This window comes from Meles meles, chromosome 10 (assembly GCF_922984935.1).
Source record: "Meles meles chromosome 10, mMelMel3.1 paternal haplotype, whole genome shotgun sequence".
Classification (NCBI taxonomy): Eukaryota; Metazoa; Chordata; class Mammalia; order Carnivora; family Mustelidae; genus Meles; species Meles meles.
In genome coordinates this window covers 18,706,333-18,777,878 of record NC_060075.1, presented here as the reverse complement: position 1 = coordinate 18,777,878, position 71,546 = coordinate 18,706,333, and the positions used below count along the sequence as shown (strand labels likewise).

Genomic DNA, 71,546 nt, shown 5'->3' with positions numbered 1-71,546 from the left:
CCAAAGGCAGAGGCTTTAAACCACTGAGCCACCCAGGTGCCCCTGCAGAAACCTCTTTAAACCACACTTTATATTGTGTAGGCTTATACTAAGCAATAAATCCATGAGTTCATGTAACAGACACATTATGAGCTGCATGTTAGGTCATGGCCATTCTGCTTCCAGAACATACCATGTACCTCCCATGGCACGTGACCGTCTGACACTAAGGGAACTGCTGGCTTCAGCCCATTTATTAGATAATAATAGAGCTTAATTTCTCACTCTGCTAAAAATTCATCGTTTAAGTAGGTGACCATTCTTTCTTCCTGCTTCGTCATGGATTATTTACGTACTCCTTCAGGCATAAGCACCCTACTTGGACAACCTGTGCTCACAAACATCAGGCCATCTAGCTACAGTCTTCCCATAGCTGTGTTTGCTGCCTGGAACACTTTCACTGCCCAATGACTCAGGGCCTAATTTCTATACTCCCTTCGAGGTCTCCAATTTTTTTTAAATATATTTATTTATTTAACAGAGAGAGACAGAGAGAGCACAAATAGGCAGAGAGGCAGGTAGAGAGAGAGGAAGGGAAAGCAGGCTCCCGCTGAGCAGAGAGCCCAATGTGGGGCTCGATCCCAGGACCCTGAGATCATGCCCTGAGCCGAAGGCAGAGGTTTAACCCACTGAGCCACCCAGGTGCCCCCGAGGTCTCCAATTTATCACATCTTCTGGGCAGCTTTGTCTAGCCCCCACTTAAATCAGGTTTGGTACCTCTATTATTTCCCTAGCACTTCTTTTTTTTTTTTTTAAGATTTTATTTATTTATTTGACAGAGAGAGATCACAAGTAGGCAGAGAGGCAAGCAGAGAGAGTGAGAGGGAAGCAGGCTCCCTGCCGAGCAGAGAGCCCGATGCGGGACTCGATCCCAGGACCCTGAGATCATGACCTGAGCCGAAGGCAGTGGCCTAAACCACTGAGCCACCCAGGCGCCCCCCTAGCACTTCTTCATACAACAAATACCTATTGAGTTTCTGTTATTCCAGTTTTATCCAGGTGAACAAAATGGACATGGCCTTGCATTTATGAAGCTTACAGTCTCAAGGAGTTAGTAGTCATTAATTGGCTAATGATACAAATAAATATGAAATTATATTGTGTTAAATGCTTTGATAGAGAAGCCCAAAATGTGGGGGGAAAAACATAAAGGAGGGGGATTTGATTTAGCCTGGGGAACTAACTGAGTTTAAATCTGAGGGAGTACTAGACAAAGGGGAGACAGAGTTCTGGGGAGGGCAGTGGGTGAGTGGCATATGCAAATGCCCTGTGGCAGAAGGGAGCATTTATTTTAACAGCTTACTATATATTTTACACTTCCTTGTAAAATTGTCTGTCCCCTCCTTAGATGCTGAGCTCTGTGAGACCAGAGACTGTGTCTGTCCTGCTCATTATCTGTCCCCTCCTTAGATGCTGAGCTCTGTGAGACCAGAGACTGTGTCTGTCCTGCTCATTATGGTATCACCCTGGCCTACCACAACACCTGCCACATAGTAGCTGCTCAAGAAATATTTGTGGAATGCATACATGAGCGCATAGGAAAAGCAATACATCCAGACTGAAGATTCAGAAAAGTCTTCTCAGAGGAGAAAGCCCTTGAGTTGAGCTATAAAGGAAAAGCAGGATTTCACTACAGGAAGAAGCTGGAAGAAGTGATGGGAAGGCGGGGGTGACGATGGGATTGTTAGCAATAGCTATCAAGCACCTGCAGAGGCTCCACATGGTGGCGCTAGCTTGGGGCAGGCCAGATAAAGCGTGGCACAAAGGATGAGGCTGGAGCAAGAGGGGACGTCCCAGCAAGAGGGGACGTGAGGAGCCCTCCACCTGGCTTGGGGCCTCTGGAGGTTTGACCCATTGGGAGGTTTTATAATCCAGGTGGAGCATGAGGGCCTAAGCTAAGCCAGGTGCAGTGGCATGAAGAGAAGTCGCACTTCCAAGTGGATGGGGAGTGGGGGATGACAGGGGCAGAGGAGGCCAGGCCGAATTGGAGATATTTGTGCAATATTCCCAGGAGTAAACTGTAGTGGTTAAGATTCCTAGATCTGAAGTCACCTGTGTTCTCTGACTTAGGGTCAAGGAATCCCGGTCCGAATGGGGCATAGGATGCAACAATGGCTAAGACCTGTCCCTGTCCTCAGTGGGTTCCAGTCTATTAGGGAATGCACGATACATGTAAAATTCCACACAAGATAGGAAGTGTTAGGTAAGAGAGGAACAAGCTGGGAATTCGGAGGGGAGAGAATGGGAGGTCACTTCTCGAGGGGCAAGAGGTGGTGGGAATCTGCTCAGAAACCACTACACCAGGTACAAGTCACACATCATCTATATTTTGTGGTGGTGGCAGCAGGAAAATGTGGGTGTCCTCATTGGCATTAACCTCAAAAAGCTAGTCCTTTAAAACCCCGATTGCACGGTGACTTTTAAAAATAGCTGTTAGTAAGGAGCCTTTCGGAAAGTCTAAATAAATTACATTCATTGGTTTCCCCTTGTCCACACATTAATCTTCTCAAAGGCTACAGCACATTAATCAGGGCTGCCTTCTCCTCCTGGAATTGCTTTTCCCGGGGAAGTTCTGCATCTCTGAGAGCGCCCCATCGATTCCGCACGCCTGCCTGGGTGCTGCTGGAAGGAGCCAGCTCTGCGCCTGGTTCTCAGAGGCCTTCGCAGAGTCTTCTCCTTGCTCAGGGTCCCACCGGTATTTTCGACCCCAGACATCAGGGGTCTCTGTACTAACACATGACATATGACACACGGGCTCAGAGTTGCACAATGTCATCGCCCCTCGCAGCCCCTCAAAAAGTCCTGGGTGAGCCCCATCTTGTTGAACAACTAAGTACTTCGTGGCTATTTGTTTAGCTCCCTCCAAACGACCTGCTTCCATAAATAATCTAGAAGTGGCCCAGCCAAAGCATCTGAGTCCATGGGTTTCCAAGTCCTTCTCCCTCTGCCCAGCCATTGGCTGTCACCTTGGGAAATGTGCCCTTGACTTTCAGGAGCTTGGGTAAAGTCAAGGAGACTTCTATTAGAAGCTCTGGGGAAAAAGAAGAAGGAAGAGGAGGAAGAGGGGAAAAGGGGAGAAAAGGAGAAGGAGGAGAAGGAGGTGGAGGAGGAGGAGGAGGAGGAAGAAGAAGAAAAGGAGGAGAAGGAGAAACAGCAGCATCAACTTTAGTGCCCCTAGCACGACACCTTTTAAATTATTTGTGTCCCTGTTGATTCCATCTTTGCCCAGAACCTGCCACACTTCGGGGGCTTCCCAGGTTTCGTTGGTTGGCCTTCTCCATGTCTACAACGGCACTGTGTGCACACCTCAGCTGCCCCGAATGTGTCTGGCCATCTGGCCTGTCAGGGTGTCTTGGGCACTTGCTGGTCTGTAAGAGTGCAAATTCAGACACATATGGACCAGGACTGGGTCAAGGACCAGGGTGCAGCTAGACGACTAGACAGGGCCAAACCTGCTAGGAGTAGTGTGGGAGAGGGGTTGCTTTGCAAAGAAGCTTCAGAGCTCTGGGCGGAGATGGGAGTATGCTTCCATGGCCTGCCATAGCCCCTTAGCTGCCCATGATCCAGGAAAGATCCTCTTAATTTTAAAGGGCCATCTGGGGGAGACAGGAGAAGTGAATTGGGGGGAATTGGAGGGGCACTGTGGACTCTGAGAAACAAACTGAGGGTTTTGGAGGGGACGGGGATGGGGGGATGGGTGAGCCTGGTGGTGGGTAGTAAGGAGGGCACGGATTGCATGGAGCACTGGCTGTGGTGCATAAACAATGAATTTTGGGACACACATAAAAAATTAAATTAAATTTTAAAAAAATAATAAAGGGCCATCTGGACGAGTTCAGATCCACAGGCTCTTAGATCATCAACAGTCTGAAAAACTGAAAACCGTAAGGTTGGTCCTCCTTGTTCAGGCAAAAGCCTCATCTACAGTATTTGAAATGGCCTCATTTTGGGACTGAATTAGGAGCCAACCAGGGTGTCCACATCCAGCCTCAGAGAGGACCAGCTGGCCATGGCCCTAAGTCAGAATTACTTGGGGATGCCTCCTTCCCATTCTCCGTCCCCTCTTTACCATATGAGACTTGGCTCTGTGTGTCTGACCGTCATGGCCAGGCTTCCTCTACCCTTTACTCAGTTTTTTATACAATCTGAAAAATAGTATCCCTAGGCCTTCAAGGCAACCCTGACCCTTAGCACCAGAGAGAAACTTTTTGGAATGTTTGACTTTAGGCCATTCTTATTTAGCATGATAAGGGGAGAGCTCTGAATCTGAGGCATATATGAATGATTCCCTGAGTTTACCGTCAGGCAAGGTGTGTTGGTATTATTGGACTAAATGATGTTTGAAGTCCCTTCCAGCCATGAATGCCATGTTCTCATAGGTGGTCTGACAAATGAAGGGGATAGTAGAAAGGCCACCAACCTTGACCTGAAAACAGCTAGAGTTCTAGCAAACCCAAGTTAAGGAGCTTCTCAAGTTAAGGAAGAAGGATCTGTTTGGAACAAGAAGGGACTAGGGGAGACTCTCATCAGAAAGGCAACATCCATCTCTAGGAATTTGGGTTCAAAGTAGGACTTCAATCTTTAGAGGATACAAAAGAAGGTGCTACCCTGTTCTCATATGTACTGAAGTTCTTGGAACCAAGGCTAGGATTTAGTTGGAGCTGGGGCTCAGGACAAAGGCTTGGTCAAATGGAAAAAGGCAGGGATATTATTGGAACTAAGAGACCAAGATCAGATAGGGACTAATAGCCAAGGTTCTTTTTGCTCTTAAATTTCTCCTACTTGGGTGAAGGATGAAAAGGGTTAAACTTCAAATTCTGGTTTGGTGGCCTCAGTTGGAAAAAAGAAGTGAGTTTCAGTTGGTTATTAATGTTAATTCTGTAGAACGAACTTTAAATGCAGAGAGTGATTGAATCTCTAGAAACATCTGCATAGACGGCAAAGCCAGTAGAGTGATGTTCTGGGTTGGCTTTTCTATCTGTATCTGGAATCATCCTCCCAGAACCCTCGAGAGTGACTCTTCACACAGATGGCCCAATGGAGAAAGTGCTTAGCGGGCCACACCTGGGATGGTTATCAGACAAGAATGCAAAGGCCAAAGACGTGCCATCAGCTAGATAGGAATGAGGAACCTCAGCTCATAGTTACGCAAGTCAGCAACTGAAGATATTCTCAACAGGGGATGGGGGGGGGGGCTCTGTGCCCCTTGTTTTGCAGAACTGTTTCACTCAGCGATGTGAATCGGCAGAGCCACGCCTCCTTGGAATGGCGAGGTGAGACGGCACACTGCCCTACACGTTTCTCTGTTATTCCCTTCCTTCTCCCAGCTCTACTGGCCTCGTTCTCACTTGGCCGCACATCTCCTGCCCCGGCCCACTCTTACTCCATCACCGCTTCCACAGCGAGCTACAGGGATGGTAGGAGACGACTTTAGACCTGACTTAGGTGATGTGGTTCTGAGTCATACGTTGATGCTGGAATGGGATGAGACTGGGGGCAGAGAGTAACTGTTGCACATGGGATGGACGTGTAGCACTGGGGCCCAAGGTTGGATGGTGGCAGGCAATCTCTGATAATGTCACCAATGATCCCCACCTCTCGCTATTTATTTAGATCCTTGGGTAGTGCCCTCCATATTACAACACATTTGGGCTGCATTAGCGAGAGAATACATCACAGTGACCCCTTCCCCATGATTTCTCACCCATAGGAACTGTCAGACAATAACTGTCCAAAGTTTCCAAGTTTGGGGGCAATTTTTTTATGACTGTTTTATGAATTCACTCAACACATGGGCTTCTTCTTGGTCACGTCTCCCATTCCTGTTCCAGGCAGGATGACCACGAAGGGGGAGGGGGAGATGCCTTTATTAGGAAAGTAACAAATTTCTGCTTCTCTCCACTGAGCAAGAACTAAGTACATGGCTCTCCCTGGCTGCAGAGCAGCCTGGGAAATGTGCTTTTGTTTTGTTTTGTTTTTTTCAGCCGAGAAAATTATTGCCTGGAATTAAAGCCAGGGTTCCACTCATAAGGAAGAGAGGGAATGCATATTGGAAAGGCAACCATACTGTGTTAGAATAGATTTATTTCTGAGTTTTCCACACATTACGTTAGCGCTTCCCAACCTTTTATCATGGGACCTGGAAAATACTGCTTGTATGGCAACCCAGAGTAAGTGGAGGATGCTGCTGATGGCCAAGGCAGCTCACCTGTGGGCACAGGTTGACATGGGACCGACCTCCCTTCTCCAAGGGGTGAGAGGATCGATATTCCTACAGGACAGTAACCCATTCGCCATTCAAGCGGTGTCATGGGTAAAATTTCTTGGAGATTGGCACACAGGGGCTTTATCAAGTAGTGTTTTTGAGAACAACACTTTGAGGGATGAAGGGCACAGAACTGGGCAATGGGAAAAGTTGAGTGGCCCCAAATCCGAGACCTTAGAAGATCCCATGGGGCGCTCTGGAGCTGGAATGGCCCTTCAGTGTTGTCCATTTTGAGACAAAGACGCCAGGCCAAGGAAACCATCCCTCCCCACCACTGGCCAGTCACTGGATATGAGAGGGGAATGGCTTTGGACAAGGGGCTCTCTTGGGCTTAAGGCAATGCCCCAGTTGGGTCTCAACTGAGAGCCATCAGCTGCCATGACCCCCATCAGCTGGGGGAATGGGTCCCTCTATCCCAAAGGATGGAAGGGTCTGGGCAGAGCTCCCAGAATGCACTTCCAGAGGCTCCGCATTCTGTGATCGCAAGGCACAGCCACGCTTTCCTGCAGAATGACCCTTGGTGGCATGGTAAGAGCAGGAAACTGAACACATGAAATAAAGGTCTTACCCAGAATGCCATCTGCAGCCTTATGCAAATTGGCATCTCAGCCCGCAGGGGAGTCCCAGAGGCCTGAAGGAGAGTTCTGCCAGTCTGCAACAGCGCTCGAGGCTTGACCTACGCGTTTCACACTGCTGTTTATTTGAATTCAGCCAGACTCTCCTGCAGCATTTAATTGTCATGGACCTCATGTAGCAGGAGGCAGCTGAGAGCCTGAAATGAGCTCCCAATTTGTCTTTGGAAATTTTTCTCCATTATGAGACTAGAAAGATTAAAGGGATAATAATACCTTATACCCATATCATGCTTTCCCACTAGCAAAGAGCTTTCAGATGCACATTATCTTATTTGAGCCTCCATAGTCTTGTGAGGTGGCTACAAGAGGAATTATTATCTTAGAGGAGAAAAAAATCACTACTTAGGGAAGTTATGCCTCCGCCTTATATTCCAAGAATGGGTTGCATTTCTTGATTTTTACAAAAATTGCCCAAAATCCAAGAAGGCTAAAGCAGGAAGGCAAGCGAGCAAGAGAATTTCCCTTCGTTTCTCCCTGCCTCTTCCGCCCATGTCTGAAGCTACTGTACAGCAGCCAGGAAGCAGAAACTGAACCGCCAGCACACACAAAAATATGGCACCTGTCAACTTCCGTGATCATGTCGCTTATGCATTATGCCCCTACTGTATGCCGCGGGAGGGCTTCGAACAAAAGGTAGTTCTGGAAGAGCGAGCCATCCAATAAGGGACATAAAACAGGCAGAGGGGGTACCCCATTGGGGAAAAGAAGAGGATCCCAGTTTGTTAGGCGTTTAGGGCAGGCACAGATGCTGGAAGGCTTTGCCAAAGGCGCAGCGGGAGAGCTGATCCCTCGCGCGGATCCTGGACAGATGAGACAGCGGTGACAACCCCAGGAGCTAAGCTAAGCAACTCACGGTCCTGGGCTTACTGCGTGCCGAGCCCTGGGCTACAATGAGGGCGATCACGTTCACCACGCTGCTGATGCGATCAGGTCCGTAGGCAGCCATCGCACACGTGACCACCCGCCAGCCAACCCAACCACCGCACTCGCTTGCTCTTCCACTGGGCTTTTTTTAAAACCACATTTTGTTTTCAACATTTTTTCAACACTTCTTGTAGCATTCGATAAGGCTGTCCCCAGAATTTTAAAGAAATGCTTGGATACAGTGTTCCTTGGAAAATGGACTCTTTAGGCTGGGATCTCCTGGCATCTTTGGGGGGGGGGGGGGGACGTGGTTTCAGGAGATACTTAGAGCAGCAGATGGTCTTATGTCTGCACCAAGTCAGATGTCCTTTTTGCACACAGGTAAGATATACACCTGTGCCTCAGAGAAAACAGCAAGACTTTGAATGGGATGGTTTTTTTTTTCACAGTTGCTTGTTGTATTTTGTTCTACCTTTATTCTTCTCCTGGAGGGAACATTCCTAATAGGATTAATAAATGAAAAATGTAAATAATACAACTACTGAAATATAGATGTTCCAGGGATGCAATTTATTACTGGCTTTGTAGAAGCTAAGTCATGTGATACCATCTGTTAAATGGATACTTCACAGGCTGCCAGGAGGAGGGGGTTTCGCAAATAAAAGCCAGAGCAGTCAGTGGGTTGGTCTGGGCTGGGCTGGTCTACCATGCACGGCATCTAGGGGCCGCCTACCCTAGGAAGGGCAGGAGAGGAAGGTGCTGATTCAGAAAACAGAAATAATCTCCAGCCATAAACTGGTGTCACGTGGACACCGTCTTGGAACCATAGGCTGAGGACTTTTATGCCTAAACTTGAAATAGTCATTTGAAAGCGGAGGGAGGAGGAAGGGGGTTGGATTTGAGAAGAACGGGAGCGAGGAATGGAGAAGAGAAAAAGTGGATGATGACCAGGGGCCAAAGTGGCGGATCCTTATGCAACAGCCAAGGTTAATGGGGTATGTTTGCAGCCTTGACCATTTGGGGGAATTACCTGCAAGACAGGGCAAATCCATGTGCATTCTGGAAGCTAGCTTCCCAGTGAGGAGAAACTGCCTTTGCAGCATCGTGATGGTCCTAACTGCTTAGGTTATCTGGTCTTTAGAATTGCTGGCTCTCCAGCTCAGAATCAAAAGCTGTATCAAATACTTCTTTGCTCAATTTATTCAGTGTCCTACCAGATCATATCTGCTATTAACTGTCCCCTCATGACATTATGTCATTCCTCAATTTAGCTCTTTAAAAGTTCTATTTGTATTTTTACTAACCTGGAACCCCACCCCGCCTGTGACCACATTGTCCGTACAGACAGGACGTCATCTGTTTAGGTGACTTTAGCTGGATGCCCCTCCAGTGGCTTCTGGAGCCGTAGCCGAGTCTGCAGATGTGAGAGGGACAGGAGATGTCCCTGGGAAACTGAAGGAGATGTGGGCTTCTGGGCCCCGAATGCCTCCATCCCAGCTTACTCAAATGCCATCTATTAGTGCTTCATTGATTTTCAGCTGCTGGTGGGACTGTTTGCCTGTGCATTAGAAAAGACTTCATTTCCCTCCCTCCCATTTATTTCTTTTTAAAGATTTTACCTGTTTATTTGAGAGAGAGAGAACATGAGCAGAGGGAGAAACAGACTCCCTGATGAGCAGGGAGCACGAGGCAGGGCTGGATGCCTGGACTCCAGGATCACGACCCGAGCTGAAGGCATAGATGCTCCCTTAACTCACTGAGTCACCCAGGCACCCCCTCCCATTAAGTTTTTAATCTGCTCCACCCTTGGCGAAAGGAGTGAATCAGTCTGTGCCCACTGCTCCACAGCTATGCGGGCTCAGTATTTTCCTACCCCAGGGGAGGCAGAGGCCTGAGGGTTCACTGGTTTGTCTAAAATAGAATTGCTTGCAAATCTGCTTTGTTATCAGTGTTTGAGCAGAGAAGGAGCAAAGACCATGTTGTGTACAGAAAATATATGGGATTTAGAGAGATCTCTGTCTCATTGTCCTCGGGCCTGCCATTTTCCCTCCCAAGAGAGACACAACATACCGGATCAGCGGAGGATTAAATGAGGTGACCCGTGAAGAGCCTGGCACACAGGAGGCGACCAACAAACACTAGGTCCCTTCCTTATACCCGATAAGCAATCTCTGCATTAGAGCCAAGCGGGGAGGCAGAAAAATGACTCCCATGACCCCAGGCAATGGATCAGCCTCTCCCAACTTGATTGTCACCAGTCCCCATCTCTGTCCACGCTTTGGGGCCAATCTTCCCTCCATCAATCCAGAACATATCCCCCAATCCCATGGCGACTGTGAAACAAAATCAGTCCCTTTCCAGGCTCGTCAATGCGTCACGGTGTATCAGAGTTGTGACAAAGGAGGAAAACACCAAAACAACAGCAATCCCCTCTAAACCGCCAGCAAAACAGGAGGAACTCTTGAGGACGCCAAAGTGACCGGAAATGGAGAGTGGAGCAATGGCGCCACCAAGTGGTGAAACTGAAAATGACAGGGTCGCCGGCCCGTTGCTCAAGAATCGGCAACCGGATCCGAGGCCTGGCTCATCGGAGCGCAGGGTTGATGCAGCTGGCTCGCGGGCCCTGGCCACAGTTCAGACAACTGCGAGCGAGGATAGCAGGCAAGAGAGTGGGAATGGAGCCGCGGAAATGAATCCTTTCTAGAGGGGAAGCCAATACATAACTGTATTGTTTACGGCTTGTCGGTGACGCAGGGAAGGATTCTGCAACTCGGAGTTCTTCTACCAGACCCGCCTCGGGACCACCTGCAGAGCCTGGTAAAGGTGCGGAGTCCGGGACCCGCCCCAGACCTTCCGAGCCAGAAGCCTCCGGGCTTGGCGATTCAGAGTCTGCACTTTCTTTCTTTTTAAGATTTTATTTATTTGACAGACAGAGATCACAAGTAGGTAGGGAGGCAGGCAGAGAGAGAGGAGAAAGTAGGCTCCCTGCTTTTTAACAAGCATCTGGGGACAGCTTGGGGAATGTTAAAATTTGGGACCAGAAAGTGAACAGAAGCCAATGAATGAGGAGCCCTGAAGGTCTCCTGAACTCATTCCATTAAAAAGATAAAGTCAAGACAAGGAACAGAGGAGAATGATTACGTTTAAAAGGGAGAGAAACAAAGGGAAAGGCGCGCACCGTACCCTAGACCGCAGGTGCACGAGCCTGCGCGCGCGCACAGTCCTGTCACTGCAGCCGGTTGGATATGCGAACGGGGGTGGGGGTTTTGTCTGTTGGACCCAGGATTCTTAAGACCCTTACTTCTTTTTGTTAAATCAGGTACGAGTTAAGCTACTTAACGCTGAAGTCCTTCCCACGCGTTTTAGCCCTGAGTAATCTGGTTTGGGGACCTTTAGCTCTTCCCTCCAAACGGAGTTCTGCTTTCCCCAACCTTTGCAAGTTTTCAATTAGACGGACTCCCAGACCCAGGGATTGTATTTATTCCCAAGGAGAGAGAAAACAGTGTTTTCTTTGGCATTTGTTTTCTCCCAGAGTCCAGGAAGGGGCCTGACAGATAGGGGTTGCAAATGTTTGATGAATGGAATGGATCCGTGATTGGAAGGAAGGGGGTGGGGGGAGGGAGGAAGGGAGGGAGGGAAGGAGGGAGCTGAGCAGATGTGTGTGCCCTCTCCCTTCAACATTCTCTTCTTCTTTCTCCCCTCCATTCGGTCCCTGTAACCTACCCCATGGCAACTCTGGTTTGAGTCCTGCCTGGTCCTTTTCCACAGTGGCTAATGGGGAGGGAGCAGCTGTACTATGGAGGCTCAGAAGTTATGTGCAAACAATCTGCCCACGGGAGGATGTCATGGACCTTTTGGTGGCTGATACAAGTAAAAACAAGACAAAACCTTCGTTTGCAGCATTTGCCTGTTTCTTTTTTTTTTTAATTTTTATTTATTTTTATTCATTTGACAGACAGAGGTCTCAAGTAGTTGGAGAGGCAGGCAGAGAGAGAGAGAGGCGGAAGCAGGCTTCCCGCTGAGCAGAGAGCCCGATGTGGGGCTCAATCCCAGGACCCTGGGACCATGACCTGAGCTGAAGGCAGAGGCTCAACCCACTGAGCCACCCAGGTGCCCCAGCATTTGCCTGTTTCTGTGGCGTAAATACTCCCACTGTGGCCTGTTTCGAGCCACACGATGTTGCCATCACTGAACACAGAAGAGGTACAGGATCTCAGAGTATTTTACTGTGTAGATGTAATCGTAAATAACCCCAAGAGCACAGATCATAGTAAAATAATTAGGAGCTGATGAGTTTTGAGTATTTATTACCTTTATGTCTAATATAATCTCTCAGGGGAGGGCTTCTGGGCCATGCTAGGGGTTTTCTCTCTGGATCTTTCCTCTTGAGGTTAGCCCTCCACTGGGCATGGAGTGGCTGCCTTGAAGTCCTCCCTGGTCTGCTGCCTAGAGCTGGGGAGGGGGGTGTGGCCGCCTGTGGAATTCCAGGTCACTCCTATCCAGCACCCAGTGGAGTGCCCAGCCCAGAGTAGGGAAGTTCAATGATCATTGCCTCTTGAATGAATTAGATGGCACAGAAGGCACCGGCCCGAGGTCAGAAGACTCGGCTTCTGGTCTTGGGTCTTGGGTCTGCCATTGCTGGGTTGTTCAACATTGTGGTTTCTGGGTCTCCGTTTCCTCAATTAGTTGGAGGAAGGAGTTAAGCTACATGACTCTGAGGACTCTACCAGTATCCCCAAGGCTCTCTTCTCCAGGATGACTGGTCCTGAGACCCTATCATCTACCCCAGCATGAGGCCCTGACCTGCTCTTCTCACCCTTAGGGCTTGACTTCATCGCGGGGTCCAGGTTCTCCAACCCCTTATGGGTTGATCCTGGTGCCACTGATGTAAGAGGATCTGATACATGGAAACCATTGCTTAAGAACCCACAGGTGGCATCCATGGCAGGATTCCAGCTCCGGGGACAGGATTTCCCCAGAAATTCCAGAGAGGGGTGTGGCTGTGTCACTTGGGTAGAATTGGCCCTTCCCGTCTCAGCAGCCAGGGGTGCCTTGCTAACAAGTCAGGGAAACTTCCAGAGCTGTCCAGCCCCAGCTCTCTTCTTCTCTGTCCCAGGGAAGATGTCAGTGGGGATAAGAAGTCACAGGGAATCGTGAATATAATAAAAGCCACTGAACTACACACTTTAAAATGGAGAATTTTATGTTGGGTGAATTAATCTCAATTTTAAAAAGATTCAGATACTTGGTGAGGCAGAAGCAGAAGAAGAGGAGGAAGAGAAGGAGAAAGAAGTCACAAAGTAGGCTCTTAGGGCTAAAGAGGAGGGAAAGAATAGTCCAAGAATCGCTGGACCCACTCGGGGCAGAGGGTTTTCCTTTTGGGGGAGGGATTCAGACTGAGTGCATTCAGCCTCTTCCTTGGAGTAAAATGTTGGGTAATGTGTGTCCCAATGGAACCCGAATGCTGAGTCCTAGAAGAAGAACAAGTCAGCCTGTGAGAACCACACCTTCTCGGGGGTGAGAGGATGCTGGGAGAGCAGAGCAGGGTGATGCCCAGGCCCCCCTCAGCTCCAGTCCTCCCGGGATGGCCCTTCCTCTGGACCTCAGCTCCTGGTTCTTTACAGCTTTCAGACAATTATCAGCTGGAGACTCTGGGTCCCCCTTTCCGCCACAGCCTCTTGTGGAAAAACCCCCATTCTTTTTTGTTCAGCTGAGACTGAGTTGGAATTTTCCAAGAGGAACCTTTTCTCAAAAACTTAGGAAACCAGAAAAGCACAAAGGTATGAGGGAAAAAAAACCATACCCACCCATGCCACTAGAGGGTAGATTTCCACTGTGGCCTGAACGCAGGCCAAAGGTGGGGGAAGAGAGTTGGTGGGATCTCTTCTCTCCTCTCAAACCTGAACAGGGGCCCTGCTCACAAAACACTCCTCTTTGGGGCCTTCCGTGTCTTTCCTTCCTGGTCTCCGCTGCCCCCTGGACCTCCCCTGAAGCCGTGTCTGAGGCTGGGCCTTGGAGAAGGAGTCTTCAGTGGCCACATCTCCAAGGGTTTAGGCAGGACCTTTTTCGGGGCTCCTTTCCAAACGGATCCCGGAATTACAGAGCGACAGATCTGCTAAAAACCGTGTTGACCACCTGGTCCAACTCATCCTCCTGGCGGAGTTTGGCCCAGGATGACCCCACGGTGTCAGGCTGGGAGGTGACAGTTCAGAGCTGATCACCTGGCGTGGGGCACCTCAGAAGCCAGTCCAGGCCCTTCTGTGGCTTTAGAGAAGAGAGTAGAAGAACCCTGAAAGGTGTCATGGGTGTAGTAGCAAGAGAGGAAAGTAGCGCCATACCCCAAATTCTGTTCTCTGGCGGCTCGTGGGTGCTTTGCTATAGGCAGGGCGGGACTGGATGCAGCAGGACCAAGGAGCCTGAGGGCAGGCCACTCCACAATCACAAATGCAGAGGGACCCTAACTCTGGTCTGCCCTGGCCTGTGAATCCAGGCCAGGTTACCTCGACCCTACAGCTCCGCATCCCTGGGTGCGCCTGCGCAGTCTGCAGGCCCCGCATTTCTCTGAGTCTTGCTGAAAGTGCTCACGGATGTTTGTGAGTCCGTTCTGGTGGTCCCCGGCTACCTGTCCTTCTCATGCCCCTGGCAGCCCTGGGCCCACGGAGGTACTGAATTCTGGCCTGTGCCTACTGACCTTGGACAGCCCCATGCAGACTCGCCAGACAATGAAAGTCCTGTAAGGGGAGAGACTGCTTGTCCCCTCTTTGTCACCTGCCCTCAGGGGGCACCCCACAACAAGGTACCTACAAGCCCGGGCCCCAGTGGTACAGTTTTTTTCAGGTCTCACCTCTCTCTCTCTCTCACACACACACACACACCCACACACACACACACATACAGCCATTTCTCTCAAGGCAGGTGTCCTAGGGTGACTTCAGCACTCCCCTGTACCCCGGGGTTGTGCCAGGGTCTGGCTGTCTCTCTCTGAATGTGCCTTGTGGTCCCTTCCAGGGACTTTTCAATTTGTACTTGTCTGGGGCCACCCAGTACTTCGGACATATTATTTCATTCTAGAAACACAATGCAGGTTAGAATTTGGATCACTTTTTGGCTCAGGGAATTTTTTTTTTTTTCAGCCAATCTGGATTCAGATAGGTATGGGGACAGGAGCTCAGGAGGTGTCCACGTCTGGCAGCAGGCCAGTCCTCGCCTGGAACGCTGAAGGAAGGTGCCGAATCCACCAGCAGAAGCAGCCCCAGGCTTGGCTCCCCATGTGATTCAAGGGGTTGGTGGGGGAGGACCTGGGGGAGGAGATCTGTTCTCTCTCCAGCAGTATCAGACCCTGCTCCCATCCCCTTGGACTTTAAGAAAATCACTCACTAGCCATTTTGCTCTAAATTCTTTCATTATCAGAACTTTCTGAGATCGGTCCAAGGCCCCTGGTGCAGGGACCTTGGTGGTAAGAAAGGATTTGTAGCAGCATCTGTCCCCCAAAGGGCTGTGAATCACAGGAGTATCTATCTACAGAATCCTTTCTAACGATGGGCCTGAGGCAGGAGTGTTAGGACAAGAAGGAAACCCACGGGAGAGGATCCCTGGCACATCACACCAGAAACCAAACCCTTCTTGGGAGACCTACCTGCTAGTGTTCAGGGCTCTCCATGGCCAGGAGCAGCTGGTGTTAATGGTCCCATCCCACTCTCAGGACTGACTTCCTAGGACTGAGCATCGATCAGGATGATGGGGCAGAAGTGTGGCTCAAAGGTTCCCACGGGGTGAGGTCTGGCTCACAGACAGAACCACTTGGCTCTCCCCAGGGCTACTCTGACACTTGACTCCGAACTTGATTTGCAAGATACCTGCCTGCTAAGCCTCACCAAGTCCAGATCTTGCTCCATCCCTGGGGTGATCTGTGGCTTCCACTCTAGACCGGGATCTGGCTACCTTTCTGCATGCAGTTGCTCTGTGAGTCCTAAGTAAGACTTGAGCATCCTGGACCCAGAGGAAGGGCCTCCGGTGGGCTGGCCAGAGATGGAGGCCACAACTTGGTCAATGAAGAGGAAGGGAGGCCATTCCAGGGGGAGGGACCATGAGTCCGTCTCCAAGGTGGGGCTTATGGGGCAGGGTGAGGCCAGTGTCTGTCTAGTCAAGCCCGTGTCCGGCTGTCTGCAGGAAATCTTGGTCCTGGTGCCCTTAGTATGGAAGGGCATGAGAAGGGCAGCGAAGGGCCTGCAGCCAGGGCAACGGACTGTCGGTGCAGCAGCTCAGAAGAGGGGCTCATTTTCCAGCGGAGAACCATCTGGAGCGAGGACGCAGAGCATTTCGTAGCCCTGAAGTCACGCTGGGCCAGGTCGGGCCTCAGATCAATTGTTCTGATCTTCGAAGCAATTATGAGACACAGCTGTTGGCATCGCCTCGGTTTTGTAGATGGTGACCCTGGGGGAACAGGGGTCTGAGGAAATGGGAGCCAGGTCGGCCTTCCAGGGAAAGCCGTATGATCAGAGTTTCATTTTATAAGAGCTTTCAGGAGCCTGCGGAGCAGGTGGATTGGACTGGAAGGTATCCCCGCGGGGAGACCTCTCTGTGGGACCGCACAGTCACCCCGCCGACGACGCACAGGTGTCATGCAGGTGCCGGCAGGGGGAGTCCAGGAAGGGTATGGACGCTAGAACTGCTTGGAGGACCGAGCTCAACCGGTCGTCCAGGGACAGCAGTGAGAAAGCGGGGGGAGGCCAGAGGCTTCACCGGCTTCTGGACAGGGCAAGTGGTGAAGCCCTTAAGCAAGCCAGTAGGGCTTGCTTTGTTAAGGGGAGGGGACTCCGCAGGGGCCGTGGCTCCACCCCCTCTTGGTGGGGTTCCCAGGTGGCAGGGTTTGGGGCGTGAGTTCTAAACGTGATTCCCCCACCGCCACTTTCATCGGTATCAGAATCATCTGGCTTGTTTGGAAAAGACTCAGATGCCCAAGCCTTACGCAGAATCTCTGGGAATGAAAGGGTAGAGCCCCCGGCACTGGAAAAACAGCTGGTCCTAGGTTTTCATGGTTCTTCCCCCATCCCCCGCCACGACCCCATTTGTCCTCAGCCTCCTTAAACTCCGATCATAATAAAAAGAGCAAGTTTTAGAGGGAAATACTGAGTTCGGCTTTAGAGGTGTTTGCAGAAGTCCAATAGGCAGTTAGATATTAGAAGCTCGAGCTCAGGAAAGCCACTGGGGCCGAGGTGGATGTCGATATTCAAGACTATAACTGGGGGAATAATTTGAAATTGCGTAAGATTTTTCTCTTTTGTCTTCACGAGTCTGTGACCTTCACACACAGTCTGCCTCGGGCAACCGGATGTCTGGGAAGAGATTAGAATTTGTTATGGAAGGATAGCCCAGGAAAAAACCAAGTTGATCTTTCAACTTTTGACATTCCAAATAGGATTACCGCAGGATAGTAATCTGTAAGCCAGGGTGCTCTCTTGAAGGAGGAAGGACTGACCAGGAGAGCAGGTGGAGGGACGGATTCTGTGAAAGAGGAAGGGGCCTCTCTCTCCAAGACATGTCCCCCTCTCCTGCTTCCTTTAGTGACCGTGGAGTGAGGTCATCTGTAGATGAGGCCGCCCAGCTGGGGAGGTGATGGGGTTGGAGGAACACAGTGCCATGTGTGAGCAATGCTCGCGTGCCCTGGGTTCTTGGCCTCTGCACCAGGCCCACTTCTCATCAATGGCAGGGCCATCGCCCATGCAGGGGCTTGAGCACTGACAGCTGGAAGTGGGAACAGTGGAATTTTATACAGGAAAGTGGGGTTCCCTTGGGAATTGTTCCCAATTGTTTGTCATTTTAATTCCTTGTGAGCAGACCTTTATGAATATTTTTTATCTATGGCCCAAAGAACATTATCAGACCAATAACAGAAATATTTTTTTTTTAAATCAAGCTCTTATTTTCCAAGTTTCTTCTTGGTCCCAGTCCTATTACTGTTCTGATTTTTATGTGGTTTTTTTTTTAAAGATTTTATTTATTTATTTATTTGATAGCGAGAGAGAGAGATCACAGGTAGGCAGAGAGGCAGGCAGAGAGAGAGAGAGAGAGGGAAGCAGGCTCCCTGCCGAGCAGAGAGCCCGATGTGGGACTCGATCCCAGGACCCTGAGATCATGACCCGAGCCGAAGGCAGCGGCTTAACCCACTGAGCCACCCAGGCGCCCCTTTATGTGGTTTTTTAACCACAGATGTCAGCAGGTTGTATTTTCTGAAAAAATGGTCGGAGCAACATTGCCGGTCCTTCATGCTGGTCCAGAAACTTGTCACTCTCTCATGAAAGGTAGAGTCTCTTTTCCTTCCCCTTGGAAACAGCTGGGACTTTGTGACTGTCTCAATGCACGGAGAAGAGGTGGCCCATAATTTTTAAGACTAGGTCATATAAGGTGCGTTGACTTCCGCCGGGGTCTCGCTCAGCTTTTGCATCCAGCCACCGGGTTTCAAGAAAGCCCAAACCACACACAGGCGTCCTGGCCAAAAGGTCCAACTGAGGTCTCAGCTGACAGCCAGCGTCGACAACCAGACATCTGAGCAAATGAGTCTCAGAGGATCCGGGCTCAGCCGAGGCCCCAAGCACTATCGCTCCAGAGAAATCATACACTTGTGTCCTGTCTGAATTACTGATCCATAAAAAATGATTGTTTGGGGGCACCTGGGTGGCTCAGTGGGTTAAGCGTCTGCCTTTGGCTCAGGTCATGGTCCCAGGGTCCTGGGATCAAGCCCCACATCAGGCTCCCTGCTCAGCCCTGCCCAGCGGGGAGTCTGCTTCTCCCCTACCCTCTGTTCCCCCTTCTTGTGCTTGCTCTCTGTCTCTCTCGCTCACACTCTCTGTGTCAAATAAATAAATAAAAATCTTTTAAAAAAATGGTTGTCTCATGCCATTGAGTTTTAGGGTAATTTTTATGCAGCCATGGTAACTGAAACACATACCGCATTTTGTTTTATAACTCTTGCATTTGTTAGCAGGAGCATTTCTCATGTTGCTTCATAACCATAATTATTTTATTGCCTGCAAAATATTTTGAATTAGCATAGTATCGCTTATTTAAATATTGTGCTATTCTTGGCTGTAGAGACTGCTTTTCATTTGTCACTATTTAAGTAATGATATAAAAAGTTATGTAGAGGGGCGCCTGGGTGGCTCAATGGGTTAAAGCCACTGCCTTCGGCTCAGATCGTGATCCCAGGGTCCTGGGATCGAGCCCCGCATCGGGCTCTCTGCTTGGTGGGGAGCCTGCTTCTCTTCCTCTCTCTCTCTGCCTGCCTCTGCCTACTTGTGATCTCTGTCTGTCAAATAAATAAATAAAAAATCTTAAAAAAAAAAAAGTTATGTAGAGCATTTTTTTCCTTTGAACTGCTTCATTGGGATAAATTCCCAGAAGTGGAATTACTTTTGGGTATGAACATTTTTACGACTCCACAAATGTACCGACTACCCAGTTCCTTCCCCAACAAGATTGCATCAGCAGAATCTGCCACCCATTGTCTTTGGCAATTTCGGTACATAAAGCCACCTCAAACCTGTTTTGAACTGAAGTGGGGGTATCCATAAACAACTGCCTTAAAGGAAAATCTTTGCTATGATGTCATCAGCATTAGACCCCATCACTGCTTTTCTTTTTTGCTAATTCGATCAGTGCAATTGTATTTTGTCCTTGTTATCATTTGTATCTCTTGGGTGAGTACTGAAGCTGAGATTTTTGCCATCTTTTTAAAAGTGTTTTTTTCATATTTTAAGAAAAGTAAAAAATTGTGTTATATGTAGAAGTACCTATGTATATTCTTTACCCAGTAATTATTATTATTTTTTTTTTTTTAGATTTTATTTCTTCATTTGACAGAGATCACAAGGGCAGAGAGGCAGGCAGAGAGAGGGGGAAGCAGGCTCCCCGCTGAGCAGAGAGCCCGATGCGGCGCTGGATCCCAGGACCCTGAGATCATGACTTGAGCTGAAAGCAGAGGCCCAACTCACCAAGCCACCCAGACGCCCTCCAATAGTGTATTTATAAGAGCTCTTGACATCACTGTTTTTTTAAACTGTAAATCAGAGCTCATTAGTCAATTAAGAAATCAATTAAGTAGCTCGTAACAAGCATTAAAAATTAGAATAGAATAGACTAAAAACATACAAAACTTAGGGTGATGATATTATCAGAATTACATAAAAATACAATTTCACGCTTAGTGTGTTTTTTTGTGCATAACTTTTGTTTCATTTTAAGTGTTTTGGGTCGTGATGCAAAATTTTAAAAGTTGGTCTTATAAGAACATATTTATGTTCGTTTCATATTGATGTAAACATTTCTCAAGCTGCGTCTCACCTTTTTTGTATTGAATTATCTTTCTTTTGTACCATTTTAATTTTTCATGCGGCCTGGCCCAGCAGTCCTTTGTAATTTCGTACTTCAGTTGAAAACAGAAATTCATCTTGTTTCTGTAAAGGTGATAAATGATCCATCCCATTTTTTGTCAACTCAATTCTTACCGAAGCGTTCTCTGGACACCCCTGAACTTATAAAAAAAAGTCATGTCAGCTCAGCAAAATGCAAATGAGGAGCTCGGGCACAAATGCTATTAGGGTGTGGGCAGACGGAGAAGGCACCGTAATCAGAAGAACATTCCCCCAACAAACTGGGCAGAAATGCCGCAGAAGCAAACGTTCTAGCAGTCATCCGAAGGTAGCCACGGAAGGACCAACGAACTTGAAGGGAAAGCAACGCTGGAAATTCCTGAACATGGAACAAATTTCTGGACATGGAAATACTCAGAATAATAAGGAGTGTGGCGTCTGGGGATATCTATCAGTTGGAGACTTAGAAAATGATAATAATAATAACCATGACTAGGTATTCTGTCTATTTTCTGGGCTCATTGACTCTTCACCATCACCTGCAAGGTTTATTATTATTTGCATTCTGCAGGTGAGCAAATGTCAGTCCCAGGAGGCGATGTGACCTGCCCACATCCTGGTTACTAGGCAGGTGGGTGCCCAGGACTTGAACTTCAGACCCACGCTCCTAATCACTGCCCCAGGCCGTGTCTCATAGCGGAGCTGGGGGCTTGTGTTCAGAGAAGAGGTGAATGCCTGGGGATAGTCACTTAAAATTTTGGAGTCTCAGAGGAATGTTTCTTTTTTTTTTTTTAAACAATCTTTTTTTCCTTAAGATTTTATTTATTTATTTGACAGACAGAGATCACAAGTAGGCAGAGAGGCAGGCAGAGAGAGGAGGAAGCAGGCTCCCCGCTGAGCAGAGAGCCCGATGCGGGGCTCAATCCCAGGACCCGATCTGAGATCATGACCCGAGCTGAAGGCAGAGACCTAACCCATTGATCCACCAAGGCGCCCCTCAGGGGAATGCTTCTATTGCTCTATGGGAACCATCCAGATTTCCCCTTCCTCTCCGGGGAATTTTTTTCACATCTCTGGAGCTAGTCACCGAGAATAAAGCAGCGGCTCGCCTGTGCAGTGCTGGAGAGACCCAGACCCATGTTCTGCATTTCATCTATCCTGTTGCTGGACTCCATTCCCAACACGAACATTCCTAACGTTATAAGGGCTCAAAGAGGCTGTGGAGACCGTAGCCCCGGACGCAGGGGTGGCTGTGTAACTCCGCTCAGCCGCCCCACTTATAAGATGGGAATAATCATAGTACATTCCTATGACGGCAGACAGCACCTGATCCAATGCAAGTGGCTCATTAGTGATATTATTATTATCTAACAGAGGGATTTCTTCGAAGCCAGTGCACAGGTATCCCCCACTTTACAAAAATCCTCATTACACCACTTTCCTTTTATAAAAGACCTGCATTAGTAACTGTTTTCAATGGGAAAAAAAGCCAAAGAGGATTTTCGCTTTTACAAAAAAAGGCTAAGAGCACCAACAGTGTTCAGTGAGCCTTTATAGAAGTAGAGCAAACCCTGCACAGTGAGCGGGGGAGGGGGGCTCCCCTCCCAGGGAAGGACACCCAGCCTCTGGGCATCAAGCTGTGAATTCTTTGAGCCCCTGCTTTATCAGGTTGATTTTGTCCATCCTCTAGCAAGGTGTGTCCTCAAGTACCAGAAAAGCTTGGCAGAGGTTATTTTTGGGGTCTGGGAATGCTCAAGAAAATTTCCATATAAATTAATGGTAATCTTTCCGTTGATTTACACACTTTCAACTTAGGAAGGTTTTCATAGGAAAGACCAGTCTACTTTTGGATAGCAGGGGAAGCCCGTACTTTATCTTAGTTATACTTCATTCCTCTGGACTTTAGGAGGTAATCTAGTTTTATTGGCAGCATATTTATAGAGTCTTTATGTTGGTGTTTGTAAGTTACATTTAATTGCCTGGCATTTTCACGTCTTATTCTTCCGGTGGCAGGGTACATGCTGTTTGGGTCGGGGGAGGCTTACACTTGCTGTCCCAGTGTAATTACTAATAGTGCCTCCTTTCAATTCAAAAGCCTCCTGGTTTGGAAGAGAAACCATGTGGTCATCATTTTTGGAGAACTGCAAACACTCCTATCCCTGGTCCCTGTAGCTTGTATGACCCGGGTCCGGAAGACCAAAGCCTGGCCTGGAATCAAAAGCAGTGACTCTCAATTTTCATGCCAAGATCCCTTCGGCTGGCTGCAGAATCTTCTGAACCCCTTTTTAAGCATGATTTTTTTTTTGTTTTGCTTGATTTTTTGGCTTTGGAGGTTTTTTAAAAATTTAAAATTATAATTAGTTTCAGAGGTAGAGTTCAGTGATTTGTCAGTTGCATATAACACCCAGTGCTCATGACATCACGTGCCCTCCTTAATGCCCATCACCCAGTCACTCCATCCCCCGACCTCCCTCCCCGCCAGCAACCCTCAGTTTGTTCCCTTATGATTAAGAATCTCATATGGTTTGTCTCCCTCTCTGATTTTGTCTTGTTTTATCATTCCCTCCCTTCCCCTATGATCCTCTATTTTCTTTCTTAAATTCCACGTATGAGTGAGATCATACGATAATTGTCTTTCACTGATTGACTTATTTCTAAGCATAGTTTTTTAATACATTAAAAATGTACAGGATTATGGAGGAATTCCATAACTATCAGAGAATGCTGAACTATTTCAATATTTCAAAATATTGAAAAAAATGAATTTGTGATGTTGTAATGTACATACTTTTTATCGGTGATTAACAGATCTGTGACTGGTTTGCTAGCTATTGTAATTTTAAAGCAGTGATGAGCGTAAGTGATATTTTGAGATCTCTGTAACAATGGCTACATGATACAGAACGCCTATGATTTCCATTAGTGACAGAGTCACAGTATTTCTACTTGGTTTCCGTATTCTGTTACAGAATACAATTCTTTCCCTTTCCAGGTTCACAGACCTCGTGATTCCATTCAGGCCTCTTGTGGACTCCACTTTCAAAACCCCCGCACTACGGTGAATGTTTGCCCCGCCCGGAAGGTGGCAAATTGCACGAAGATCAAAAAAAGAGAAGAGAAGAGGACCGCAATGATCATAGGTTTGGTGAGGGGCACTCGAGGTGGAGAGAAAGGGAATGTGAGAGGCTGCCAGGTTGTGGATGGTTGGAACAAAAAGGCACTGTGGGTCTCTGTCACAGCCTCTGTCGACAGAGTAGGCTGAGTATAACCCATCCAGGAGGCAGCCTGCCAGGAACATGAATTCGCACAGTGGCTCCAAATGTGGACTCTGAATTCTGACACACCTGGGTCTCAACTGCAGCCCGGCCATTTGCCAGTATGGACCTTGTACAACCATATAACAGACTCAGTGTCTCCTGTTTAGTGGGAGTAATAACTCCCATGGCACAAAATTGCTCCAAGGATTAAACGAGATGATGTGTGTACAAAGCTTGGTACGGTGTCTGGTAGGTTTTTATTTATTTATTTATTTATTTTTAAGATTTTATTTATTTGGCAGACAGAGATTACAAACAGGCAGAGAGGCAGGCAGAGAGAGAGGGAGGAACCAGGCTCCCCATGGAGCAGAGAGCCCGATTCGGGGCTTGATCCCAGGACCCTGGGATCATGACCCGAGCCGAAGGAACCCACTGAGCCACCCAGGCACCCCTCTGGTATGTTTTTATAAGCCCTCCACCAAGAGTTCTAGCAAGAGTCTCGTGGTTATTGCTGTCACGATGAAGACCCATTTCCCGGGGCGCCTGGGTGGCTCAGCGGGTTAAGCCGCTGCCTTCGGCTCAGGTCATGATCTCGGGGTCCTGGGATCGAGTCCCGCATCGGGCTCTCTGCTTGGCAGGGAGCCTGCTTCCCTCTCTCTCTCTCTGCCTGCCTATCTACTTGTGATCTCTCTCTATCAAATAAATGAATAATCTTTAAAAAAAAAAAAAAAAAAGACCCATTTCCCAGCAGTCAACTAGGGCTCCGTGCAAGTCAGGAAAGCCCTGGGGTTGACTCACATGTGGCCCGCAGGAGGCAGCAAGCACCATACTATCGGCTGAGGAGGACCAGGCAGCGGTGTGTGGGGATGGAGAAACTTCCTTCTGCTCCCACAGGATGAACTCAATGAGCCAGTTTCCTTCTGCCTCCTTTGCTTGGCCCCAGTGCTCAGAAGGCTGCCCAGTCCCCGTTCTAGACCACGAGGTGCCGTCAGGGTGTTCTGAGGAGGCTGCAAGCCAGAGCCAGAGACCAGCTGTTTGCACACACCCCATCCTAGCCAAGCAGCGACTGGAGAGAGCCATATAATTGCGTCCTGGGAATGCTTCTGTGTACAATGAGGGCCTCCCAGTCTACCCTCACTTACTCCCTCTTTAAACTTATCTTGTTATATACCTGTTCACCTGCCCACCAGGTAGTCCCAGGAACCAACAGTGTTCACAGAGGCTGTGCCCAGCTGAGGAATATCCAACCTAGGACATCCTGTTCTGTCCTCTCTCCTTCCATGAAGAGGAACTCATTGTCTTGTGTTATCCTGTCCTGAATAATCTGGAGGGCTTTTGAACTAGGGTGAACTGTGAACATGTAGAGAGAAATCATCCCTGTTTTATAGGGGCAGAGAGTTAGCAAGTTGTTGGAGTCATGACCATATTGCCCTATCCTTCATCAATCCTCTTCCGGAACATTCCAGAAATGAGATTAATTCAGTAGGATGGCAGGAACACTGCATGAGACAGGCAAGTCAAACAAGTATTCGTTAAACTGTTGTTGAGGGAAAGTGCTTCCTTCCGCCAAGTAACTGACGAACCTAGGAATCATTCAGGGATCTCTACCTTGAGGATAGAGTTATCTCCTTTTTGGTGGCCATTAGCCATGGAACTGAGTGGAACTCAGTCTTCAAGAATGCTTACTGGAAGGTACTAAAACTTGGGAAATGAGCAGATAGAGAGAGAGAGAGAGAGAGCCCCCAAGAAATCCCACTTGATTTCCATTGAACGATTTTAGTTTTTCGCAACTTTTCTTTTAAGGGCCAGAAACTTCTTCACAAATGAAATCTTACACAGTTTCCAAAACACAAAGCAGATGAAAAGGAATTTACTCTGGTTAAGGCAAGAAGAGGAAGGAAAGAGGAGACCTGTGCCAACCTTCCTGACCCTGAGCCCTAACCCACAAATCCAATCTTCCTCAAAAATGCAGTTTGAAACCCTTGGATGACAAACCAATGTAGTCTCGTGTTCAGATGAGGCCACAAACTGCGGGGTTGAGGTTTCCAAACTGATGTGTCCAGCCTAAGACAACATCAGCGTAGGTGACCTGTAGGAAGAGAACGATGGATAAAACATCCAAAGACGTTAAGTTCTGATCCTGGCTGTTCCACCAATTGGCTGGCTGGCTTGACAGAGTCCCTTTGTGTAGGACTGTCCTACACAATGAAACTGAAACCATATGACCTCAGAGAGCCCTTCCAGAGCCAGTGCTCTTGTCCAAATTGGCTGATTTATGATGATGGGGAGGGAAGCCTACTCAATTCCCTCAGTGCCCAGGTCCAGGTTGGGAGCCTCACAGCAGGCTCAGGTGGAAATGTGCAGCAGGAATGTGTTCATAGGGGCACCTGAGTGGCTCAGTGGGCTCTTGGTTAGGCATCTCCTTCAGCTCAGGTCATGATCTCAGGGTCCTGGGATGGAGCCCCACACTGGGCTCCCTGCTTGGCGGAGAGCCTGTTTCTCCCTCTGTCCTTCACCCTACTTGGGCTCTCTCTCTCTCAAATAAATAAAATCTTAAAAAAATAAAAAAAGGAATGTGTTTATAGCCATCCTCTCCTCTGCCCTCTCTCCCTGTCCTGGTCCTATCCTGGGTCCTTGTGGCCTCCCCACTACACTGAGCTATGGGTAGGAACCTGCCCCCTACCGTCAGTGCCCCCGTGCTCTGGTCCCTTTCATCCTGTGCTCCAGTTCCACGAAAACCTATCTGACTTCTATCCTGAGTCTTCAGACTGACCCTTCCTTCCTGAGCACCAGTTACCTAACATGCACATGAAAGGCACTGAGAATTCTCTTGCAAAATCTGCTGTCTCGTGTCTGACCACCCCCTCACTCCTAATGCCACTGTCAATATTCCTGGTTTGCAAATCAGCATACCTCACTTATCACTACTGAACTACTGAACTACTGTCTTACTACACAGCATAGCAAACCAGGAACAGTAGGAGAGAACATAGGTCTTCAAAACACAATTCTGGGGACGCCTGGGTGGCTCATTTGGTGAAGTGTCTGCCTTTGGCTCAGGTCATGATCCCAGGGTCCCGGAATCGAGTTCCAAGTCAGGCTCCCTGTTCAGTAGGAGTTCTGCTTCTCCCTCTCCCTCTGCCACTGCTCCTGCTTGTGCTCTCTCTCAAATAAACAAACAAAATAAAATCTTAAAAAAAAAAAGAAAAGACAATTTTGTTTTAAACAAACAGGCAAGCAAACAACCCTGTCTTTTATTTTGCTCAATAACATGCAGTTGGGCGCTCAGAGTTTTCTGTGTCTAGAGTTAAGATAGTCATAAAGAGGTGCCTGACTAGCTCAGTTGGTAGAGTGCATGACTCTTGATTTCTGGGTTGTGAGTTTGAGCCCCATATTGGGTATAGAGTTACTTAAATAAATAGAACATAAAAAAATAAAATAAAAGAAGTAGTCATACAAGTTAGTTTCACTGTGACTGAGTAGGAAGATTCCAGAATGAGAAGACGGAACTGTGGAGTAGCTGTGGGATATTTGGCATAGCAAAGAACTTTTCTCGATTTAAGTTCATCAAAGTTCATCATCTGTAAAATGAGAATCATGATACATGGGTCTCACGGGAGTGTTGCAAGGATCAAATGAGATCCTTTGTTTTTTTCAGCATTTATGTTTTCTTATGAAATATATATACAAAAATGTGTAAGATCTCTGTATCCCATTTAAAGGACTAAATAAAACAAACACACATATTCCCAGAATGCAGTGCAAAAAACAAGTAGTAACTTAGAAATGTTTTCATGTCCCTTTCTGATATCAAACCTCACCTGACTTCCAACTCTTCTTTTTTTTTTTTTTTTTTTTTTTTTTTTTGTGGTAACTTCAGTCAGTTCCGGGGTCTTTGTTTTTCCAGCTTTACTGCGATATCATGGACAGGTTGCATTGTGTAAGTTTAAGCTGTACAGTGTGAAGATTTGTTGCAGGTATATATTGGGAAATGTTAACCACAATAAGGTTAGTTTACACATAATTACTGTTTTGCTGTTGTTACAGTGAGAACATTAAAGCCCTATTCTCATTGCAACTTTCAAGAACACAATAAAATATTGTTAACTAAAGTTACCATGCTATACATGAGATGCCCGGAACTTACTCCTCTTATCACCAGAAGTTTGTGTCCTTTGACCAACATCTCCCCATTTCCCCCTCCTTCTCCCCTACCACCCCCAGATTCTGACAACCACCACTCTGATCTCTCTTTCCATGAGTTCGATGTTCTTAGTTGCACACATAGGTGAGATTATATAGAATTTGTTTTTCTCTGACTTATCTCACTTAGCATAATGCCTCAAGGTCCGTCCAAATTGTTGCAGGTGGCAAGATTTTCTTCTTTCTCATGGCTGAATAATTCCATTATGTATATACCACATCTTCTTTATCCACTTATGCATTAATGGATACCTACATTGTTCCATGTCTTGGCTATCCTGAATAACACTGCAATGACGTAGGCATCTCTTCAAGACAGTGATTTTGGGGGGTGGGAGGTTGAGGAACCAGGTGGTGGGTAATAGGGAGGGCACGTACTGCATGGAGCACTGGGTGTGATGCCAAAACAATGAACACTGTTATGCTGTAAATAAACAAAACAAAACAAAAAAAAGACAGTGATTTCGTCTCCTTTAGATAAATACCCAAAAGTCAGATGGCTAGACCATGCCATAGTTCTATTTTTAATTTTTTGAGGAATGTTACTGTTTTCCATGATGGCTGCACCAATTTACATTCTCATTAAGGGCCAATACAGGTTTCACTTTCTCTACACCCTCACCAATATATTTTTCTTGTCTTTTCTATAATAACCATTCCAATAGGTATGAGGTGCTATCTCATTGTAATTTTTTAAAATTAATTAATTTATTCATTTCAGGGAGAGACAGAGTGTGTGAGCAGAGGGGCAGGGGAGAGAGAGTCTCCTTGAGCCAGGCTTCCTGCTAAGAATGGAGACCTATGCAAGGCTTGATCCCACAATCCTGAGATCATGACCTGAGGAAAACCAAGAGTGGGACACTTAACTGACTGTGCCCCTGCAGTAGTATGTATTTCTCTGTGACTGACTTTTCTTGCCTTGATATTCTGTTGTTGAGATTTGTTCATGTGATAGCGAACAGTGGTAGATCGTATACCAGAAAGGTACGTCATAGTAGGTCTATGAGATGGCTGTGGAGATGCCCTTTACCGAGTTTAAAGAAGTTTTCTTCTATTGTGAGTCTGACCAAAGATTTTATCATAAAATGATTTTAAAGTATCAAACATTTTTTATTTGACTACTACATATACCTTTAATTTATTAATATGGTAGATGACGTTAATGATTTTCTAATATAAAATCAACACGGCATTCCTGTGATAAAATTGCATTGATCATTTATACATTATTGGATGTGATTAAGTCTATGTTGTTTAGGATTTTTACCTATCTGTTCTTCGGTGAAATTAGCCTGTAATTTTCCTTTCTTGAACCGTGCTAGTAATTTGAGTATCAGGTTTGTGCTGGCTGCATAAAACAATTTTGGAAGTATTCCCTCTTGTTCTGCTTTCTGGAACAGGTTGTGTCAGATTGGCATTGTCTATACCTAGAATGTTATGATACACAACAACACCTCTATAAACCCATCTTTATCATGTATTTGTGGAAATATCTGTAATAGTTATTCTTCTTCTGCTTTAAGAAGTAGAATATTCTAGTAGAAGTAGAACTCTACTTAAATTCTAAGTAAATTCTAATTCTAAGTAAAGTAGACTTCCTAAATTATAAGACTCCTAAGCAAGCTTTAGCTGCGTCCCCAAGTTTTGATATGTCTCACTTTTACCATTCCACAGGTGTTTTATACTTTATATTAAGAGGCAGCCTAACAGAACCAGAATACAGACCCTGGAGCCCGATTACCTACACGCAGACCCAGAGCTGCCATTTTCCAGTTGTCTGACTTGAGCGCATTGTTCATGCTTTATGAGTCCCTGGTTTCTTCGTCTGCAAACGAAATGGTAACAGGACCAGCCCCCAAGGGTTGATTGGAGGATTAAAAAATATATAAAACTCATAAAATACTACACGGGACATAATTCACTAATAAATGCCATATGGAGTATTTACTATTATTTTTTCTTCTTTAACACTTGAGTTGATTGTGCGTCTGTTTTCAAATTTCCATGTGTGACTATGGGCATGGACAGTTCCTAGTTGATCCTTTTTTGCTAATGTTTTACATCTTTGTTAAATTGTGGTCAGACAGTGTGATCCATAGGATATCAATTTGTTGAAATTCATTGAGGCCAGCACTCTGTCCAGCATATTACTAATTTTCATAAATGTCCCACATGTGCTTGGAAATACGTGCCCTCCAAGAGCAAGGTTAGCAATCATGTCATTCAAATCTGTACCCTTACTAGTTATGGTGTTTGCTTGATCTAAGAGAGATGGGAGCATTTTTAAAGCAAGTGAATAACCTAGGCTTGTTATATTTTGTTTAGAAAAGCAGCTCTTTCTGAGCATTTTATAAAGTTTTTTAATAGACATTTTATTTTTGAATAGTTTTACAGAAAATTTCACAGATAGTACAGACTTCCCATATACTTCACACCTCGTTGCCCATTATTAACAGATTACATTAATATGGTACATTTGGCAGAATCAGTGACCCGATATTAATAAATTTTTCTTAGCTAAAGTCCCAACTTTATTCTGATTTCCTTAGTTATTACCTAAATGTCTTTATTCCTTTCCCAGGATCCCACACAATTTGTCGTCGTGTCTCCTTAGGCTCCTCTTGGTTGCGATAGCTTCTTAGACTTTTCTAAGGTTTTTCAAGGTTTTGATGATCTTGACAGTTTTGAGTGGTATTGGTATTGGTCAGATATTTTGTAAAACGTCTCTCAAATACAATTTGTCTCATGTTTTCTCCTGATTAGACTGGGGTTATAGGGTTGCAGGAAGAAGATTGTGGAGGTAAAGGGCCCTTCTCATCACATCATGCCGAGATCACATATTATGAATGTGACCTACAGCTGATGTTAACCTGATGTTAACTTTGATTCCCTGGTGATCAGGTATACACGTGTGTGAGTTTCCGTAATTTTTATTAAATGGAATGTCGTGATGTAATGCAATAGACTCAATCCAGACACCTGGATTCTAGATCCAGTTCTGTCACTAAATTGCTCTGTGAGTTTTGGCTGCTCACTCCACCTCTTTGACTGTCAGGGTTTGTGGTTGTAAAACCAAGCCTTGGCTGGGCATGATGATCAGAACATACATTCTTTTGAAATACTGTTTGCACATTTGTAATTACTTCTGAAATGCTTCCTAAATAAATGTAGCTCTAGGTTTGCAAATTGTGGTGGCCAGCCTCCAAGGTGTACCCAGTGGATAGGGCTGATCTTTCTGTGGAAATGATGGTGTGTGACTTCTGAAGTTAGATAATGAAAGACATTATGGCTTCCAGTTTGTGATTGCTTGGATCACCCATCAGGGAGAGTCAGCCACCGTGTCACGAGCTCTCCAGCAGTCTTGTGGAAGACTTGTCTTGCCTGTGAGGGAGTGCACCACCTTGGAATCAGATCCTCTAGATCCAGTCAAGCCTACAGATGATGCAATCCCAGCCGCCATATTTGCTGCCCCCTCAAGAGAGTCCCCCATCCCCAATGAGTTAAGCCACTCTGGAATTCTTGAATTCCAACAACTGTGTGAAAAATCTTTATAGCTCTTAAAAATAAACAACAAAGGTTGGATCCCAAGGCTTTGCAACGGTGTTCAGGCCCTCATGGTTAGGGGGTTGTGAGGGTGTCAGCTGGCTTGGTTCCCAGACTCCTCCCCGACTTAAAGCACAGCAGCCTGGCCATCTGGTTTAAATATTGAGGATCCATATGGGATTCTTTCAAAGAGAGAAGTCTGCAGCCAAAAATAAATTAGATTAGATGACCTCCAACACTCAATGATTTCATCTATCCATACAAAAAATACTTCTTACAAACACATATGCAGCATTTTCTTTTTTTTCTTTTTTTTTTTTTTTTTTTTGCGGGGATGGAGGAGGAGAGAGGGCCCATGCCCAACACAAGCTAGATTCGGGGCTCGATCTCACAGTCCTGAGATCATGACCTGAGCCAAAATCAAGAGTCAAATACTTAACTGACTGAGCCACACAGGTGCCCCTCAGCATTCTTTTCAGGGTCTGCTCTTCTTGAAGGACGTACTGTCCCTGAGATTAGAAACAAGGGCCCACAGTGCCTGCTCCCTGAGAACTGTATCAAGGGTTGCCCTTTCTGTGTGTGTCGTGGCCAGAGTCAAGGCCGTGGAGAAAGTGCTGCTCTCTAGGTAGAGCTCCATCCTCCAGCACCAGCCTCAGGCTGTGAGGGAAAGGACACATTTGCCCCTGTTGCCAATGTTCTGTTGTAAGAATAAGGGCAAGCAGGTACTGACTGGTGTGGGCAAGGCCCAGGATAATGGGTTTTATGTTCTATATACCTCATGCAATCCCCATGACCACTAGGAGGTAGGCATCTTGTAGACTGGAGAAATCGAGGCCAGAAAGCTAACCGGTTTGCCAGAGTCGCGGATTAGGAGGGAGAGAGCTGGGGCGCCTGGGTGTCTCAGTGAATTAAAGCCTCTGCCTTCGGTTCAGGTCGTGATCCCAGTGTTCTGGGATCGAACCCCGCGTCGGGCTCTCTGTTCGGTGGTGAGCCTGCTTCCCCCCATCCCCCACTCTCTGCCTGCCTCTCTGCCTACTTGTGATCTCTATCTGTCAAATAAATAAATAAATAAAATCTTAAAAAAAAAAAAGGAGGAAGATTGCTGCAAGGAAGTCTTGGTCCGTCTGCATCCATAGAACCCTTTGCCTCTTTCATGGATTCCAGGTCACGGTTTCAGCCCCTCTTTGGGTCAGAAATGCACTGATTTTACACTAGGAGGTTATCATAATTCATCACTCTAAGAAAAGCTCATCGTTCATTTGGTCACTTGTTCACACAGAGCCCACTCTGTGCCCTGACCCCATTGTAGGTCCTGTGGACAGAAAGGGAAGGAAAGCAGAGATTTCTGCTCCCTCTGGCCCAGTTTGAGCGTTGGGTCAAAGAGGACATGAGAAGCCATCAGTTGTTTCCCCCTCTTGTAGCCAAACTCCGTAGAGGGAAGGGGAGAGGGAAGGCGAGCTTCCTTTAGGATCCTGAAGACCCAGGTCTTCTTTGAACACAGCTAGAAAATGCCTTCAAGGGACAGAAAGACGAAGTGTAACCTGGAGCTGGGTCCCAGGGAGCCATGAACCCCCATAGGTAGTCCCTGTTGCCCTCCGAGGTAGCCTTCCGTGGTTGGACCCAGCACGGACGATGCTGCTCCTGGCCAGCCAGCTCCCGGGGTCCCTCCGGGGAGCACCCCGGACATTGCCCAAAGCAGCTCGTTTGACAACTGTACCGATGCGAAGCAGGACAGTGTTGAGAAACCGTGCTCTGTGAAACTGGCCCTTGAGAAACTGCCCTGTTTGAAATCAAGTCTGCATTGTTCAGAGAGGTTTTCAAGTTTCTTAATCGCCTATGTGATTCAGTTAAATTTAGCTCTGTCCTTCAGTGGGTCTCATTATCCTATTAACAATTCTACTCCTTGGCTGGAACTTCGTTTTGGCAAAAGTCTAACTATTTTGTGAATGTGTTTGGAGGCCCCGGCAAAGGGACTCAGAGATGGGACTCGCACTGTTGTTCTAGAACTCCCACAGCCTTGGCCCCCTAGAGAGTCACTTCATTGTGGCGACAAGTCCACCTGAGTGCTAAGGCAGGATTGGAAACCTGCCCCTCCTACCCGCCCCCCCAAGTAATGAGCAAAGCTGTCAGGGGTTTTCGTTGCACGATGGGAAGGGAGAAGGGGGCTCCGCACTGGGAAGGCAGCATCCCTCTCTAGGACCCCCACCCCACGTCTGTCTGCTGGGCCGCACCTATGCGCCTTCACACCACATTCCCGCACCAGCAAGCCGGGACGCTCACCTGCATCGGGTCACTGACTGCCCCCCACACTCCTTTTGAATCTTCAAAAGGCAGAAAGAGTTCTTTAATCAAGAAGCTTTCATTCTCCTCCCAATCCTCCCCCCTCCCCCCCCAATCAAGACTCCTTCTCAGGGACATGTTCTTAGATAGGAACCAAGTCTCTGCTACAGAGTAGGGCCCAAGGCCAGAACAGGGCCTTTTTAAAACTTGTTTGTGCTTCTTGCTGACCTTCAAATTATCTTTTTTTTTTTTAAGATTTTATTTATTATTTGACAGAGATCACAAGTGGGCAGAGGCAGGTGGGAGGGGGGAGGGGGAAAGCAGGCTCCTTGCTGAGCAGAGAGCCGGATGAGGGGCTCGACCCCAGGACCCTGAGATCATGACCTGAGCCGAAGGCAGAGCCTTAACCCACTGATTTTCAATTTATCTTATTTTGATCGTGTTCTTAAAGCAGGGATCCAGCACACTGGCATCAGGTACGAATGCTTACTAGTGATCACCCTGAAGTTCTTCCAAAGCCTGTTAAAACCTGCTCTGGGCTAACTGGAGAAATAGGGGGGTACAAGGTCAGAGATAATTTGACTCAGTTTACAGGAAAACGACAGTGTGCTCTAGCGGAGAGGGTGACTGCGGAGGTCTGCAGCTTGACCTGGGGTAAGGTGGCACCTGCTGACCTGGCAGGGGAAGCTGGACCACTGTGAGGAACAAGTGGCTGGAAGAGGGACAGCCTGTGGGGGGCAGGGAGCGGGTGGGGGCCTGAGTCCCCCATCTGGCCCAAACCCTGCCATGCAGGGGCCTGGCTCTCTCCTGAATCCCTGGGGGAGGCCTACCAGCCACCATTGCCCAATTCCCTAAAGCCACGGGGATACACTTCGCCGGTGGGTAACCTGCACAGCCGTGAACATCACCTGTAGGAGCTACCCTCATCCAGTAAGAAGCCAGCAACCAAGCCATTAATTCCATGAAACCCTAAGTCAACTCTTACCTAGCTCATGCCTTTCTCAGCCTTTGTCAATTCTGGGAAAGGAAGTGTAATAAAAAATAAGCAACAGCATTCGTGAACATTAAAAACAGACCTTCACTTGCGTAATCCCATTTAAAGCATTTCTCCTTCACGGTCATGTGAAGATACAACGAGAAGGGGACCGTCTACAACCCAGGAAGAAGGCTCTCACCAGAACCAGACTCGGCTGGCCCCCTGACCAGACTTCCAGCCTCCAGAACCGGGAGGGACAAATGTCTGTTTGGCCCACTCAGTCTATGGCATTTGTTCCAGTGGCCGGAGCTCACCCAGATGCCGTTTGCTGATGCTTCCCTTCTTCCCTCTCGTCTAGACCATGAGCTTCATGAAAGCGGTTCTTTGTGAAGAGCACTGCTTAGAAAACATAGGACTTTGGGCTTCGCCAGCAGGAGGAGAAACAAAGTAACTTGTGAAGTGACAAATGGATTCCCGACCCTCTCAGCCCTGAAGCAGCAGCTCTCAGCCAAGGGATCTCACCCCTGGAGAGCCTGCAAACTCTTGGGGACCTGGTGACACCTGGGCCAATCAGATGGGTCCCCAGGAGTGAGATCCAGGCATCACTAGCATTGAAGGCTCCCCGGGTGACTCAAATGTCCACCCAGGTAAGACCAACCTCCCTAAAGCTAAAGGAGCAAGGTACTGGGGCGAGGGTCCCCAACTAGAGGGAAAGCTGCCAGGTACGCCTTCGTGTTGCTCAGCGGAGTAGCTGCTTTACAGCTACAGAGGGGATGAAGGCTGAGGGAGACAGAGGGTGGTACACTGTTTCGATAAATCAAAATAAAACAAATAGCAACAAGTTCACAAAAGAACTTTTTATTTGAGGCAGGAAGTCCGGATGAAAGGGTTACAACAGTTCCCAGCAGCCGAAATCCAGGTGTTAGTGGCACTATTATTTCAACTTCGTAGATTCAACTTAGTCAGGAAAGAGTCCTAAGGTCCTACTTTCCCAGCTGGACAGAAGAAGGGCAAAGAGAACCGGAAGAAGCTTCTAACCTACAGATGCTGCTCTTCAGACCTGACACCGAGCCAGCCCAGCCCTCACTGGCCTGGCTGCAGGTCGCTGACCCACCAGGGAAGGCAGAGGCCACGCTACACTACATACAGGGAAAGTGACCCGGGGACACAGTGGCAGGTCACCTGGAGGGGGAAGAGGCACCGAGAGCTTCAAAACTCCACGTTGAAGGGATAGTCCTTGTGGGAGGCACAGCTGTCGGGAGAAAAAGAGGAACATGTTATTTTTACAAGGCAAGGGATTTTGACCAAGAGATGACCGAAAGCAATGGTGAGGGTCTCATTATAGGCAGAAATACAGGCCTCAGAGACGAGCCACTGTCCAGACGGCAGGTCATGGGTCTGTGCTGGGGGCCCCCGAAGCCCCCCTCCAGGCTCCTCTACCACAGGCTGTCATCAGTTGGCACCTCTGTGACGGACCGCCCCCCCTCCCTGTGTGCCCAGCACCGTGCCTGAGACAAGCAGGGCACCAAGACACGGTTCCTGCTTCCTGGTCAGTCAGGCTAACTGGCAGGACCAGAGTATCCCATAGTCTGAAACAGCAAGAGGGTGACCAGAGAGGGGTCAGGAGTCTGCATGTGACAGAGCTAGCGCTCTGAGGACACAGAAGCTGCCTGGGGTCGGCGGGAGCTGAAGGGAGCCCCACAGAGCAGTGCAGAGTAGGACGCGGGAGACAGAGGGGAGGGAGAGGCGGGGTGAGCACGTATGAACATGGCCAATGGCTCGTGCTGGAACAAGTTTTGGCACTCACAACGGAAAGGCTGGCTGGGCATAGTGTGAAAGGCCCAGGAAGAACCCAGCACAGGGCCCAGAACGCTCAAAGATTTGGAGTCATTCACAACATCCCCATAGTCTGCTCCTTTTTTAGCCTCCCATCAAGCCTGAGTGACAGGACCCTGCCCTCAGCAACGGAGGCTCACTAGAGCGAGAGCTGCCGAAAAGAGGCAATGGACGTGTATGTCTAGTGAGAAAGCGGCCTCGGCGAGCTGGGAATGTGGAAGCCAGCCTCTCCCTCCCTACTCCAGCCCCAACCCGTCCCCATTAAGCAGCAGCAGCCCCCAGACTCATCCGACAGCTCTCTCTGGAGTCGCACTGGACAGCGGAGGGAGTATAACGGAAAAGGGACCGTCGGAAAACCACTGCGGTCTGTCAGCCCCGAGAGCTCCAATACGTTGTGTCAGCAGTGGGAAGTGAATGGATGATACTGAGACTCTCACAGAAGAGACGTCACCTGGTGAACGATTCACTTTTCTCTCCCTGCCCACTTGGTTCAAAAAGGATCTTAGTGCCGAAAGGTTAAGCACTAACACGACCAGGGACATCAGAAACGGCCTGGTGTGCCGGTGCCAGTGATACGCCGTTAGAGGCCCGTGACGGCCACGTGCTCACAGGCACAGTCACACCCAAGCGCAGGAGAGTCTTGCCCAGGACGCAGAGCCGGCGGACAGGTGCAGGGGTGGGGGGCACCGGCGCTGCCAACGGCACTGAGAGGGAGCAGAGGCGGGAGTGAGGAGGCTGGCGCGCAACCCCACCTCAGGGCAAGTCCAAGTCTTGCTCAGAGGACTAACTGCTGGGAAATGGGAAGAAAGAGAGGCCACACACACAGTGGGAAAGGAGGTGGGAGGTTTCTTCTTAAAAACGCAGAGAGGAATGAGTTTTAAACTTTGGTTACTGTACTGTAGGAGGAGCGGGGGTAGGGGGTGTGGGGGAGAGACACACAACAACCTTCCTTGTCACCTCCCTCCGTTACCACACTACAAATCGCAGGGAACACAAGCAGCCAGCGAATTCGCAGCTGGAAGGGCTCTGGGTGACCATCAGTCAGGGAGGGGTCGAGAGGTTTCCTCAGCCTCAAGCACCAGTCTTCCTACTGAACCCCTCTGATTACGTCACTATGAGGTAAGAGTCACATGTGAATTCTCCCAGGAAGGTGGGCAGGAGCCCCATGGAGCACTTGGTTTCAGACGAGCCGCTAAGATTTGAAAATTAATGCTAAAATGTGTAGTTGCTGCAGGTTAGGCCAACAGTGCCCCTGGGGTGGGAGGAGAGATCTAGAACCGATCGTTTGGCATTTTCCCCTTGGCTGTGTGCAGTTCAGCTGACATGGGTTCAAGCGTTTCCACTGTGCACAGGTGAGACAGCAAGGCACCGGTGGGAACCATTGCTAACGGGACTCGGACCTCATGGCCTCCGGGAGCTTCCCTCGTGCTGCGGCCTTAGCTTCCCTTCCCGCGCGCACTCACCTCACCAAGGCACACACACGCCAGTCCCGGTTGTAGCTGAGCAAGGTGGTCATATCCACACTGCTCAGTTCGAAGTCAAAGACCTCAAAAGAAAAAAAAAAATCCAGTAAATTCTTCAAATAAAGGTCAAACCCAGAATACAAAGTATCCAAACAGCTCCGGGCGCAGCTGCTGAGGAGAGGCTGCCCTGAGCGGGGAGGGCAGGAAGACAAGGGTCCAAGACAGGGAAGTGCAGTTTCTTCCCAGAAGGCCCACAGGCCGCCAGGATACTGCTCGGAAGAAGACGGGCCCTCCCCTCTGGAGCCTCCCAGTAAAATGGAACTTCTTGGTCCATTTTGTGACTGTCAACATCACAGAAGTGCTAAGCATCACTGTGATGAGCACAGGTGGGAAGAAAATGACGCATCACAGGCGTCTCTGCCTCCGTTGACACAGAAGCGAAGGAAAGAGGTCACGCGACAACTCCCACACAAGGACAGATTTGGCAGCACGCTGGAGGGAGGCGCTACGCAACCCTCAGAGGGGCCAGAGAAATTGAGAAGGAAGCCCGGCTGGGGGCTGAAGGGTGCCGTCAGAGGCGGAGCTAGACAGAGGACAAGAAAGGCCTGTCAGAAGGGGAACCATTCCCATGAGGGCCGCGGGCTGCCGGGGAAGAACTCGGCGTCGGGGAGGCCAGCAGCCGGTGAGCCCGGGAGGGGCGGCGCACGTGGGGACAGGGAATGCCCTCATGTCAGAATGTCCAGAAAGCGGGGCGCCTGGGTGGCTCAGTGGGTTGAGGCCTCTGCCTTCGGCTCGGGTCATGATCCCGGGGTCCTGGGATCGAGCCCCACATCGGGCTCTCTGCTCCGCGGGGAGCCTGCTTCCTCCTCTCTCTCTGCCTGCCTCTCTGCCTAGTTGTGATTTCTGTCAAATAAATAAAAAATATTAAAAAAAAAAAATGTCCAGAAAGCAAGCCTGCTGGACACTCGCTGGTGACCTCTGTGGGCAAATGCGCTCACTTGCTGTCTCCACCGGCTGGCTCTCTGAGAGGTGACAGGATGGTGGGGGTCCCACACGGGACAGTCCAGGCATGAGAGGAGAGGCCCTCTGTCCTGCTCCGCTGAAAAAACCCTGGCCAAGCAGCCAGGATCTTACCTGAAAGTTCTCAGCAATGCGTTCGGGTGTCACGGACTTGGGGATCACCACCAAATTCCTCTGAATGGGGAACCGGATCAGAACCTGTGAACAGAGGGGCCGAGTGTGTACGTACACCAATAACCTACATTATCATGTCCCTCAGTCTCATCTACATCCACTCCCCAAAGACAGAAATTCCAGAATGTCACATGCAAGGAAACGGAGGCTCAGAGAGGTCAGGGTCCCCCCGAGTCATGCCATGCGCTGCTTTGTCTCCCAGGTGTCCTGGTCACAAGCAGGAAGCCATCCTACCACTTGGGAGAAAAAGAACATTTCCCAGGTGGCTGGTACTGAGCGCTCTCCTGTGAGCAGGGAGGAGCTTCCCACATCCGTCAGCAAACGAGGCCCCCGGGGCGGCCTGTGGAGGTAGGAGGCCGGCGCCCCCATCCCCACCACGTGGGCATCATCTGGCTTCCCAGTCTGTGCGCCCGACTACCACCCGCTCCAGGACCTCAAGCTGCACTTCCAGGGAGGGCTTGGCTGGGCTTGGTCACCTCTCCCTCCCCGCTCAAGGGGACCACTACGAATGCAGGGAGTTCGGGGAACAGTCCCGGGCACGTGGAGAGGACGGTACCTGAGCTGTGGTTTTATTGTGCTTGGCCGCAATAGCTTTGATCCTGGGATCCTCCAACAGGGAAGGGTCCTCAGGCTTGGCCCTGGAGACAGAAAGACGGCCTGTGTGAGCGCCTGGCCTCGCTTCCGCTCGAGGACAGCCCATGGGTCTAACTCCCATCGGCCTTTGAGGGCAGCCCACCAGTCTCCTCCTGACTTGAAGCTCAGGCACAAACTCCCAATCCTTAGGAAAAAGAGCGGCCATTTTGCTACTAGAAAGGACAACCAGAAAACCCAATGAGAGGCTCCTGGGTAGGTCTGAAAAGTGGCGCCAGAAGCATTTTCCTTGATGCTGAATTTTTCTTTCTAGCCATCTCTAACCTTCACCGATGGACACGATCCAGTGGGAACCTCACCAAGGCCTGTCAGGAGAGCCGAGGGGACTGTAGGCGGTCACCACAATGCCCTTGGACTGGCAGTACTGGATTAGCTTCTCCTGAGTGAGGTACGGGTGGCACTCAATCTGCAGATGCAAACAGAGGGCTGGGGTAGCACGCGGGCACGGCTGTGGGGACATACAGGAAGCCCCCCTCCCCAACAGAAAATGATGTACAGCCTTCTGAGCTCCCAGATAAGCAGGAACAACAGTCCCTGTTTCCCAGCAAGTGTCTTCGATACGAATAACAATGATGTTATTATCATGGACTGTGGCCATGGGCACTAAGGGTTTGTTCTGGCTTTGGCCAATTTATCAACTGTGATGGGCCCACATGCTGATAATCCTGGAGAGCCTGAGTCATCCCAAGCCAGGCTCACACCCTGTCTCTCCTGCAAGTGCAGCTCCCAGGTGGGTCATCATCATGCTCAGTCCCAAATTGGGACCTGCCTCCTGGCTGCTCCCTGGGGGACACAGACCAGAAGTGACTGCCAGGTTCAGCGAGTAACTGAACAGCCTCCCAAACACACCTTCCCCCACCCATGTTTACCTGGTTAACAGCTGGCTTGTATTTTAATCCAGGTTTGTTTAAGATCTTCTCGACTTGGAGATGATTGAAATTGGAGACTCCAATAGCTTTCACCAGCCCTTCCTCCACCAGCTCTTCCATGGCCTACCAACGAAAGAGGGGCTGCTTGCTTCTGACATGTGCCCCAGAGGACAGGAATGAAAAGAGCATCTCTGACTCCAACCAGTTTAACGGGTCCTGCCCTTACTAACCAGCACCGGCAAACTAGAGCTCGGAGAAACCAAGAGCCACCAAAACAAAAGCCCAGCTGGCTTTAAGAAGACAGGAAGAGCAAAAATGGTGACCAAACACCAAAATGCAGGGGAAGACACAGCAGAGCAGATCACTCACAGGAGAAAGAGAGACCAGCAAGGAGGGAGAAGACCGAGTCAGCAACTGCCTTACCTCCCACGTGTCCACAAAATTGGTGTCGCTGGGAATCACATTGCCTTCCCCATCCAGCGGGAAATATTCCTTCCCGTGCTGTTGTTACAAGAGCACATGGTCAATGACAGCCCTTCCCAGGCCTGGATCTTTAAAAGCGAAGTTCTAAAAAAAAATGACTCTTAACTACCATAGCTAAGCTCTCAGAAGATCGTCAAGGGCAAACCCACAGGCCAGTGTGAAAAGGAAACGGGCAGACAACTCCTAAAGCCCCCAGACCCTGTTCCTTTCAAATGGGTTACAGCTGACTGTCCAACGGAACCAGCACAATACACCAGGGCTAGAGGACAAAAACCACATGCCTTCACTCTGGCTGACAAAGCAGAACACAGACCCTGTGGCTAGAAAGAACTCATAACCCAAAGTGTGTTTGGTGTAGAGACTCGGGCTTCTACAGGATGGGGCCGGACTGTACCCACACACGGAGGCAGAGGGTGACAGCCAAGGAGGTCTTCGGGCCACATACAGAATGTCCCCTGACCCACGTGCGCGGACAGTTTGAAACGGTACCACCGGCAAACGACAAAGCACAGAGCTCCTCCAACTCTAACAGTCAGTCGAGTCGCCCATGGTTCAGATTCAGCAGGCGTGGGGGTTTGGGGGCGGACAGCTCCCAGGGACCGTGCCCAAGCCAGTAAGGACTCACACAGAGCGTGTGCCCACCTGTACCCTAAAGCGGGAGAGCTTAACACAGCCCGAGCTGCACGGACCGACAGTGGCCGCCTACCTTGAAGCCCGTCGGCCAGTGGATAAGGTAGAGGTCCAGGTAGTCCAGCTTCAGGTCGCTGAGCGTCTTCTGGCAGGCCCCCTTCACCATGCTCTTCTCATGGAACGTGCACCACAGCTGAGGCCGGCGAGAGAGCACGTCTCAGCTGGCAGCCAGACGGCTCCAAGACACCACCCGCCCCCCTTCTCACTGGGACGCTGTAAACAGGCGTGAGAGAATTTCCATTGCACACCGTGGACCTGAATTTTCCAAAGGAAGGCAGGATCATCGGGTCAGGGAAACCTGTCAGAGGGACCAAACTGAAGGCCTAATGAGAATGGACAGGTCAGGAAGGCCCAGGCCCTAAATATGAGCTCCCATGGCCATTTTCCTACAGGACTGGTGTCTGTGGGGTCAGCCTCACTCTCCCACCCAGGGTTCCTCTGGGCACCGACAGCCTCCAGATGAAAGATGGTGGCCATCAGTGGAGATCCAGCCTCCAGCCGGAAACCAAGTTCTGTCCTCAAAGAGAACTCCCTGGAAAGGGAGCACCAACCCACAACCTAAGCCTTATTGACAAGGGGCTCTAACCAATGGCCCTACATGGAATGACTATCCAACAGACAGTGGACCGGTGAGCTCTGGAACCCTCTATGGCCTGTAGTCAACTCATTTCCCCAGAGGATGGTCTCAGCTCCGGCACCCACGCTGTCCTCGGACAAACAGGAGAGAGAGGCCTGTGGCCCAGGCTCCCCTGCAGGGCGGCACCTTGCTGACGATGAAGAGGTCCTCACGCTTCACCACCTGCTCCTTGAGCTTCTCCTGGATGGCCAGGCCCACCTCATTCTCGTTCTGGTACACATGAGCACAGTCGATGTGGCGGTAGCCGAGGTCAATGGCGATCTTCACAGCCTCAGTCACTTTGCCTGGAGGGGACTGAATGGAAAAAGACCTGAAGACATGGAGTTCAAATCAACAACGAAGCAACCCAGGAAGAAAGAAGGGCAGTGTGAGCCTCCCGCTGAAGCTCCCTTCCCTTTCCCACAAGCTCCCTTCCCTTTCCCATGGCTGCCGATGGCCAGCGGCTTCCCCAGAGCTTCCATCAGCTCGGGGGGGTGGGGGGGGGTGCGACCCAGGTGAAAGGCCACACGATTTCACCTGAGCATCCTCAGACCACTTCACCGCAGCCCACCCTAAAAACACGTGCCAGAGCTGTCTCCCTGGCTTCTCTACATCTCTACTTCTCTGTATCTGTTGATTTACAAACCACCGTATAAAAACAAAACAAAAAACACCCTATCTGAATCTTTTAGGTTCCCAAGACAATAAGGGTGCCATTTCCTTCAAATAGCTCAGAGTATTTCAATAACTGCTGTAGATATTTACCCAATGCCCATTTGGTTTCTGAGCTGTCACTGAACGCCCATGCTTTACTCTCTCCTTTTGGGTGTGGAGTCCGACACTGGCAATCACTCGTTTTTCAGCAGTTTTGGGAGATGATCATAAAGTCAAGAACCTTATGGATACAGACTCAAAGGCAGGTGCTTTCCTTTTTTTTTTTAAGATTTTATTTATTTATTTGACAGAGATCACAAGTAGGCAGAGAGGCAGGCAGAGAGAGTGAGAGGGAAGCAGGCTCCCTGCTGAGCAGAGAGCCCGATGCGGGACTCGATCCCAGGACCCTGAGATCATGACCTGAGCCGAAGGCAGCGGCTTAACCCACTGAGCCACGCAGGCGCCCCGGCAGGTGCTTTCTTTGCAACCACATGAGAACCTGCTCTAAGAGGCAAAGGTGGGAGACAGCCCCTCTAAGACCCCAGCAGACAGAAGGGAGCTGGGAGGAGAGGGGAAACGGGCATCAATAAAATGGGCGGGCAGAGCTGCAAAGAGGCTGATGAACTCTGCGAGCCCAAGCCACGCGACCACCTCTACAGCCTTCAAGCTCCGCCAGCACCCAGACTGACCGCACGGACATTTACTCCATCTCCTCGCTGATCCTACTCAGACCAGAGAGGCGAAAAATACACTCATGTGCAACAGACTGTGGAATGAATACAGAGCATTCCTCCAGAGAGCTGGAGGAGAAGGGAATGAAAAGGAAAACTCCCCAGGGCTATGAGCAGCTGCAGACATTGGCTGTTCCGACATCAGCTGTTGTTAACAGGCCTGGCAGGAGGGGGGTGGGTGGGGGTGGTAGATTATGAACCAGTGAGAACAAGTGTATGGCCAGAGCCTGATGGCACACTGAGCTTGTTCACCCCGAAGGAGGGAGCAGAGGCGGGTTGCTAAGCTCAGGTGTGAGAGAGGGTACATCTCCAGATGACTGACCTCCCTGTTCCTTAGAAGACCGAAGACGCTACGAGGGCAGCCTTCCCCACCACTCAAGATTCAAGGGACGAAGCAGGGGGCGGGCACACTCCCCAGGCCCAGCCTGGCCACACGTTGCATCTGTCACAGCAAATGGTGCAAAGGCAGTGGCATGACCCAAACCAGGCCCGTGAGACTCAGTCTCTGGAACTACCCAGACAAGCTCCTATTCTGCTGGGGGAATGGAGCCAGGAGCTACTTGAAGAGAGCAGGGCTGAGAGACAGGAGTGTTGAGAGAGACTGCTCCTAGCGACATCACATAGCCTCAACGCTAGTATGCCCCAGAGCGTCCTGTGGGCCCATGAATCCCCACCTCAAACTCTTATTCTGCCCAACATGGAGTTGGTTATTCAGCTCCTTGGAGCCAGAAAGTGTAAACTAGCATAATCAAGGTTGCCAAAAGAGTGGCATGAAACTGAAAAAAAGTTCATGCTATGCTTTTAGAGAAGCTAAGGGAAGAGATGACCAAGAGATCAGCTAAGGACACATGTGCTGGGACGCTGGCCACGCTGCTTTCCTGCACATGCAAGGACTGTTGGGCATTTTATAAATTCAATGTGCAGGAGCTGTAGCAATTTGTGACAAGACTCCTGAGAATGGGAGCTGTGTGCCAGCCTCCCCTTTTGGGGGATAAGTTTTGCAGCCACGAGGAAGCCACAAGAAGCCACGTGCTCTACCACAGGGGGACTGATGGCCATCCCCTGGGCTGACCCTGGAACAGACGTCCTGGTTACCAGAAGGTTTGTGCCAGGGCAGATCATGTCACTGAATGGAAAGAGACGAGTTGGGTATTTGGCCCACACAGGCTCAAACTGAAAATATGGACTTGTTTTTTACCAGTCTTCAATACATTAATATACATTAATACAGCGAATCTATCACAAGCCCAGCAGACGCTGTTATCTCTATAGCGAGGGAAAGTAAGGCACGGAGAGGGGGCCCACCCTCACACAGTCAGTCAAAGATGTCAGGACTCAAACCTCAGCAGAAGAACCTTAAGAGCCATGCTCTGCCTAGAGATCTGACCCCCCCGGTGTGGGCCCTAAGAGGCACAAGACACTGGTCAGTGAAAAGATAAGTGTTGTGGGCTTGAAAAAAATCATTCTCTGGAATGAAAATGTACCAGAGTCCATGAATTCTACTACTAATCATCTCAACGTGACCCTTCCCAGAAAAAGACTAAACAAACTTCTCTTACCACTAATGAATCAGTCAATTTAAGTTACGGTGAAAAAATCACACAATAAACTAGTACATGATTATACCGTCTCTCCATTTCGGGTCTGCATTTATGAACGCAAACACAGGGGAGTGGTCCAAACTGAAACTTTGGAAAGAAAATAAATCATAAAGGTGTATTTCCATACGTTTCACAGGAAATCTGCAGAAAACCATTACAGGAAACATTCAAATTACAAATGATCCAACTATACAAATCCTACAGACTAAATCGTGTTTTGATTCAATTCTGCCAATAATCTGCCCTGTGACTTGGGCAAACCCATGAATGCCCAACTCTCTTGGACCTTCGAGCTCCAGAGAGCATTGGCTCAGAAAGCAACCTGACAACAAGAGTCAGCGCTGATGGCATCCATGGACGGCAGTGAGAACTCTCAGCCCCCGGGGGGGTCCCCACCATGTCCACAAGATAGGCTTCCCTATCTCCTCTAACACGTGCAGCCAGCCAATACCAACTCAGATCTTATTAGTGCCCCCCCCTTTAGACACACACACTTTTAAAACTTAATCATCTTCCCCTTTACATGTAGCTTTTACCTGTTACCTCAAAATAATAACCCTCCCTCTATTCCCTCTGCAAGGCTCAACCAGGTTATAAAGTGGTGTCAATGGTAAAAAACAAAAGTATTTCAGAGCTGAATCCCTTGTAGAATCAATCATGGGGATTTCTGGAAAGAGGGGACTGTGTTCTTTCTGATGTATTTTTTTAAAAATTTCTCTAGTTAGCAGGTATTATGTTGCAATGAAGGTGGGGGTGGGGGACCAAAGGAAACTTTACCTTGGGGAAAAAAATTCCTGGGCAAGTTAAGAACAGTGTGCCAATGATAATCCTAGAGTAAGGAGCAGGAAACCATAACTTCTGACGTGAACTTAGATTTAATAAAGAAACACGGCCATCGGGCGCCTGGGTGGCTCAGTGGGTTAAAGCCTCTGCCTTCGGCTCAGGTCCTGCTGAGGTCTGCTCCGCAGACAGCCTGCTTCCTCCCCTCTCTCTGCCTGCCTCTCTGCCTACTTGTGGTCTCTGTCTGTCAAATAAATAAATAAAATCTTTAAAAAAAAAAAGAAAGAAAGAAACACGGCCATCAACCTCTAAAGCCTTTAAAAGTACCATGATCACAGAAAAGCTGTCCCCACAAACATTATTTAATCTCTTCCCATTAAATCAGCTTTTCTTTAGAGAAAATTAACCTTTGTCTAAGAGAAACTCATTTTTCATTATTAGGTTTGTTTATATACAAGTGGTCTCACAATATAATTTTCTATTTTAAGTGTTTGTTTTAAGTATAAGTCATTTCAACCAGAAGCAAGTATAACAGGCATTAGTGACTTCTTAAACATGTATTCCAACTTCTGATTAATTCACTTGGAATCTTTTGAAAGAGGAGTTGGCAAACTTTTTCTGTAAGATGCCAAACAGGAAATACTTGAGGCTTTGTGGGCTCAACGGTGGATCGCACCTGCCCCACTCTGCCGCTGCAGCACAGCAGTCATAAATAACGAGTACCCGTGAGGTGTGTTCTAATAAAACTTTATTTACAAAAATGGTCTGTGGCTTGTAGTTTACCAAGCCCTTCCTATGCCAGAAGAGCATACAAAGAAATGGGGATTAGGCAAGAGGCCCAGCCTTGATTTGTCCTATTCTCATTCACAAATCAAATTTCTGGTGTCTAATTCAGCATCATGATAACAAAAAGTTAGGCATTCTGACAGTGAACATGGGTATTTTGGTGACCAAAAGCGTTTAATGCCTGTTCTAAGTTAACCAGTGGACAACACAGTCTCAATCAACTTCAGGGAAGTCTGAGCAGACTGGTTTCCTCACTCTGCAGGGCACTCAACACTTCCACCAGCACAAATGGGAGACTGGGGATCTCGTGGTTTCTATAAACAAGGCTTAAGGTCTGCTGTACTCCTAAGGCTCCAACAGACCAAGCATGGGGGAGATCCAGAGAATAATCCATGCTACCTCTCGTGTCCAATCTACGGTCAACACAAAGTGCGTTTTCAATGTTTGGGGCAGATAACCCAACCTCATGATCAGTCTGTTCACCTCATTTTACAGCTCCGTACAAATGATAAGGAGTTGACCACCCTTTTAGTTGCGTTATCACACGAAAACAGTTAATCTGGCTATTACAGACCAACTAATAAAACCTGAATCAATCTCTGCTGAATTCGAAGACACTCCTATCTCCACTTGGTTGAGACGGCAATAGACCGGGACTGGCCCTGCTTGGGAAGACTTACTTAAATATCTCTGATCTTGAAGAGCGATGAGGTTGAAGCCCGCAGGGAAAGGAGGCAGGTGAACAGTAAAACCAAGTTACTGTCTCAGCTTCAATGCCAGCACCTCTCCCCAAACGTGCGATCTTGGGGCCATTACAAGCCTGTGACAGATAATCTTTCTCAGCATTTTTTTCTACCTCGTGTGTTCTTAAAGGGGGAGATATCACCCCTAAAGGCTAAAAACTGGTTCAGTGGGGACAAAAAAATCCAAATAAAGCTTAGCTTACACAACGGTTTGTGGCCCTCTGAAGGGCTTGAGGACATAAAAGATGTACAGTCTATTTCTGATGTAAATTTTTTACACGGGGAGCAATTAGGGAAAAATGTCTCAAAGGTTCCTGTGTGGCGCAGGGATGGAGAAAATGGGAAAGAGGTTAAGAAACGCGGTTGCACTCCACTCCTCGGTTTGCGGCACCTGGGTGCGTTACAGTGATCAAGCTACCAACAATTTTTCAGCAAAGTCAGAACATTTACTAGCAAGAGGGTATCAGAAGAAATCTCTGTTTTAACGGCTTCCCGGCAAAACAATGTTGGTGGGTTTACTTCCTGTCTAACGGGGAAGGCCAGCTTGCCGGGGAGAAACACTCCCTAAGCCACATGGGGTTGGAGGCAGAGATGTTCTCCCAACTGCCTGAAAGCCTCCCCTCCAAAGACAGAAAGGCAGATTTGAGGACCTTTGATGCGACACCAGACTGGAGACCATGAGAGCCCCGAGAAGGGAAGATGCCATGACAGGAAAGATCTGCGAGAACAAGCAACTGTACCGGCTTGCAGAGCCTCCCCGACTTCTCACAAAGATAAGCAAATGAACCTTCTTTTGTCCAGCATCTGTGAAAAAACATGTACACACATATGGGGAAAGGGGGAATAACTATGATCTATACTATCTGTTATACTTAAAAAAAAAAGAAAGAAAGAAAAGGATTCCACTCTGAGCCCATACTTGTGCTACTTGTTACACTGTGACCTTCTCATCACACCTCAACACAACTGCTACAAACCTCATCTTCTCACCTCCACCACCATCCAAAGTTATCTTACTTCTTTCTATTAATTCAACACCTATCTACGTTATTTCTTTGGGTGCCTACTGTTTACCAGGCATTGTGAGACATGCTGGAAATACTTGTGAACGAGACCGATGCTACCTCGCCCTCAAAGAATGTAGTCTGCCAGAATGAATGACCTAAGTATAGATTTTATAATGTTATTTTAAATGAATACATGGTTTTTCAGGTCATTAAGTGTGCAGGTCCAGGATTTAAAACTCTTGTTTAGGGGGTGCCTGGGTAGCTCAGTTGGTTAAGCATCCAACTCTTGATTTTGGCTCAGGTTGTGATTTTAGGGTCCTGAGAACAGGGTTTGCGCGTGGCGGAGAGCCTGCTTAAGATTCTCTCTCCCTGGGGCACCTGGGTGGCTCAGTGGATTAAGCCGCTGCCTTCGGCTCAGGTCATGATCTCAGGGTCCTGGGATGGAGCCCCACATCGGGCTCTCTGCTCTGCAGGGAGCCTGCTTCCTCCTCTCTCTCTGCCTGCCTCTCTGCCTACTTGTGATCTCTCTCTCCGTCAAATAAATAAATAAAATCTTTAAAAAAAAAAAAAAAAAAAAAAGATTCTCTCTCCCTCTACCCCCCCCCCCACCATCCCACTTCTATGTGTGCCCTCTCAGTAAAAAATAAAAAAATAGGGGTGCCTGGGTGGCTCAGTGGGTTAAGCCCTCTGCCTTCGGCTCAGGTCATGATCTTGCGGTCCTGGGATCAAGCCCTGCATCAGCCTTTCTGCTCAGCAGGGAGCCTGCTTTCCCCTCTCTCTCTGCCTCCCTTTCTGCCTACTTGTGATCCCTCTCTCTCTCTCTGTCAAATAAATAAGTAAATAAATATTTTTAAAAAAAATAAAAATATAGGGACACCTGGGTGGCTCAGTCAGTTAAGCGTCCGTTCTCTGTTTCAGCTCAGATCACGATCTCAGGGTCTTGGGATGGAGCCCCACATTGGGCTCTGAGCTCAACAGGGAGTCTGCTTGAGGATTCTCTCCCTCTTTCTCTGCCCCTGCTTGCACGCTCTCTAAATAAATAAATCTTTAAAAAAATTAAGTTTAAAGAATTTTAAACCTTTTCAAGAACTTTTATTCCTTATTTGACCTAGAAAAATAATTGTCAAACGATGAACCAAGGTCAAGAACCAAATTTTTGAAAACACAAAATAGAATAAAATACTGGAATCCATCCCACCTAGTCAAGTGTTTTGTGGATCTTTTGTTCCAGTTATATGCTTACGTCTGTGCGTGCCTGCATCATTATACAAACGATAATTTACTATTACCAAGAAAGTGTCTTTTCATATCCATTCCAAGATAATAACCCTCAACAGCTGAAATTTAACTCGGTATCACGGTCATAATTCAATTACACCCTCAGAGCCATCGCTGGACTTCTTGAAGAACACACAAATTACACACACTCTGATTACTCTGGCCAAGAAACACTGTGTGAAGCAATTCTATGACCCTTTTCTTATTTCCTATATTGACTTATCTTCAACTGCAGCTTTTAGGGTAGAGGTAAACCCCACCCTCTGTCCTAGATCAAACCATTTAACAGTGCCCTCAATCCTCTGTCTCTGGTTTCCTTATCAATGTGCGAATATCCAATGCCCAGGCCCACATTCAAAGACCCTGGGAAAACCTGGGTCATAGCGGTAGAATGTTACTATACAATGCCCCAAAACTAACTTCTAAGGGGCTTTTAAAAACACCAGGTTTTGTCCCAGCGCCCATAATACCACCCTTCTGTGCTCCCTACTTTCCAGGTCATCAGGCTAGCCTTTTTATTCCTAGCCATTTCTTGGGGACGCTGTAGAAAGATTTCAGCGGTGTTAAGGTTTCCTCAGACAGTTTTAATACTGAGGCCGGGGCACAGTTTTCTCTGGGCGGTCACCACCGGTGACCAGATTCTCTGCCAAGGTCTGCCCCGCATACGACAAACGGCCCCCAAGCCCCCTCAGCCCCGAGAGGCAGGCTCGGCTACAAGGGGTCAGCGTCGCGTGTTTGGGGACACGGAGACTGATGCATCCTGAGCCAACTCGCGGCAGCTAATTTAATTATCTGCAGTCTCCGGGCTTAATCTGAGTGCTTATTCCTGAGAGAGCAGAAACGGAAACCATTAAGAATAAAACTATTTAAAAGAGAGACAAAGACGCAGGTGCCACAGGTGCGGTTCAGACGCGAAAACGACGGCGATCGGCGGCGCCCCACACCCCTTTCGGCCCCATCAGCGCCCGGCGCCTCCCGGTTCCCACCCCCGGGGCCCGAGCGGCGGGGCTCAGGAAACCCCCCTCCGTGATTTTCCAGCCGGGACCGGATTCCAAGTGCGGCCTGGGGATCCCAGCCACCCAGCGTCTACAGCAGGGGTCCCCCATGCGAGGCCCCGGGACGCCAGGCCGGTGCCCGGGCCTCCGCAGGGACCACCCCGTCCCGCCAGGGCCCGGCCAGCCCAAGTATGGCTCCTTGGGAGGCCGGGCGTCCTCGGCGGGGCCGCTCTGGGTCACGGCGCGTCCCCACCGCCCCAGGCCGCGCTGAGCCCGAGAAGAGCCTTGGGGCGCGCCCCCCAGGGCATTTACCTTCCAGGTGCCCAGCCCCACGATGGGCATCTTGGCGCCGTTGTAGAGCACGAGGTGGCTGGCCATGACGACTAAACTCCGCAGACCCCTCCCGAAGACCATGCCGCTCGGCCCCTATGCAGGCCTTTAAATAGCCCGAGAGGCCGGCAGAAAGGGCGGGTCCGACGGACGCGCGGCTGCGCAAAGGCGGCTTCTGATTGGCCGGCCCGAGCCGAGGCAGGGGTGCGGCAGCCCGAGGGCTCGGCGAGGATGCGCCTTCCGCTGGGTCCCAGAAGGACCGGATTTCTGCCGCGCCACTGGCTCGCCCACGCCCCACCGGCGGCGGCGGTAGAGACCTCGCCAAACAGTGGAGGCACGTGGAAACCGGAATGCTTCAGCGAAAGTACCAGACATCCTATAAATAAGTAGACTGGGAAGGAGTTCGGGTTTCTTTTTTTTTCTTTTTCTTTTTTTTTAAAAAGGAGCCCCGAAAGATACATTTATCTGTGATCCAGCCCCAGTCACGCTCCTGGAGAATAGCACCAATGTCCTACCCTTGATCTGGAGGAATCCTACTGACTCCAAGTACAGGTTAGCAGCGTACTTTTCTTTTAGAAAGGTGCCTATCAGACAAATGGCTTGCAGTATTGTTGCAGAACACCTACTGGAGGCTGGAGTTTACAGCCAGTATGTAGCCGCTTTAGGGCTGTCCTAGCAAACCACCCTAGGTGCGAATTTTGTCTGTACCATTGAGTGGGGTTGAACAAGCCTTCCTCCAAAAGCCAGCATCTCTTGAGGTTAGGAATCCCGGATGAGCTTGGTCCAGAACCCACGGAAGACATTCGGTGTTCAGAAAATGTTTAAGACTATCAAAGCAAGTTTCAATAATGTAACTTAACAAAACTCTCTAGAAGCGTGACTAGGCAGAAACCCAGAGAAGAAAAGTTAACTTTAATATTGGAGTTTCAAGTATTTCAAATGAGGATGTGCTAAATAATAAACTGATCGCCCTTAATTATCAGGGAAGAAGACATTATTTTCCAAGATACCCAAAAGAAAGTTGTTGAAAGAGCTTTGAAGACAATTTTGGTTTCCTTTCAACAACTTCTCTCCCTGATCTCTATCCTACCCCAAACCTGCGTTCTTTGCTCCACCAACCTCTGATCTTTCCTAATCATGCAAGATTGGGAATGACATCTGCAGGGCAATGACTCAGGAACCAGGCCTCACTGAACTCCTTTCTGGTGATTTTCCACTTGGTGACTTCTAAAAGGTGCCCCCGAGGAAAAATTTATACACAACCAACTAGCCCAGATACTTTTCCATTTGACTTTTATAAAAACCTGTTAATTGGCAGATTCTGATGCTACTTATCCTCAAACAATAGAATTTTAATTAGCACCTTCAGCTGGGAACTTGGTAATAAAACAGCGGTAGCCTGACACTCTTCATTCTTAAGATTTCTGTTTATAGAATATATCCAAAGGTTGCCGTCCAAAGGACTATCCCTTGGGGAAGTGGTAACACCTTAAATGACCAGGTTGGTATACACAGAAGGGTCCTCTGTTAGGAACGTGAACACAGAATGGAGATCTGGCTGTTTCTCTGATGACTGAGGATAGAGCTGAGTGCATGAAGGGTATAGCTACAGTTGTGACTTGCCAGTAGTCTGTGTGGGTTATGCAAATGTGAAAGTCATACCTGGGGACCTTTGATAGCAACAACAGTAGGATCACAGGCACATATTGAGACAGCATGTCAACTTTGGAAAAATGCCATTGTGCATCTATCAGAATTATGCTTCAAAAAACCTTCAGTGGAATCCTTCCAAGAAAGATTCTAGCACTTCATATCAAGAGCAATAAGAATATTCATCTTCCGAACCAGTAATTCCATCACGAAAACCAGTAATCTCCTCCTGAAGAGATCCCGTCAAAAGCAGAGCGTCTGCGCAGGCGCACACACGGCCTCACCCTGATACCGGATGATAAGGGAAGTCAGTATCGTTCAGATACCGCCTGGATGTGAGCACCTCCTTAAACTTGATACCTGGAGCACTTCATTCACTTTTCGTGTGTGTGTGTGTGTGTGTGTGTGTGTGTAAGTAAAACAGTTCTAACCACATAAAGTAAAACTGTTAAGTGTCCAGCTGTGGCAGTAGACACGATATAGCCCTTGGAAATGAAGACGATGAATAGAGAAAAGTGTATAGAGAAAAGTGTACCTGAAATATTACAAAGGTGAAAGTAGAGAACAAAATTGTAAATATGGCCTCATTATAAGCATGAAGAAAACATGTGACACAGAGATAAAGTTAGGAAGAAGCTAAAGGAAATGGGAGTGCTGTTTGTCAGTCTATCATTAATTAATTAAATGCGTTTTGCAACTACAAGACATTTTCCTACTAACTCTCTGATTCCCATAGGATACAACTTACACTCCTAGCCGGGCATCCAAGGTCCTGTGAAATCTGGTGTAACTGTGAATATATGAAAAACCACAAAAGCATATACTTCAATGGGGTGAATATGATGGCATGTGAATTATATCTCCATAAAGCTGTCATAAACAAATATATAAGGTTACGGGCGATCTGTCCAACACAGGCTGGTGGGGTGAGGGGGCGTCAGTAGGCTCTGCTTCACAGAGTCACTCAAGGTTCCAGGCTACAGGTTCTACCACATTTCTGTGGTTTCCCTGCTGTCCCAATCCACATCTTCAGGCTCTGCCTCAGGGGAGCCAAAGAGCACTGGAGAGTCTCAAAGCAGAGGAGAACAGAATGTCATAGAATACAGTAAGCACTGGAATTCTCTTCCACAATGACAAACAACTATTGGGCCTTTATTATATATCAGGCACTGTCTTAGGCACTTTACATACATTATAGGAAGGTCTTGCTAGTCCATAAGCATTTTATGCAACAAATCACTTAATTTTCATAGTCACTCTTTGCAGTGGGTACTATTATTTTTTTTTAAGATTTTGTTTTATTTATTTGACAGACAGAGATCACAAGTAGGCAGAGAGGCCGGCAGAGAGAGAGAGGGGGAAGCAGGCTCCCCGCTGAGCAGGGAACCCAATGTGGGGCTCGATCCCAGGACCCTGGGATCATGACCTGAGCCGAAGGCAGAGGCTTTAACCCACTGAGCCACCCAGGCGCCCCAGTGGGTACTATTATTAATTTGTTTTACATAGGAAACTGAGGCATTGAGAAGAGAGGTAAATTGCTAAGGTCTCATGGCAAATAAATGGCATAGTCAAGATTTAAACCCGAAGAGTTGGAGTATAGTACCCAAACTCTTTTTTTTTTAAGATTTTATTTATTTATTTGACAGAGATCACAAGTAGGCAGAGAGGCAGGCAGAGAGAGAGGAGGAAGCAGGCTCCCTGCTGAGCAGAGAGCCCGATGTGGGGCTCGATCCCAGGGCGCTGGGATCATGACCTGAGCAGAAGGCAGAGGCTTTAACCCACTGAGCCACCCAGGCACCCCTATAGTACCCAAACTCTTAATCACTACACTGGTGGCTTTCAAATTATTTTACTGTGACTCATAGCTACACATACTGTACACATGTATATAAATGAAACAGAAACAAAATAGTGACAAAGTAATTCTCATCCTTATAATGTGTAGCATACTCTGCTATTACACATTCTGGGTTGTTTTTTTTTTAAGATTTTATTTATTCATTTGACAGAGAGAGAACGCACAAGCAGGGGGTGCGGGGGCAGAGGGAGAGGGAGATAGCAGGCTCCATGCTAAGCAAGCCTGATGCAGGGCTCTATCCCAGGACTCTGGGATTATGACGTGAGTTGAAGACGCTTAACCAATTGAGCCACCCAGGTGCCCCATATCCTAGATTACTTTAGTGGTGCTTTCAATCATGATTCACTCCTGGTTGCACCGTACATGATTTCATGACCCGCTAGTAAATTGTGGCTCGCAGTTTAGAAAACCTCTGCCTTCCACCTGTTCTGTGGTCTTGCCACTACTCCTTATCTCAAGTGGCAGGAAACCACCACGTACAAGGGACATGTCAGTTCCAGGAGAAATCCACAACATGAGCCTTTCTACCATGTCCGCAAAGCTGTCTTTCTTCCCACCTCTGCCCCCTCCATCCTTCTGCACCCTCTGCCAAGCAGCCCTAGCTGTAGGATGAGAACTGAGACCAGTGCTTTGATAGGTAGAAGCTGGGAGAGGTAATGAGCCAAAAGAGAAAGTGTGGAAGCCGTAAGAAAAGGACAGAGGTCTCAGCCCCTGCTGGAGAGGGGGGTTGGCCTTAAAACCTCAGGGACTGGTCAACTGAGGAGCTGGTTCCAGGGTGTCAATATTTATTCATGTTTGTTTGCGAGCTGAAGTTTAGATGGCAAACATCATTGGGAGAATTGTCAATATTAGCCTTCCCCATAGATACTGGAGATAACAGCAACAACAACAACAACAACAACAACAAAAAGAGGAAGAAGAAGAGGAAGTGGAAGAAGGAGAAGAAGGGGGAGAAGAAGAAGAAGAAGGAGAAAAGAAAAAAACATTTTTCACTTTTAGCACAGCTGTTTAATACATTCTTGCAAGTAATAATGTCCACTATTTTTTGGGTGCCTTCCATGCTTAGGCACTTGAAACATGTTGCTTGACTTTATCCTTACAAACTCCTGGAAAAGACATGACCTTATATCTTTCCCATTTTTCAGACTGAAGAAACCGAGGTTTGGTAATATTCATTTGCCCAAGCCCAAGAAGTTAGTAAGTAGCCATTCTTTAAAAGTTTCATATTTTGTTCATGATGGATTCTTCTTGCATTAATTTAGATTTTTAAAATCCTGTATTAAGATAGAATTTTGGTTTTTTGTTTCTTTTTCTTTTAGAGAGAACAGGAGCAGGGGAAGGGATGTAGGGAGGGGTAGAGAGAATCCCAAGCAGGCTCCACACAGGGCTGGATCTCACGATCCAGAGATCACGACCAGAGCTGAAATCAAGAGTCAGATGTTTAACCGACTGAGCCACCCAGTGGCTGAGAACCTCTTGTACCTGTGGCTTCTCCTTCCCAAGTGAGGGGACTTAGGGTACTAGGTGGCAAGAGGAGAGACGTGTATATACGTCATTGTGGGGCAATAGACCTCGCAGTGCAAATAAGTAAGTCTCCTGTACTCCAGTCTAAGAATAGGTTACTGGTGAGGTGGAAGGGTCTCCTTATTGATCGGGGGTCCTGGTTTGGGTAGCAGTGGGGGTGGGTAGATGGCAGTGAAACTATGGAATTGCTAATGCAGGCTCTGGTATTGTCAAGTAGCTCCCACAGCCGCTGGTCATTCCCATCAGCATGGACTTGTATGGCAACTTCTCGGTTGCCAGCTCCTGTTTCATTTGTGTTGGCCTGATCCAGAGCTTTGCTAGGAGAATCTACTGGAAGAAAAGATCTCTATGTACAGACAAAGTGCATGGGTTATTATCAAATTTGGCACCTGTATTCATTCAACAAATTCATTCATTTATCCAAAAAATACTTACGGAGTATGGAGTATTCGATTTGGCCACGTACTGTTTGAAGGCCTGGGATTACAGAGATAAAGAGAACAAAGTCTCTGACCACATAAAGCTTCCTTTCTAGAGGGAGAGATAGCTAGTAAACATACCTAAAAACAAGCCGATGTTATTTCTGGCCTGATAACGATAAGGGATATGGACAAAGGCGAGGAGGACAAAGATGAGTACAGGGTCGGAGAGGGAGCGTGAGCCCGGTGCATACCCAGAGAAACATTCCAGTAGGCAAGAAGAGTCCTGTGGGGACCTTGAGGGTGGAATGAGTTGGGTGGTGTGTGAACGGGACCTGGGGGCGGGGTACATGCAGGGGGAGTAGTGGGAGAAGCAGGGACATCTGCATGGGCAAAGCAGAGAGAGTGAGCAGGAGGTTCCTAGGAAATGAACTTGGAGCTGAAGTGGGAGAGGTAGGCATAGATCACATCTAGGACCTTAAAGGGCCATCATATAACAATTTGGTTTTATTCTGAACGCGATGAGAAGGCACTGGAAGATTTTTAAGAGTGGAATGTCGTGATCTGACGTACGCTTTAGAAGATACAAGATGCATCCCCAAACCTAGGCCACAGTCAGAGCTGATACTTTGATGGGACCCTTGCTGTGTCTGCTGGCAACCTCATTATGGTCGTTGCGAGATGCAATAATTTGCCCTTTCCTTTACTTGGTTAGAATGCTCCAGAATGCCTCAACCACTAGACCACTAGACTCCCCCCCCCCCAAAATTTTACTGGTGGGGTATGCAATCTGAGTTATGGTAGAGTTCATCTCCCACCCTCTGGAAGGCATGTTTCTTTCCAAAGTCTCCAATGTGTTAGCCCTTTCTTGCTCAGACATAATGTTATTGGTGTAGTGGATCAATGTGGGCTATCTAGAAAGTCCAGATATTTTTAAACTATGACAAAGGACAAGACAGTTAACTTAGCCCTGGGCACAACGGTAAACACATACTCTTTTTTCTTCTGTCTGAAGGCAAACTGTCTCTGATCCTTTTTATTGATGAGAACAGAAAAAATTTACTTGCCAGCAAAACGTAAATGCAAGGAGTGATTATTGGGATAGACCACGGAATCTAAGCTAGAGAAAGAGGAAATTGAGGCTGAGAAGCCGGTGACTGTCTAGGAAGGTGGTGATAAGAGGGTGAAATGAGAGGAGGTTAGCCAATTAGGGGTCTTTATGGTGTCAAAGAATTGATGAAGTGTGAATGTTAGAGGAAATAAGATGGGGTAAGAGGTACCGGGCAGGATGCTAAAATTTGAGACTTAATGGTAGTAGAGGTATTGGTAATGGCAGAAAAGAGAAGACAAGTTCATAACAAGCAAGAGAGTTGATAAACAGATATCGGAGGCATGAAGAATTAGAAGGATGTTGTAAGTCACCAAGAATGATTACAGAGGGGGTAGGGGCACGTCGTAATATGTCTGACAATGGAGAGAAAATGACCTGAATTCTGTGGAAGGGACAGTGGGGCATATAATGAGATGCTATGCATTTCTGAGTACCTGGATCTTTTTTAAATATTTTATTTATTTGTCAGAGAGTGAGAGTGACAGAGCACAAGCAAGGGAGAGGCAGGCAGAGGCAGGCTCCCTCGGCAGGGAGCCTGATGCGGGACTCAATCCCAGGACCGGGATCATGACCTGAGCTGAAGGCAGATACTTAACCGACTGAGCCACCCAGGCATCCCTGAATATTTGGATCTTGAGAGAAGAAATGAACTGAGAGCCCAATATACAAGGAGGATATTTACCTCACTTTTAGGTTGGGGGGCGGGGCATGAGGATTGACAAGGAAACAAACCAGCTCCTCTTAAGAGAGCTGGGTGGTGGGGGCGAGGGTGCTGTCCTTCACCAAGTGTTGGTGAAAGGAACATTCAGAGAAGAGGTTTGTTGGCAGGGTCTGTGGATAAATGTGTAACAACATTTGTGTTCTCCGCGTGGGGGAAGGGGGAGTTCCCATTTGTAGTGCTGGTCAGTTTCTGTGCCATAAATACTCCTCCTCCCTCAAACCTATTTTAAGCTGCCCAACCTGGGATAGGGGGCAAGATCAAGGTGCTTCAAGTGAGGGAAGGTCTTCAGGCTCAACATTGAAGGCAGCACCAAGGAACACTCAGGTATCAAGACAAATGAGACTTTAATACGATATTTTAAAAAGGAATGAATTCATTAAATGAATGGAGACACTGATGCTACATATTGGTAACAGTTTGAAAAGAGTTAAAACAGGGTAACTGAGTGGGGAGTGCTTGGGAGTGAGGGAAGGGCTCCTTTGGTCTCTGAGGAGGCTCCACATTTCCTTAGCGATTTCAAGGACTCTGCGAAAATCTTGAAAGAGGTCTTGTTTGCTGCTGCAGTCCTCATCAGTTTCATCAGAATCTGGGCTCTGAATCACCACTGGAATCACAATCACAAGATTTTTGCAAGAAATGGGAGTACACTCCAACTCACTGCCTTTGCAGAGGCCTTCTGGAACCACATGATCAATCTTCAGGCAGTTTTTTTTTTTCTTTTGTTAAGAAAAAAGGAAAGCCCATTGTCAAAACAATTTGCCAAGCTTGAACATTTATGAGAATGAAGGCGTCATTAATTATTGTATGTGTTTTTAAATATTAGTTCTATGAAGGAAATACCTTTTCAATGCAATAAAAATCCATAAATGCACAATCTGGAGGGTGTTTTTATGTGTATTTTTCCAGGAAGGAGTCCAGAGCTTTCTTTCAGATCCTCATATGGATTCCTGAGCTCCCAAAGGTTAGGATGATCAGACAGCAGCCTCCAGAAAATGTAAATGATAAAAATACACACTATAAATCCACAGACCGCAAATGGTTAAGTGACTGTCCAAATTGAATAGTAAGACTATCAACAGATCTTTAATACTGCTTGGGGGAACATGTGTTTTGAGACTATATAATCACTTCTGATTGTTCATGCAGAAAAATCCCTAGCAAGTTTTATAGGAAGTAAAATTATAGTTGAGAAAATGTTCTAATTCCATGCTAACCAAGCAAGGAAATTCAGTTTTCTAAGAGAACATTTCTTGGTAAACCTAGTGGCTAGTAAAGGGCTATACCAGCTTTCTCTGTCTCTTCTTTCTTTCTGCTGCCTGAGTGTGTGTATAATGGCAGGAGCTCAAGCAGCCTGTTAGAACTGTGAGAACACATGTAAAGCTACAAGATAAAAAGAACCTGGATTCTTTAAATGGTGCCACTGCCATATCACACCTGGATTGCCTTCTTCCTTTTCATGATAGAAACAAAAAGAAAGAAAGAAGATAGATTCCATCTTACCGATACTACTGCTTGCCACAAATTACTTACATGACCTCACTTACACATCATAATCACCCAACGAGGCGGTACATACTGTTACACTGGTTTAATAGATGAGGAAGCGAAGACCCACAGAGGCTGAGTTGGGGGCAGGTTGAGTTCGACAGTCTGGCTCCAGAACCAGTGTTCTTCCTCCATACCAGGCATCTTCCCAAACACTGAAGAAGTATTAATTTAGGGGCACCTGGGTGGCTCAGTGGGTTAAAGCCTCTGCCTTCGGCTCAGGTCATGATCTCAGGGTCCTGGGATCAAGCCCCTCATCAGCCTCTCTGCTCAGCAGGGAGCTTGCTTCCCCTTCTCTCTCTGCCGACTTGGGATCTCTCTCTCTCTCTGTCAAATAAATAAAATCTTTTAAAAAAGAAGTATTAATTTAAATAATCCCCACTGGAAACTTTGAAGATAGTTACTGTTATTCCCCAAACCCTCCCCACCAGTTTGTAAAAGAGGAAATCGAGGCATGTACCACATGAAAAGTGCCACACATCACAGTCTGGGTGGGGGTTCCCTGTCTGGCACTCTGTGATATGGCCTTTCTCAGAGGCAGAGATGAACTCCTTGCCTTTAAGGACCATTATCTGGTAAAGGTTTATGAGCTGCTTTTATTCCACGAATAGATAATCTATCATTTGTGTAAACCCAGTTAAGCCCCTTGATTTAAAGCTGACATTGAAAGAAGCATCAACCTTATAGCATTGCCAAAGTCAAGACTATATATGGACATTGATTTTAGAGGCAAAGACAAAAGCTAATATTTGCAAAGGCTCTCTTCAGTGTCCTTTACAACAAATGTCAGAGAGGTAGCTTTGGTAGCAAAGCTTAGAAATATATCTACCCAAGTCATAAATGGATTTATTTATTTATTTATTTATTTATTTATTTATTTTTAAAGATTTTATTTATTTATTTGACAGATAGAGATCACAAGTAGGGAGAGACGCAGGCATAGAGAGAGAGAGAGAGGAGGAAGCAGGCTCCCCGCCAAGCAGAGAGCCCGATGCGGGGCTCGATCCCAGGACGCTGGGATCATGACCTGAGCGAAAGGCAGAGGCTTAACCCACTGAGTCACCCAGGCGCCCCCATAAATGGATTTAATGCCCTCACACACAAGAGTTAGATTTCTCTATTTTAAGAGTACCAGAGCTTGCTTGACAAAAAAAAAAAAAGAAAAAGGAAATGAAAAAAAAAAGAAACAACAAAACAGCAACAACAACAAAAACACATTAAATGATGTTCAAAGTGGCCGGTTAGCTCAGTTGGTTAGAGCGTGGTGCTAATATGATGTTCAGAAAAATGCCATCATGTATGTTCCTAGTGTGGAAATCTCTGGGCAACCGAAAGTCAAAATGGTCAACACATATTAGTCATGTTCTTTTGGAGTTTGAAAGTGACTGCTCTCCTTTTCCTGAGTTGAAAACATGCTGAGTAATAGCCACAAAAATTAGGCTCAGAGGGTTGAGCCTCTGCCTCCGGCTCAGGTCATAGTCTCAGGATCCTGGGATTGAACCCTGCATCAGGCTCTCTGCTCAGCGAGGAGCCTGCTCCCCCCACCCTCTGCCTGCCTCTCTGCCTACTTGTGATCTCTGTCTGTCAAATAAATAAATAAAATCTTTTAAAAAATTAGGCATATGAAAATCAAAATATCAGCTTTGTTTCCGACAAGGCTGAATTGGAAAATATGGTTTGAACTTGCCCCCTAGGACTGGATGTGCCCACCGGCATCAGGCAAAGCTTGACCACTGGGTCTTCCTCTCAGAGGCAGGACATTTACCTGATGGAAAATGCATGTAACCCAAAGACAGGGAGAGTATGAGCAAATCCAGAAAAGGCTGTGCCAGTCATGCACAATTCAAATTCAGGAAAAGACCAGAAGTCACCAAATAAGTCATTCTACCATCCTTAAAGAAGAGTAAGCGAGGGGATGGGTGAAAGGGAATGAGTGTTATCCTCTGAGGAGTTCCCAGGAGCAGAATGTCCTAGAATCTACAGAAATAGAGCAAAGAGGTCCTGCTAAGATGACTCCTGAGAAAGACAAGTGTTTTGTACAGCAAGGTGATGGGTAATGAAGAACCCAGATAGACACCCACCCCCATCCTGCTGCCTGGGGATTCCCAGTGCATGACAAGCGGTCACTAACAGCCAGCTTGGATGAGGGAGCCCATCTCATTAAAGGAGTGTCACATATAATTCACTTTTCAGTCAGAAATGGAGCCGCACCCCCCCCCGCCCCCGCAGCCAATTTATGTCCAGGTTTTATTACTTCACCTTGTAGGTGGGCATTATCTTACAGGTGATAATGTAAGATATGTAAGATAATGTAAGCCATATGTATGGCTCGGAGGGGTTGGGCGGCTTGCCCAAAACCATAGAGCCAAAAGGAGGATGGAGAATAAGTACCTTTAGAAAGCCCCTTCACTTTTCCCCTTGTTTCACTGCGGAAGAGAAAATCATCACCTTAAGAACATGAACCAGGTTGAGGGGGATGACGGGCCCTAAATGACACCATACGATTTCCTGGTAGGAGGAGTTAGAAGGTCTGTAAATAGAGAAGGGCCCAGGTGATGGAGTTATGGGTATAGGGTGACTTTAGTATTTCTTTTCCTGGCTCCTCTAACTGTCTGGAGCAGAAATCTTTTGTTTCTTCTTCCTGTGAGATCTTCAGAAAATTCGTAACTATGCAATACTCTTGAGTATCACCTAGCAGAGATAATACAAATCTGTCAGTTATAAATCTTAAATTTTTTTGAGATACAAGTTGGAAGCTTTGTGTTTAAGTTATAGAAGTTATAGGTTTCTTTCTTTTTTTTTTTTTTAAAGATTTTATTTGAGATAGCACACACAAGGAGGGAGAAGGGAGAAGAGCCAGATGCAGGACTCCATCCCAGGACCCAAGATCATGACCAAAGGCAGATTCTTAATTGACTGACCCACCCAGGTGCCCCCACAGGTACAGGTTCCTGATGGGCCAAGAAGGACTGAGGAGAAGCACTGTCTGGCTAGAAGAGACAAAGAAAGGGCTCTCAGCGGAAAATGAACAGGAAAGTCACTTTGATGAGGGAGCAGGAGGCTGGCTGAGGACAAAGCAAAAGCTGGCACCTTGCACCCCCTCTCCACCTGCTCCCGTCTGGTAGTGTGTGGAGCATTCCTCAGGCACCCCTGACCACCATAAACAAATAGTTCCCCTTGGTTTACAAATGTCCTAGAGATCTACAAACAAAGAAGTTACCTTGTGCTATTGATAATTTCCAGAGGCAAATAACTCAGTTCCTCAAGCCCTCCCCTCCATACACAAAACTGAAGGAGGCTGAGTTAGAAGGAAATGTAAATATAGTTAAATCTCTTCTGAACCTAAATCTCATTAACAAAGATGCTTGATAGCAGGATTGTGACATTCCGCCAGGAATCTCCCAACTATCTTGATATTAATGGCTTGCCAAAAGACAACATTGATCAAGCCGGAAGACCTCCAGGTATCCCTAAGACCTCCCAGATACTCCCTGCACCTTGTAGGCCCTCTTTAGCATATGAAAACTCCATTGAAACCTCCCTTCCCCTCACCTTCCCCCAACCGCAGGGTACATAACCTGCCATCCCTCACAACCCTGGACAGCAGCTCTTTCTCTCCACGGGTCCTGTCCCCGTGCTTTAATAAACCACCATTTTGCACCAAAGGTGTCTCAAGAATTCTTTCTTGGTCATCCGCCCCGGACCTCATCCCACGGAACCTCACCTAGGTTCTGGAACTTCATCAACTTGGTAGGACATGGGAGTGAGCAGTTCCTTACTTTCTTCATTTATTTAAAAATAAACACTTAGGATAACACTGAAGTAACTAATGGCTGATTAATTTCATCAAGAGTTATGCTTTTAGGGTGCCTGGATGGCTCAGTGGGTTAAAACCTCTGCCTTTGGCTCAGGTCATGATCCCAGGGTCCTGGGATCGAGCCTCACATCAGGCTCTCTGCTCAGCAGGGAGCCTGCTTCCCCCTCTCTCTGCCTGCTTCTGTGCCTGCTTGTGATTTCTGTCTGTCAAATGAATAAATAAAATCTTTAAAAAAAAAGAGTTATGTTTTTACAGAAAGAAGTTCTAGTTCTACTAGAGACTGTTAATACTCTGTCCCTCCTTTAATCCTAACAAGATTTTGCAAAGGTAGGCTATAACCGCTCTTGCTCTCTGTTTCATGTTTTGATTTTTGGCACATGAAGATCTTTGGGCTCAAAAAGATTAACTAACCTAAGTACACGGGTCCAAAACCAATGCTCCTTTCAACATACAATAATCTCTTCCAGCAACCAATACCCTTAAACTACATAGTTACAAAGAACAGTTCCCACACATTGTCTTAAGTCTTTCCCAGATCCTTTGAATTAGTCTTTGTTATGCTAGCTTTGTAGGTGAGAAAGCTAAAGCTTAACAAGTTACTTCTTAGAGCCAATAAAGAGCAGAGCTGATAATCAAATGCAGGTCTTCTGACACCCAACCTCAAACCTTGTCCAGCACACTGCCCCTGTGAAATCCGAGACGCATTCCTTTTCACCCACAGGAAGCCTTTGGATTTGAGTCATGACTTCGCAGAACAAAGCTGGCTGCCTAATGCCAGATCTGGGATTCATGTGCTCAGACTTTTTAAAAAAATCTACAAAGTAATTACCATTATCTTTTTTTTTTTTAAGATTTATTTATTTATTTGGGGGGGGTAGGGAGGGACAGAGGGAGATGGAAAGAGAGAATCCCAAGCCAAGTCCCCTCTGAGCATGAAGTCCTGCTTGGGGCTCCATCTCACTACCCTGAGATCATGACTTGAGCCGAAACCAAGAGTTGGATGCTTAACCAACTGAGCCACCCAGGCACCCCCCAGCATCATTATCTTTGAAGAATCCTTTAGATACAATTATGGATGGCATCTTCAGAGTGCATTATTAAAGATAACTTTACTGACTTAACAGAACCTTTGGTATCCATCCCTGTATTAGGGTTCTCCAGACAACAGAACCAATACACACAAAATATAAATATAGGTCGATATATAATAAAATGTAATATATAGAGCATAGATGCATAATGATATACTATAGATATTACAATATTTCTCTCTCTCTTGAGATACAAGGAATTGGCTCATGTGGTTATGCACTGCACAGAATCGGTACTTAGCAGTCCGCAAGATGGAGACCCAGGAGAGCCAATGACATAAGTTCTGCTTAGAGAGCAGAGGAAGACTGATGTCTCAGCTCCAGTAGTCAGGTAGGCAAAATTCCCTCTTACTCAGCCTTTTTAAAAAAATTCTTTTTCAGGTCTTTAATTGATTGCATGAGTTTCCTCCCCACCTCACCCCACCGCTGGAAGGGCAATCAACTTTACTTAGTCTAGTGATACAAAAGCAATCACCCTTATTGACAGACAAAAAATAATGTTTGATCAAATGTCTAGGCACCCTCTGGCCCAGACAAGTGAACGCCTGAGCTTAACCATCACACTCCCTAACAAATGACATTGATGAGCTTACCAGAATCTTCCACTGCGTATACTTCATTGGGCTTAGGAAAGGCGAGATCACTGGACAGTCATTATATTTGTAATATCTAGAAGTTAGTACGAGTTCTGTAACTTCTCTTTCTCTCCCACTCTCACTAGTTGGTTTCTTCACACATTTCCTGTACTAAGCCCTTTCATAATTCCACTGTCAGCACTTGTCCTTCTGAAAATAAATCTCACCAACAACGGAAGTTAGCATGGTTTAGAAAGTGCCGAGGGCCGGGACCCGGAAGACTGGGGTTTGGGTTCCACTAGCTAACCGAAGATGGAACCATAAAAAAAAAATGATAAAATGTCACTTTTTAAAATATAAAAATGTGGGGCACCTGGGTGGCTCAGTGGGTTAAGCCTTTGCCTTCAGCTCAGGTCATGATCTCAGGGTCCTGGAATCGAGTCCCGCATCGGGCTCTCTGCTCCGCAGGGAGCCTGCTTCCTCCTCTCTCTCTGCCTGCCTCTCTGCCTACTTGTGATCTCTCTCTGTCAAATAAAAAAAAATTTTTAAAAAAATATAAAAATGTCTGTTTCATGTCTCTGAATCTAATAATGGTGGTCGGAGTGAGTGTGTGATGCCTGTCCTCTCATGGAGCTCTCACAAAGCCGCTGTGAAATAGGTTTCTCATTACCTGTGTCTTACTGGTGAAAAAAATGAAGGTTCAGAGTAAGGCCACAAGCCTTTGTGTGGCCAAACTGAGAATCTACAGGTCTTTCTGTTTCCGTAGCCAACAGTCGCATTTGTGACATGACTGAGCCCCTTAGCAGACGTCATCTCTTCTATTTATCATCTGCAAGGAGAAATTCGGGATTTTCTTTTTTCTACTAGTTATTATCAAAGGAGAAAAACCTTGAAAACTGACAGAATGCATGAGTAGTGGAATAAAGATTAAAGGAGATCAAGGCAACAATTAGAAAGATAAAATGAGAGCATCAGATCTGGATACATGCAATAATTAAAATAGAATATTATGAGTGAAAGTAAAAATGATGACTATGAATGTGTGATATCAAAAAAATGTGTGATACCTTTTATACTCAAGATTCATTCGGTTATATTTTGTTTCTTAGTAAAAAGAAATATGTCTTGACCAACTACGACAGTGTGTGAATTGTTATAGACAACACAGACAAACAATGGATTCCTTTCTAGATCATTGTTTAGCTTCTTGCATTATCCAGATTGCAGGCTTCCCTATCTATGCAGGAAATGGGGCCAAGGACAAATCCTCCCCTTCTCATTTCTTTGAAGAAAGAGTTTTGGAAGGCACTGGGGATAACATAAGATGGAGACCCTCAGCCTCAGTAGGGAAGGGCCTCTATTCTTCCTGGGATTCAAGGCTTAGATGATCCCAATGAAGGCCTACCTGTCCCTCATAGGTCTAGTCATCCTTCTTCCTGCGGGTTGGGAGGGCAATGGGGAGCCTTCTCCCCAGTCCCATGTCTGCCACAGCCAAGACAAAACACTGTAAAAGTGTCCTCCTCCCTTTGTTCCCACTGTTAAAGTGTCCTTCTCCCTTTGTTCCCCTAGACCCTCTTTCAGGGCTGTCCAATATGGCAGCCCCTGTGGTGGGTGATATTTGATATATGTATCAACTAAGGGACCTGAGGGCTGCGGTTGTCATAAGCACTCGAAATAAGAGCACAGAAAGGCAGGCAGGGGTTCTCAAAGATGATGGGAGACATGACCAAAAAACACTTTTTTTCCCCCACAATAACAAATACTCTGATCAGCCTACAAAGTCTTCTTGTCTAATGTGCCCTCTCAGCCCCAGTCAGCTATCTGGAAGGAAAGGGAAGAGAGCCATTCATGGGTCTCAGATCACATAACACAGAGTCTTCACTCCTTCCTTGAATTAATTCCTAACATCCAGGATTGATTTTCTATAGGTGGGGAAGTAGTTATACTTTAGGTGGGAAAACAAAAGGGTCATATTTTAAAATATATTTAAAATAAGATTCTATTTGCCTCCTGCCTGGAAACCAGAAGCAAGAAGAAAACAACTTCGAAAGGGAGTAGTTCTGCTCAATTTCTTGAGTGTCCTTATTTCATCCCGTTTTTCTCATGTGTCTGTTCACCCTGTAATGCAATAAGGAAACCACCACAGAGGTTAAAAGTACAGTAAAGCCATAGAAGTGTGCAAAGTGGCAGGCTTAAACAAAACTAGATAAACCAAACCAAGTCAAATTAATATAGTTCAGCGGAGGTGTGTTGTACCGTGCCCCAGCCAGTGAGACCCTTTGGAGCTCACATCCTGGCATAGAGCAGACATCTAGAACTAACTGTGAGATAGTGTGACACAGGCAATAGAAAGGCAGAGTGGCTCAGTTGGTTAAGCAGCTGCCTTCAGCTCAGATGATGATCCTGCAGCCCTCGGATTGAGTCCCGCATCTGGCTCCCTACTAAGTGGGGAGTCTCCTTCTCCCTCTGACCCTCTCCCCTTTCACCTCTCTCTCTTTCATTCTCTCTCTCAAATAAATAAATAAAATCTTTTTTAAAAAGAAAGAAAGAAAGGCAGAGGTGGGAGAATGGGAAAGTTTACACAGAAGGGGTCCTATTTATACCTGGCCTTGAAGTTGGGCAACATCATGAAGAGTGTTGGGGGAGGTCGTTCTAAGAAGTGGTTACAAAAAGTAGGAAGGCATCTCAGCATGAATAAAGATATGGGGTTGGGAAATGGCAGGTATCTTGGCACAGATGGTCAGGGAGGCACTAGGGAAAGAGAAGGGATAGAGACGGTGGTGGAAAGGTAGACTGGTCCAGACTGCATAGGTCTTGAGTGTGGAGCAAAGGAGCTCTAACTTCATCTTGCAGACTGCTGTGGGAATGATCTCAGGAAATCAGAGTGTGTACATGGTTGAGCAGTGGTCAAGATAGTATCAGCAATGTTGCTTTAAGAAAGAACCATGGAATTTGTACTCAGTAAACGGATGGTTCTGTTTGCTCAGCACTGATTGTTGGGAGTAGACATACCATTGGTTATTACAGATGTCATTCTTTTGTTTGAATGTTGAGGTCATTTCTTTGTTTACTTCTTTTAGTGTTTTCTTAGTAGCTAGCAATAATTTCTAAAATTCTTGCCTAACTGAACTATGCCAGGGAATTGAAAAGAAAGGATATTTTTGTTCAAGCTTGGGCTGGAATTGTAAACTGTACTCAGGGGACTCTGGCACTGTGGTGACAAAGGCAAAAAACATTAGAGCTTCAATAGGAAGGAGGAACCTGGGGGACAGAATCAGGTTGCTTGGTCAACTTCTCCTCCCCACCTGAAGTTTTTCCATGCATTCACCAACAAACATTTATAAGTATATTTATTTTTATATTTTATGGTATTTTTATATGATATATGTTCAAAATAAACAACTTATAAAACTGTTCATATACAAGGCATCCTCTTCTCTACAAAAATTGTGTTCTTTCAACAAGGAGCATACTAAGAATGATCTATACCACATAACTTACATTCATATGAGTTTATTTTCTTCATTAACATATGCCTCAAGGGAGATTCTTGCCCAGGAAGATAAAAATGGCAGATAACTGTATTGTTCATTTCAGCAACATCCTAAAAGGCCTGCCAACTCTTTCATACAAAGCAGCAAATGGCAGTTTCCCCAAGAGTCTTTGAAAACTATCCTCAAAATCTTAACCTTGTGGGAACCACCAAACCTAGTCTGTTCTGTCATCATTTTTCCCCCAGTTCTAAACTGGTGCCAATCACCACCCCTTCCTCCTTCAAAAGACCAGACTCAACATCTCAAGAACTATCCCAACTTTGCCTTGTCTCTCCTCTGAGATGCTAACAAGACTTCACAAAAGCAGCCCTCCCCTTACTACCATAAGCCTAGTCTCATCGGCAGGTTGTTTGGTGTGATTTGGGGGACCCAGCATCCCAAAGAAGCTCTTCTCTTAAATTGGCAGACCTGTAAAGGTTTGAGTTAGAAAACTTTATGTGGAAAAAATTTTAAAGAATTGAATTACTGAAGGGCAACCTTACCTAAGAATTAGCTCACTATAGTAGGAACAAATCAGATGACTAGGAAAGAAAAGCACAAGAGAGATATAGAGAAACTAGTAAATCAGGCAATTGGTAACAACACACAAGAAAAAGCCGAATAAGTTTAGGGAGTTGGATCTTTTTGGAAAATGATGAGACAGATTCATTTTTTAGTGAACAAATACTGTAATTATTATCCAGTTACTAAGAATAAGTTGTGGATTAAGCCATAAACTTGGTTTGTTTCAAGAAAACTCGAAATACCCCAGCAGTATGAAAATGTAGGGAAATGGATCTTGCTTGGATTTTGGCCCTTGTAATACGGTAGTGCCAAAACAAATATTTAAACAGGTCAGTTTAATAGTTTCAGTGTCAATAAGGTTTTATTGCTTACAAATTAGCCCAACATTTTTATTTCAATCTGCCTGAGGTTTAACACATAATATATAAGGACATGTTTGCAAATGTATAAAAATAGAAATTTGAATATGCAGAAACAAATGTGTTCTCACAAATATGATCCAAAGATTTTTAGTGTTGTGAAAACATGTAAGCTTAGATTTGGTTTAAAAAATTCAGTGCAAGTTGGAGTTTCTTCCTCTTCAGCTGTAAACATGTTTGAGCATAATTATAATAAAGCTTATGCAGAACTGAGAGAACAGTGAAAATTAATTGTAAATTAAACATTGCTTTTGGATTTCTGAATCAAGTAATTACTTTTTGAACAACTTCAAATTTAAATTTTCTATCAACGTTGACATGACCCAGTTAGGAAATGTTTTCAAGACAGTTTCTTTGCAGGCGAATCATTTAAATTCATACCAGCCGATGATACAATGCTGTCAAGAATGTTGAACTTCGGGTGCCTGGGTGGCTCAGTGGGTTAAGCCACTGCCTTCGGCTCAGGTCATGATCTCAGGGTCCTGGGATCGAGTCCCGCATCGGGCTCTCTGCTCAGCAGCGAGCCTGCTTCCCTTCCTCTCTCTCTGCCTGCCTCTCTGCCTACTTGATCTCTGTCTGTCAAATAAATAAATAAAATCTTTTAAAAAAAAATGTTGAACTTCTACTAGTTGAAGAATTTTGTTACATCTTGATATGGGAAAAAGATAATGAACGGTCTTTTTGGATTTTGATGAATTCATATGTGGATGCTTTCTTCCAAAGTAGAATCCTCCCACTGGAAGGGGAGAGCCTGAGTTGTTCATGTAGTATTGTCCATTTGAGAAATTGGGTTGGTATTATCAGACCATATAGAGTTAAAGTATGACTGGAATATGCAAGATGTTTTTAGAGGGTTCAGGACCAAAACAATGTTCATAACAATCTGAGACAGAGACAGCGTTTTCTTTTTTCACTCTTATTCTCTCACAAGCGAAAAGTGGGGTTTCCAAGAGGCTACACCACACACAATATTGCAGCAGAGCAAATGCAAAGGAAGACATGAGAATTCTGGTGTCTTCTATGAAACTCTCCATTGAAGAGTTTAGTAAAAATGTGAAGAAAATGCCACTCTTCCCACTAAATTTTGTTTTGGGAAAAAAAAGTCATATTTTTGCAAAAAAAATGTTCTTTGTATGCAATGGGGGTTTTCTTATCTTTCAGTGAAGGAACACATGACTATTTTCTAAATTTCATGGTTTTTATTTCTAATACAGTAAATATTGCTTCATGTAGTCCCCATTAAAGTAAAGCTCTTTGGGGTTCTCAATAATTTTTAAGAGTGTAAAGGGATCCTGAAACCAAAGTTTGAGAACCACTGCCATAAAGTTTTTACTACTGTTCCCCAGCCAGGGAGAAATCATTTGCAGCATCCATAATAGTGGTTCACATAACCCAGGAAAAAGAATTCTGTTCTTGATGAGGTCAGAGATTTGGAAGGCAGTTTGACAATCTGCTGGACAATCGCAACAATCATAATGTCTTTACTATAAGCTCCATAGAACTCCTGGAGCCATTCTTGCTAGTCTTTTGCTTGCAGGCAGTTTCATGTGCAGTTCTTTAAATTCAGAAGACAGTACCATATCTTGCCTAGTTTATTTTCCAAGCACATCATCCCTCGTTC

At 47.0% G+C, this 71,546-nt stretch overlaps 1 protein-coding gene across 1 annotated transcript; it reads right to left on the bottom strand.

Moving 5' to 3' along the window:
• Positions 1 to 35,268: 35,268 nt before the first annotated feature.
• On the bottom strand, positions 35,269 to 51,268 carry AKR1B1 (aldo-keto reductase family 1 member B). The gene is made up of 10 exons (XM_046021550.1): positions 51,120 to 51,268; positions 42,380 to 42,547; positions 41,633 to 41,749; positions 40,867 to 40,944; positions 40,444 to 40,566; positions 39,874 to 39,980; positions 39,480 to 39,561; positions 38,864 to 38,947; positions 37,730 to 37,812; positions 35,269 to 35,682 (listed from the first exon to the last, which is right to left on the bottom strand). Exons 1-10 carry the CDS (start codon positions 51,219 to 51,221, stop codon positions 35,640 to 35,642), a joined length of 987 nt encoding a protein of 328 aa, XP_045877506.1. The 5' UTR covers positions 51,222 to 51,268; the 3' UTR covers positions 35,269 to 35,639.
• Between the last annotated feature and the right edge of the window lie 20,278 nt (positions 51,269 to 71,546).

Coding starts and splice junctions, on each gene's coding strand:
- AKR1B1 (XM_046021550.1), bottom strand. CDS start 51,221: ATGGTCTTCGGGAGGGGTCTGCGGAGTTTAGTCGTCATGGCCAGCCAC. Junction 39,562..39,873: donor GGCTCTCCTGACAGGCCTTG/GTGAGGTTCCCA, acceptor TTCTGTCTCCAG/GGCCAAGCCTGAGGACCCTT. Junction 38,948..39,479: donor ACAATAAAACCACAGCTCAG/GTACCGTCCTCT, acceptor CTCTGTTCACAG/GTTCTGATCCGGTTCCCCAT.